The 68,726-nt window shown below is 49.0% G+C and overlaps 3 protein-coding genes and 1 non-coding gene across 12 annotated transcripts; all 4 read left to right on the top strand.

Annotated features, from left to right (window-relative positions):
- The first annotated feature begins 9,648 nt into the window (after positions 1-9,648).
- CHD4 (chromodomain helicase DNA binding protein 4) lies at positions 9,649-34,147 on the top strand. 5 transcript variants are annotated; one of them, XM_074975453.1, is made up of 39 exons: positions 9,649-9,762; positions 11,108-11,259; positions 14,366-14,493; positions 14,705-14,896; positions 15,215-15,333; positions 15,727-15,968; positions 16,043-16,170; positions 16,346-16,481; positions 17,013-17,194; positions 17,360-17,599; positions 18,791-18,994; positions 19,095-19,300; positions 19,733-19,864; positions 20,140-20,236; positions 20,744-20,935; positions 21,038-21,238; positions 22,484-22,621; positions 24,384-24,505; positions 24,635-24,808; positions 25,103-25,244; positions 25,577-25,708; positions 25,809-25,926; positions 26,169-26,293; positions 26,614-26,851; positions 27,714-27,886; positions 28,067-28,439; positions 28,606-28,694; positions 28,779-28,912; positions 29,226-29,370; positions 29,614-29,779; positions 30,176-30,285; positions 30,620-30,746; positions 30,982-31,059; positions 31,172-31,309; positions 31,404-31,512; positions 31,812-31,944; positions 32,987-33,182; positions 33,313-33,488; positions 33,661-34,147. In XM_074975453.1, exons 2-39 carry the CDS (start codon positions 11,163-11,165, stop codon positions 33,676-33,678), a joined length of 5,850 nt encoding a protein of 1,949 aa, XP_074831554.1. In that variant the 5' UTR covers positions 9,649-9,762; positions 11,108-11,162; the 3' UTR covers positions 33,679-34,147. The 5 variants fall into 5 exon arrangements, with proteins under 5 accessions (XP_074831554.1, XP_074831545.1, XP_074831537.1 ...); XM_074975444.1 differs by lacking the exon at positions 9,649-9,762 and having other exon boundaries at positions 28,067-28,247; positions 28,353-28,439; positions 33,661-34,146; XM_074975436.1 differs by lacking the exon at positions 9,649-9,762 and having other exon boundaries at positions 28,064-28,247; positions 28,353-28,439; positions 33,661-34,146.
- Positions 29,807-29,949, top strand: LOC141981099 (small Cajal body-specific RNA 11). The gene has a single exon (XR_012637656.1).
- Positions 34,148-35,750: 1,603 nt separating the features above from the next.
- NOP2 (NOP2 nucleolar protein) lies at positions 35,751-45,861 on the top strand. 2 transcript variants are annotated; one of them, XM_074975396.1, is made up of 17 exons: positions 35,751-35,832; positions 36,417-36,535; positions 36,695-36,740; positions 36,905-37,008; positions 38,600-38,874; positions 39,203-39,246; positions 39,926-40,080; positions 40,468-40,667; positions 42,701-42,790; positions 42,870-42,957; positions 43,059-43,199; positions 43,459-43,598; positions 43,828-43,917; positions 44,631-44,753; positions 44,855-44,952; positions 45,062-45,192; positions 45,342-45,860. In XM_074975396.1, the coding sequence occupies exons 2-17, from the start codon at positions 36,430-36,432 to the stop codon at positions 45,575-45,577; spliced, it is 2,067 nt and encodes a 688-aa protein (XP_074831497.1). In that variant the 5' UTR covers positions 35,751-35,832; positions 36,417-36,429; the 3' UTR covers positions 45,578-45,860. The 2 variants fall into 2 exon arrangements, with proteins under 2 accessions (XP_074831497.1, XP_074831508.1); XM_074975407.1 differs by lacking the exon at positions 35,751-35,832 and adding an exon at positions 35,894-35,916 and having other exon boundaries at positions 45,342-45,861.
- Positions 45,862-51,495: 5,634 nt separating this feature from the next.
- IFFO1 (intermediate filament family orphan 1) lies at positions 51,496-67,592 on the top strand. 4 transcript variants are annotated; one of them, XM_074947905.1, is made up of 9 exons: positions 51,496-52,241; positions 59,748-59,808; positions 59,894-59,989; positions 60,354-60,494; positions 61,398-61,582; positions 62,643-62,763; positions 63,725-63,817; positions 64,068-64,198; positions 66,810-67,592. In XM_074947905.1, exons 1-9 carry the CDS (start codon positions 51,511-51,513, stop codon positions 66,910-66,912), a joined length of 1,662 nt encoding a protein of 553 aa, XP_074804006.1. In that variant the 5' UTR covers positions 51,496-51,510; the 3' UTR covers positions 66,913-67,592. The 4 variants fall into 4 exon arrangements, with proteins under 4 accessions (XP_074804006.1, XP_074804001.1, XP_074804023.1 ...); XM_074947900.1 differs by having other exon boundaries at positions 63,722-63,817; positions 66,810-67,590; XM_074947922.1 differs by having other exon boundaries at positions 61,422-61,582; positions 66,810-67,580.
- Positions 67,593-68,726: the final 1,134 nt, after the last annotated feature.

The following is a 68,726-nucleotide window of genomic DNA, read 5'->3' as shown; positions in this document are numbered from 1 at the left end:
TTCCTGTCTACCTGGCCAGTGCATCTGAGTTGAGAGTGCTGTCCAGAGTGGTCACAATAGAGCACTCTGGGATAGCTCCTGGAGGCCGATACCGTCGAATTGTGTTCACAGTACCCCAAATTCGAGCCGGCAAGGCCGATTTAAGCGCTAATCCACTTGTCAGGGGTGGAGTAAGGAAATCGATTTTAAGAGCCCTTTAAGTCGAAAAAAGGGCTTCATCGTGTGGACGGGTGCAGGTTTACATTGATTTAACTCTGCTAAATTTGACCTAAAGTCCTAGTGTAGACCAGGGCTAATTGTGTCCACACTTCCATAGTTAGGTTGACATAAGCTGCCTTGCATCAACCTAACTCTGTAGTGTAGACCAGGTATAAGGCCAAAGGGCGCCATCAAGATCATCGAGTCTGACCTGCACATCCAAGGCCACCGAACCTAAGGAAAGAAGGAAACAAAATGTTTAGAAGCAGAGACATACTGACATGAACGGATAGTAAAGCTATATAGAAGACAAGAAAGCAGATAGCAAGCATCTGAAAGGACTACAGTAACCCTGTAAAGAAGCACAAAAGCACTGACATGAGCAGAGACTAAATCTAAAGCAAAAACCCTATACAGAAATACAAGAATACTTATGTGAGCAGATAGTAAGACTGGAGTAATCTTTTCTAGCAGAAGCACAATAATAAAGATGTGAGCAGATAGTAAACTTCTAGTAAAGCTATAGTGACCCAGCAAACAGTACTTTCAACTATGCTGATGTGAGAAGACAAAATACTACAAGTAATAGCTAAATATAAGGGTTGCAGACCTTTTGTAAGAGGGCAGGGGTGCTGAGCAAGTTATCGATGTATTGCAGTCAGAACAAAGTGCACCCATTTATCAGTGGTAAGAAATGGGGTCTGTGTCACACCTATGCAGGAGGAATGTATGGAATTTATAGAAGATAAGCATATGATAAAGTGCTAGTAAGTCTAAACTATAACTTAGAGCTATCTAGAGCTTTTTTTGTGAAGAACATCACAATAAATTGAAATAAATTAATTAATCTATCCCAAAATCTAAGTGCCTTATAGAACAGATAAGGTTGAAATGTTATGGAGAAGGTGTGTATCAAATAAGCCATATCCCATCACTAAAAGGACAGAACCAAAAGGAAAGTCAGAGAGAAAGAAAAGGAGACAGAGAGCACAGAAAAAGAGAGACAAAGAGTGTGAAAGGGAGAGGGAGAGAGAGGACAGGCAGAAAGAAAAGATATGAAGACAGAGGGAAAAGGGGATATAAACAGATGGATGATGAACAGTGATGTAGCCTGGCCAGTATCGGAGGGTTTAGTGCTTGGAGTCAGACTCAGCCACTTAGGAAATATCTGAGCTAAGCTGACAAGGGTTCGGCCCACGGGGTCAGGCCTCTGCTGCTGTTATTATGGGATAGCAAGACCTTCTGGGGGGAGGGGAAGGAGAGAAGTATTATGGGATGGTGAGGCCTTCTGTGATGGGGGGAGGGACAGCAATAACTATTATGGGATAGCAAGGCCTTATGTGACCAGACGGGGGCAGGTGGGTGGCAGGGAGTATTATGGGATGGCAAGTCCTTCTACAGCGGGGAGAGTATTATGGGATAATGATGCCCTGTAAGAAGGGGAAGTATTATGGGATGGCAAGGCCTTCTGCAGCTAGTGAGGTATATGTGTGCGAGAGGGAGTAATATTATGGGATGGCACAATTCTCAATGCATGTGACACATGGGAGATTATTATGGGATGTCTCTCTGTACCTACTGCGGGTTGCCTCCCTTTGAAATATTATGGGATGTTGTGGACTGGAGGAGGGAAAGAATTATTATGGGATGTCAATGCAGATGGGCAGGCTATAGCCAGAGCCATGCTCCCTGGCTGTGCGTGTTGGGACCCTCTCTGAGCTGCTGCTGCCTGTCTCTCTCTTCCTGGTTTCATCCTTTCCCTGCCTCACCACTGTCCCTTTATTACAGCTGCCTGCTCCCATCCACCACAGGGCCCCTCTCCCCTGCTCTCCCTCCCGTTTCTCAACAGTCATAACCAATACAGCAGGCATGATATTACGGGATGGCTGCTCCACAGTGTGGGGGTGGGGGTGGTTGCTAAGGAACGTTTCCTGTGGGTGGCTATTATGGGATGGACTTGCCTTTGTGGACTATTATGGGATGTGCCTGGCTCTGCAGGGTGGAACTGCCCAGGAGAGTAGTTCAGGGACCTTAACAGTGCTTCTGGTAAGGGGGAGGGGAGCGAAATGGGAAAGAGAGGGAGACATACATGCAAACACACTGACATATATTTGAGACACAAACAGACAAGCAGATAGGCATAGAGAAAGAGACAGACAGTGTTGCCAGCTCAACTGTTCAAAAATCATGGGTCAGGCCCCCAAAAGTCAGGAAACTAAAAAAAAAAGATAATTTTTGAGAGGGGAGACGGGTATTTGTCTTTTGTTTTTGAAGCTTTAGGATGCACTGGGGTTGTGTTTTCAAGCTTTTCTCCACAACCATGAAGGCTAGAAACTTACCTAACCAAAAAAACCCCAAACAAACAAAAAACTGATATTCTCACAATTTGTACCTATTTAGATTATTCCAGAAGCTGAGGCCTTAAGAAAAATGTCAAATATCACAAGACTTGCAATAAAATTGAGAGATCTGGAAACACCGAAAGGCAGATTTGTGTGTGTGTGTGTGTGTGTGTACAAAGAGAGAGAGAGAAATAAACACCCAAGGAGACACACAGGCAGGCTGTCTTTCCCCAAGTCTCATTTAGCAGCAGGACATGTTCAGTTGCTTCAGTTTATGCCATGGAGCATGAGAGCTTTTTGATAGTAGCCAGTTCCTTATGTTTCAGTGAAGGGTGTTACCCCGCCATGCACCTGGTTTGTTATCACCAAAGGTGGGGCATGAGAAAACACCCTCCAGACACCACTGTCTGTTGGAAGCACTTACAAAACTCTGGCAGTTAGTGCCCTGACCTGTGAGCTGGGGCTGGCTCATCAGGAACAGCAGAAATCACTCAAAGTGGGAATGTGTAACCAGCATCCTGGGATTAACCAAAATGACAGGGGACCTTTAGTGCCCATGAGAGGTCAGGACTTCAGATTTACATCTCATCTAACAGACAGCACAGAGAAGTACTGAGGTCTGCAGCTCTGACTCCAATGGGAGCACACTCCCTACTGAGTCATCCATACCACTCCCTGCAACAAACTGTCCCTATAGTTCAAGCTGGATGTAGATTTCTTCATTTCTTGTCTTAATTTGTTGTGTATTGTTATCGATTATTTGTATTATTGTAGCACCTAGTAGATCCAGTAATGAACCGGGATCCTATTGTGCTAGGCGCTGTACAACCACAAACTAAAAGACAGTGTCACTGTTAATCAGCTGTAAGAGGGGCTGCATTTCAATGTATGTCCTCAGTTTAGTATAGGACACAGAGGCAGGTAACACAGAGGCACCATCCTAGTGGTTCAGACAAACAGCCAGCCTCTCTGACTCTGAGGTCACACTGCCTATACCACAACCAGATCCAACTGGTTCACGTCCTGGTGTGCATAACTGCTAGGTCTGCTAATGACATATTTCACTATTTGAAAATAGGACCTTATAATGGAAAGTGTTAAACAACCTTCACTATTGGTCTTGCTGGCAGCTTTGCTGATGATTACATACAATAAATTATGATAAAAGACTGTTAAGGTTGCAAAGTCGAGCATTTGAAAGTTAGGAAAAAACAGAATTAAACTTGCCTGTACAACTTTAATTCAGCCCCCTTGTGTATATACATTATGATGTAGTCTTAATTACATGATCAGGTACTATTTTTTCCACAGGACCCCCAGCCTCATTCAATGCAGAATGGATAATGCTCACTGAACGGGTAGCTATTTGACATATCCATATCATTCAATGTATGGCCTCTGCGTTATTTATTGCCTACCATCCAAAACCTGCACTAAATACAGAATTAATTTCCTCAGTGGCTTTTTTATGGTGCTTATCACCATAGTTTGAGAGTTCTTTACAAAATTAATGAATTTCTCTTCATAGCACCCATGTGAGGTAAAGTAGTAGTATAATTTCCATTTTACAGCTGAGGGAACAGGTACAGAGAGATTAAGGCCAAAATGATCAAAAGTTTCTGCCAATGTTGGGTGTGCGAAATAAGATATAGGGCTACATATTTGTTTGGATTTTCACAAGGATGGGAAAAGATACCTCTGTGACCCCAAGGCAAGCCCCTTGCCAAATTTCAAATCTCTGGTTGCTAAAGCTTGTCAATGAAATGGTTGTAAGAATTTTTTAACATTGGCAAAAAAAACATACTTTTCCTTAATCACATTTTCTGAAATGGCTGCATGGTGTTTGCTGAACTTTTCATATATACAAAAAGCTTAGCCTGAGGTAGACACCAGGCATACAAAATTTCAGCCCACGTGGTCAAAGTTTGGCAGTTATAAGCAAATGAAAAGAGTCTTATAAAGGAAAGTGTCTACCAATCTTAACTACAGGAGTTGCTGCCAGCCATGCCTGTAATATATTTTATAATGATCAGTTAAACATATAACTCAACAAATAATGCATATGGAGTCAGAGGTTACCACTTCATTACCCAACAATGGGGTACAGTCTTTACCACTGTCCTTTTACTGCATATTAGACCCATAGTCGTGCTGGCAAATAGTTTCACAGGGGATATTGTTTGAGTCACAGGATTCTCTGCCTCAACTAGCACATTCTTCCCAGCAATCTCTCCCTCCAAGGCACTCTCTGGTCCACAAGGTGGTTCTTGATTGCACCCTTCTATATTATAAAAAGAAAAGGAGTACTAGTGGCACCTTAGAGACTAACCAATGTATTTGCTTAGTCTCTAAGGTGCCACTAGTACTCCTTTTCTTTTTGCGAATACAGACTAACACGGCTGCTACTCTGAAACCTTCTATTTTATGTACATGCCTCACTAGAGGTCTTCAAGTATCTCTTGTTCTAGTGGCATCTGTGTCCTGCAGGAATAACCACTTGATATGACCTGAGGTGTTCACATCTTTTCTCCACAAGAGTAGGCAACTGTATTAGTTGCCTCCATGCCCAATGCGAAACAAGGACATTACATAATGTCAGAAATGCCTCCCTGAGAAAAGAAAGGGGGAGGGAGGAGAAGGGACAGGAAGACAGCAACAGAGAAACAAAGAAAATGGGTAATTTCAAATCCCTAGAACCCCTAGCCTAAGGTGGAAACATTGCAGAAAAATAGAAGTGGTGGTAGTAACACTTCAAACTCTACTTGGCAGCATCTGGAGCAGAGGCAAAGCCCCAGAAAAAGCAAGTAGCTATCCTTTTGCATAGTATTAGAGAAGGTGCCTTTGAGATATTTGGTATTTTTGTTTTCACTAGTGGTGAGGCCCTAGAGAGCATAGCAAAGTTTATAGAATACTGTAAAAATGTAGCAATGTTGTGTTCAAGAGACCTAAATTCTGGGATTATAAACAAACAAAGGGAAAATTATAGAACATTTTCTTATTGGTTTTAAAGTAAAAGCAAGTATCTGTGAGTTTGGCCCATAATGAGTTAAATGATCTAGGACAAAATTATCTTCTGTATTACAAATGAAAGATGAAAAAAGACTCTGACCTCACATTTCAAAAAGAGGTGCTGCACAGTAGAAGCAACAAGAGTTTAAGTCTAGGTCATGACAAGAGCCAGTACAATAGAGAAGGAATTGCATGGTTACTGAGAAAATGCTCTGCAAAGGATCAGCCCAAGAAAGTTAGAAATCAAAACAGGCTTAGAGAGATTAAATGGGCTTGTGCAAATTTGTTCTATGGTGGATGAGTGGACATCCCAGGAAGCTGCCCGGCATATTAAAAGGTTTTTCACAAGCATGGTGGTAAAAAGCACTATGCCAGATTAAGTGTAGGTTGAACCCAGGTGCTAACAAAGGGGACAGAAAATTCCTAGCATGTGAACTGGATATGAGCAGTTTATTCACAGGGATGGAGACCTGTTCCAACTCCAAGCAGGCCTGAACCTACCATGGTGGATGATTTGTTAACTAATAATAAAGGATCTTCCTCTCAAGTCAAAATGGACACAGGAGCACAGGCCAATTAGTCCATTTAAGGAAATACCAGGGAACAAATAATTTGCTAAACCAAAGTATGGGTTTTGCATGGTGTCACTACAGGCCAGAGTTAAGGTTTCTGCTGAATGAGAAACTTTGATTTATGAAGAATAATGGGGGGAGAGAGAGAGGATTACCATTAATCATGAAAAATATATTCAAACAATGTCTGTGACAGAGCCTCCCTATCTGTTGCATAACTGTTTGGCCTGTGTTATACCATGGCGGTATATAGCCCTCCCGAGATCATAATCCTAAATGGGAAAGTAGTATACGGTACACAGAGACAGAACTTTGGTAATTAGCCTTCTAGAGATTCTGCCTGTGTTACCTTTAATCACTTGACCACATCTGTAAAGATAAGATTTTTATGGGATATATCTAGAATTTATACAGTAATAACAAACTGTATGTATGGTTTCAGAGTAGCAGCTGTGTTAGTCTGTATCCACAAAAAGAACAGGAGTACTTGTGGCACCTTAGAGACTAACTGTATGTAGACAGTTGACCTGTCTGTTTACCATAGAGCTTCACAGTTCTCCCCAACCAACCACAACCCTAACAGCATTATGGGATGTCAGTGTGTAAAGAGGGAATGGAAAACTTTCTGGGATGTTTACATGTGTAGTGTGTGGGAGAGGGAGATTGGATGTACATGTCTAGAATGGGTGATAGAGAGTATTACAGTATATTCATGGATAGAATGGGGGCTGGATAGTATTAGTAGTAATATTAAACATCACTTATTTCTTATGCAGCATTTTTAATCTATAAATCTCAGATAAAGGAAAGACAGTATCATAAGCCCCACTTTACAGAGGGGAAACTGAAGCAATGAGGTGAAGAGATATATTGTGAGTGTGTGTATAGGTGGGTGGAAAGTGATGGTGTGTAGTAAAATAGTATTTTAGGGTGGACAGTCTGGTTTGTATAGTAATGTAAATATTTGCATTGAATGTGGAGTATGGATAGTGTGTGTCGTGTAGATGGATAGTATTTTGGGATGCTGATGTGTACAATGAGAGCGTGAGTAGTATTATGGGATGTCCTCTCATATAGTGGAGAGAAATGGATAGCATTATGGGATGACTGTATTTAACAGGAGGAGGGGGAGTAGTCAGTATTATAGGATGACTGTATAACAAAGATAAGATCATATTATGGGGTGGCTGTGTGTAATAAAGAGGCCTCAGTAGTATCATGAGATATCTGTTTGTAACAAGGGATGGATACTGCTGTGGGACATTTGTGTATGTAATGAGAGGGGATGGATAACATTATAGAATGTCTATATATAATGGAAAATTGGTAGTATTATGTGATGTCCATGTGTCTACTGGGAGGGATGGACAGTGTAGGATGTCTGTCTTTATAACAGCGTGTTATAAAGTGATAGCGTTATGGAATGTCATGGTAAATTGGGATAGATGATATTATGAGCTGTCAATTAGTATGAGGACTGGAATATGTTATGGGATGTCACTATGTATAATGTGAGACTAAGTATTATTGGATGTGCGTATTATAATTGTGAATATGTATAATTGGGGTGTTTGTATTTTTATGAAATGCCCATGGTCAGTATAAAGTGATGATGAGTATCACGAGATGCGTGTGGTCATAATGAGGGATGTATAGTGCTATAAGATGACGATGTCTATAATGAAAAGAATGGATAGTAAGATGGGGAGTCTGTGTATAATTGGGGTATGGATAGTTTTATGGGTGCCTGTAATGGAAGGGTGGATTCTGTTATGGTCTGTGTTTGCATATATAGGGATAGATACTATTTTGGGATTTACATGTTTATAGTAAGGGATTATTAGTTATTGTATTATGGGATGTCTGTATGTACAACAAAGGGGAAGGACAATACTATGGGATGTCCATGTGTATAAAGGGAGGGTTAGATACTATACTAATGTGTGTAATGGGATAGTACGGATATTATTATGGCATGCCCCTGTGCATAATAGAGGAGGAAGGATTGTAATATGGGATGTCTGTATATATAATGGTGTGAATACTATTATGGGATGTCCACATATACATACACACACAATGAGAAGGACATAATTATAGAATATCTGTGTGTATAAGGAAGGATAAATACTATTGAGGGAAGTCCATGCATATAATGGAGGGGAAATAGATACTATTAAATTTATATCATGAAGATGTATAGCATTAAGGGATGGTCACGTCTATGATCTAGGTGAGGGGGTGGATAATATGTTTGACCTTGATAGGGAGTATCAGAGTTGTTCACATTGATTGCTCTTCTGTATTGTAGGATGCCATTCCTTAATGGGGTGTATCTGTATTATTGGATGCTTGATTCTCTTTTAAAAGCGGGGTGAGCATGGTTATTATGGGATGTCTGTCTAGAGGTAGATTCTAGTGAATATTATGGGCTAACTGCCCGAGTGTGTGTTTGGGGGTGTGTTGATTTTTATGGGATACGTTGAATCTGTATCATCTGGAGGAACAAAGAATCCTGGCAGTCTGTGCCAGAGTATTATGGGATGTGTCGCTGGCCCTGTGCCCCCAGTGATTATTATGGTCTGTGTAGATGGGATGTGGGGGTGGGGTGAATGGTGAGTGTGGCTCATGAGTATTATTATGAGATTTTCTTAGGAGTGATTGGTAGGTAGTACTACAGGATGCTTGTCTCCATGCTTCAGTATTGTGGGCTATTCAGATGGCACCCTGTTCCTTCTGGTCTGTCTGGGTGGAGGGGGGGAAATACATGAATGTGATTATTATGGGCTGCCTGGCTGGAGTGGGGGAGCAGGCAGTCAGTGCAAGTATTGTGGGTTGTGGCTAAGAATTGCTGAGAGTATTATGGGATGCCTGACTGGACAGTGGCTCCTGGCAACTATTATGGGATGCCTGGCTGAGAGGGGAGGATGAGAAGGGTGACTATTATTATGGGATATATGTCTGGGGTATGACTATTATGGGATATTATGGGGGCTGTTATGGAATGTCTCAGTGGGGGAGTTGAAGAGGGAGTAGTGCTTATTATGGGATACCAGATTGGGCAGTGAGTGTGTGGTATTATGGGATATTTTAACAAGGAAGGGGGATTATTGTAGGATGTCTGGATGAGGGAGGGGGAATGGGGTGGGGAGGAGGGAGTATTATGGGATGCTTGGGGCTGAGAGTGGATGTCAGTGTGTGTGGGAGAATGCAATTATGGGATGTCTCAGTGAGGGAGGGTGATGGTGAGGGACTATTATGGCATGTTTTAGCAAAGGATTAGTATTATGGGATGTTTGAGTGAGGGGTGAGTGTGTGGGGAATATTATGGGATGTTTCTCAGAGGGAAGATTGTATTATGGGATGTTCCTGATGGGAGGGGTGATTATTATGGGATGCTGGGCCGGCCAGTGAGTAGGGAGTTCTGAAGGGAGGGCAAGTATTATGGGATGTCTCAGTTGGGGGGTTGCCAGGGTGATGGGGGCGGACCCATTGCCGAGGTGTCGGGCATATTATGGGCTGGAAGCGGGAGTGGGGAGGGGCCTAGCCGGGCTTTTTCCCCTTTAAGAGGTGGTGCCGGAGCCGGGGCCATTTTCCCTTCAGCGGCGGCAGCGAGAGCGAGGAGCCGGGGGGCGAGCTGGGTGAGGAGAGGGGCAGGGACCGGACACGACCCGCAAATTGCTTCAAAGGGCAGGACGCGGGGGCTGCAACCACTCATGGGGCCGACTCCCGCCCCCGTCCTGTCGCCGCCGCCGCCGAGCCGCCCCCGACCCTGGGAGCTGTCCTGTCCCGTCCCAGGGGCGCCGACCTCGGCCTGGGCGCCGTGTGTCCCCGCTGGGCACGGGGCAGCCGCGGTGCTCGGGACCCTCCTGTCTTGGGGCTGCCTCGCACCAGCGAGCGAGGGGCTCGCGTCCCCTCCCCCCCCCCCCGCCGCCGCCGCCCCCGGGGAACGGCCCCGCTCATGGGGCCGCCCCGCCCGCCGGGACTGGCCGCGCGCCCCAAGCCGCAGCTGCGCCCGCCCCCAGCGAGGGGCACGGGTGGCCGCGTGCTGCTGCTTGGCTCCCCCCGCGCGCGCGCGCGCGTGTGTGCGCGGGGGGGGCAGGCTCGCCGGGAGCCCGCGCGGTGCCTGCCACGGGCTCGCTGTGCCTTTGTTTTCTCTGCGTGAAATCGGGGGGCCTCTGTCAGCCTCCCGGGGGCGTGGTGGGGCTCCTTGAACGGGCATCTCTGTACATTGTCCCGTCCTGCCCTGCTGGCTCCGTGAGGGGGGTGGGACGTGAATCTCCCGGGTACCGAAAAGGCTTTTTTTTGTGGTGGTGGTGGTCCTAAAAGCACGTCTTGACGATGGGAAATGTTGGGGGGGCTGCGATGCGGGTCCCTCGCACCGCTAGGGGCTTGTCTTCGCTGGAGTTTTTACCTCATGAATTGATCGGCAGCTCAAGGCAGCGAACACTTTCTTTGTAAAGGCGAGTTTGGCTGTTCCCCAAACACTTGTTCCATGCTGCACCCGCTTGTCGCTCAGCCGCGGCTGGCTCCCGGGAGATGTAAACCACCAAAGTTTGGGGACCATCAAGAGTAGGTTTGACAAGAATGTTAACTATCTCGAATTAAATTGCGACCAATTGGCTAAAAGTCACAAAACTCCACTCAGCCTTACCCTACAGCACTGGTACCAGTCTGGCATCATATTGCAAGGGTTTGGACACTGTTACCATCAGACTGCCATTTGGTGGCCCTTTGCAGGAAATGAATTCATGGTACAGTTTAATTCCCAGTAGCTACAAAACCACCTTCATCAGGACCCTGAACTAGTGCTCAGTCTCAGCGTTTCCACGCTTCCCTACTCAGCCCTTATGTTGTGGGCTGCACGTTTCCAAGTTCACTACAGATGTACATTGGGCAGGATTATTGCATGGGGATGTGGGTTCATGCTGATTATCATAGCTAACTTTTTTTGCGTTTTTATTAACCTACTGGCCTGACTGGCAGGAAGGAGACAAGGCTGCAGAAGCTGTCTGAGCCCAAGTACCCTAATTCGGAGGACATGGCATCGGGCATTGGATCCCCATCACCTTGTTCTGCTGGCAGTGATGATGAGGAGATGGAAATCCTGCTGAATAACAGCATCCCTCAGCACCCAGGTATAGATGGCATTATAGGATGTAAAAGGGAGTGGTAGTGGGTCTGTTCTATCTATTTTATTGAATGGGTGATGCATGTAAAATGTGATGTACAGGGAGGAGTTTTGTTTAGGAGCACAGGTGATTAGAATATTTGGGTCTCTTTACTGTTTCCTTTTTAAAAGCTGTGGTCTGCACACTATAGTGAGGTAGAACTTGTTTTATTCCAAGCTAGTGCAGGCTGTTGGAGGTCCCTAGGGCAGGCAGTCTGGTTTTAATGGGGCATCTGAGTGCCTGCAAGGTATATGTACCATGGCTGGGAGCAGGAAAAGTATGTGAGAGGGTAAGGTGTCTGGCTTCCTCTCATCCACCTGGGAGCTCAGACCTGCTGACAGTCCAGAGGAAACTGCCTTGGGCTATTGCATGACCCACTTTCTGTCTTCACCACACCCTACTCTCCAGGCTTCCCATGGATCATTCTACACTGTTCACCTTAGTCCTGTTCTTAACCAGAAGTCTGAAGCCCCTGGGGGCCTGTGAGCAGGTTTCAGGGGCTCTGCCAAGCAAGGCTGGCATTAGACTTGCCAGGGCAGAAAGTCCTAGCCCTGCTGTGAGGGGCAGAAGCCCTGGGGCGCTCAGCCCCACCATCCATGGCTGAAGCCGAAGCCTGACTAACTTAACTTTGCGGGGCCCCTTGTGGCATGGGGCCCCAGAAACTGCCCTGCTTGCTACCCCCCTAGTGCTGGCCCTGACTTTTATATGCAGACAAATGGTGGTTGTGGCATGGGTGGGCCATGGAGTTTTTATAGCATGTTCGGGGGGGGGCTCAGAAAGAAAAAGGTTGAGAATCCCTGCCTTAGTATTTGCTTCTTCAGGCCGCATACCTGGTTTTCACTATAACTGCAGTCTCTGTATGGAGAATGGGGATGAAGTTACAGCTCTGGTGACTAAGCCCTAGGCTACACTGGTGGGGGGTGGGGGGAGAGGGAGAGAGTCGATGTAAGGTACGCAACTTCAGCTATGAATATAGCGTAGCTGAAGTTGAGGTACCTAGACTGACTTACTGCAGCGTCTTCACCTCAGTGAGTCGACTCTGCTTGCGCCTACTCCGCTTGCGCCTCTCACGGCACTGGAGTTCTGGAGTCGATGGGAGAGTGCTCAGGGATCGATTTATCGCATCTAGACTAGACACGATAAAACTACCCCCGATATATCGATTGCTACCTGCCGATCCAGTGGGTAGTGTAGACCTACCCTGAGAGTCAGCTCTCAGGTTCTATTCCCAGTTCTATTGCTGACTTTTATGGATGTACAACTCATTTTACCACTCTGTAAAATAGGAGTTCTAGAAAGGAGCTCTAGAATCATCCCCCCACACTTAGCCATTTGTGAGTCTGGGGCAGGGAGTCTTTCCAAGGGAAGTCACTTAAGTCAGTGGTTCTCACCCCATGGAAGACCTCTGTGTACCCCTAGGGGTACGCATACCCATGATTATGTCAGCTCACCTAGATATTTGCCTAGTTTTATAGCAGGCTACATAAAAAGCACAAGCAAAATCAGTTATGAACTAAAATTTCATACAGACAAAGACTTGTTTGTGCTGCTGTATATACTATACACTGAAATGTAAGTACAATATTTATATGTCAGCTGATTTATTTTATAGGTATGTGGTAAAATGAGAGAGTCAGGAATTTTTCAGTACTAGTGTGCTATGACATTTTTGTATGTTCATGTCTGATTTTGTAAGCATGTAGTTTTTCAAGTGAGGTGAAACTTAGGGGTCTGATTTGTCTTGTGTACCCCTGAAAGGGGTACAGTAGTCTGGAAAGGTTGAGAGCCACTTAAGTCACTGGAAATTTAAGAGGTTCAGGGAATGTACTGGGTGAAATCGGGGGGGGGGGGGGGGGGGCTGACAAAGCCCTAAATCAGAACTGGTTGGAAGGGAAGGATAGGGAGCCTGTCCTGGTAGATAAGATACAGGCAAATATTGCTTGAAGGGGATATATTTGTGTCCATTGTGAATATGGACCCCATCCTGAGCACGTTCCTCTGTGCCCCTTATTCTCCGGTGGCTGCATCTGCTGTGAGCTGTGGCTTCTCCCATCCTGCCTTGCTTCTGTGGTCAGGAGGCCATTTTCCCTTGGAGGGAGAAAGAGTGAAAGTTACTCAGTAATGGGTGGGGTGGCTGGGGAGGGAGAGAGGGTGAGTGGTTGGGCTGCTGTGGATCCGGTCACAAAGGAAAGGACTGTCTGGCTGTCCATTCCTCTCTGGGCTTTGTGTGGGAAGGAGGGGGAGAGAACACAGATGGGAGTGTGTTTTTGTAGGTGGGGGAGAGTTGGCATGCATTACAACAGTGAAGGACTGAGCGTGCTGGCTGTGGTGCTGGGAAAGCGATGCTTGTGGGCTGGCTGCTGAGGCAGGGATCTGGTGAGTGAGTTGTCCTGAACAGAAGCTGCCCAGGTGGGAGGGGAAGAACCAGTTGCAGCTGACTGTTTTGTTCCTTGCTTGCCATTGTAGGGCCCCTGTGCTGTAGGGGTTTCTTCTGGGGACTCTGGGATAGAGCCCATGCCCTCATCCCTGATCAGCTGGTTCTCTTGAGCTTTCTGCTACACTCATGCTGCCTATCCCAAAGATCAGCTGGGGGCTTCCTGTCTTCCTTTTTTCCTCCCTTACCAATTGGGGCTGCTCACATCTGACTGCTGAGTCCTCTGCATGTGGCCAGTATCTCCTAACTCCATTTTTGCTATGGTTGCTGGGCTAAGGAAATTCCTAACCTGTTAAATAACATGTGTGGCTTTGCTTGGAGAAGGAGCAGTGGGCTAACTGGGGTAAATGATGATGTGGGCACTATGAGGGTCTAAAGGCTTTTGATTTCGCCCGTTTCAGTACGGTATGATCAGTCCGTTACTGGACACTGTTAGACAGGGCTAAGACAAATGTGTGGATTTGTACGTGTGCACCAAGGAGTTGAAGAAGCAGTTGAGCTGTATGGGGAGTGGGGTATGCTGTGATGCAGCACTCTTGGATTGTGTAGTGTGGCCCAAAGGGCATGATGGTGGGGCTTGGATTTATATCCATGCTTCCTAATTTTTCTGCTCTCCCCTACCTACACATCCCCCTCCAGAGCCTGAAGAAGAGCCAGAGGAAGAGCTGCTATCAGAGGCTGAAACTCCCAAAATCAAGAAGAAAAAGAAGCCCAAGAAGCTGAAGGAACCAAAAGTGCCCAAACTTAGCAAGCGCCAGAAAAAGGAGGTGAGGAATGGAGGGCTGAGTGTGAGGGGAGATTCTCCCATGGAACAGGCCCTGAAGACTGGGCACATAGGCAGTCATTCCTGTTGCTGCACAGCCTGAGGCAGTGACCCCTGGTTTGAACCCCGTGGAGTGTGCGGGAGGGTGTAGTGAGTACTCCTCTTGGATCTCTTCTCACAGCTGCCTGATCTTCTCTCTTCCCAATTTCCCCCAGCTAGGGGACAGCTCTGGTGAGGGGAATGAGTTTGTGGAGGAAGAAGAGGAGGTGCTGCACTCAGACAGTGAGGGCAGTGACTACACCCCTGGGAGGAAGAAAAAGAAGAAATTAGGGCCCAAGAAGGAAAAGAAAAACAAAGCCAAGCGCAAGGAAGAGGAGGAGGAAGAAGAGGAAGATGATGACTCAAAGGTGAGAGAGTGGGGCGATAGGGCAGCCTATCTCCTAGATCTGACCTGGCGAGACCATCACATTGCCCCCTTACAATGGCACACGGGGGCTGTCCTGCTTGTTCTTCCCTCAGTCCTCTAGACTTGGCCCATATGAGCCATATTCCCAAATTACTTTCCCCTCACCCTAGACCTTGAGGGGGAATCCTCTGACCCAGAGTTGTCATTTCTCCCCCACACACCCCCAGACTGATGGGCTTGCCTGCAGTATATAGAGGCTAAACCCCTTTCCATTGTATCTGGTCACCCTGGGACTTGCTGCCCGTCACCTTTTGCACAGGAACCCAAATCATCTGCTCAGCTCCTGGAAGACTGGGGTATGGAGGACATTGATCATATCTTCACAGAGGAGGATTACCGTACTCTCACCAACTACAAGGCTTTCAGCCAGTTTGTCAGGTAAGCTTTGAGCCGATGGGGCTTTTGGGCCTCTGGAGCAGAAGGGAAACAGGACAAAATATCCTTGTTCCCAGGACCTCAAAGCATTTTAGACATTAAATGCCCACCTTTTGGTGACAGTTACCACCAGGGAAGGGGGAATGGAGACAGCAGTAAAGTGATTGGTCCCATGGTTTTTCTGTCAGTTGTAAAGCAGGGACACAAGTCCATATTTTCGGGCCCCCTTCTGCTCTAATGTAGACATCATTCTTCTCCCAGAGCTAGAAATATTTCCTCCTCAGGAGGGTGGCAGCAGCTAGTATCCTTGGGGTTAGGCTGGATTGTAGTTCCTGTGATGAGGGGGATCCAGTATCCATGTCCGTTCGGTAACACTCCCTCTTTGCCCCCGCACAGGCCACTCATAGCTGCCAAGAACCCTAAGATAGCTGTCTCAAAGATGATGATGGTGCTGGGGGCCAAGTGGCGGGAGTTCAGCACTAACAACCCCTTCAAAGGCAGTTCAGGGGCCTCTGTGGCAGCTGCAGCGGCTGCGGCTGTGGCTGTGGTAGAGAGCATGGTGGCCAATGTGGATGCTGTCCTGCCCCAGCCCCCTGCTGATGTGCCACTACGTAAGGCCAAGACCAAGGAGGGCAAAGGTGAGATGAAAAACCAGGATGAGAGGTGGAATTTGGTAGCTAGAGATGTGTCTCACAATCTCTCTCACTCATAGGGCCTAATGCCCGGCGGAAGCCCAAGGCCAGTCCTCGTGTTCCTGACATCAAGAAACCCAAAACCAAGAAGGTGGCTCCTCTGAAAATCAAACTGGGAGGATTTAGCTCCAAGCGTAAGAGATCATCAGTAAGTGACTCTTCTTCCCTTTTCTCCCCATTAGGGGGTACTGATGATGGCAGGAACTTGCAGTTGACTAGCTCCACGCTTCCCAACATGCAATGCATGAGGATGGTCCAAGGATGTAGGAGGCTGATAAACCATAGCTGCTTGACTCACCATTCTTTCTTCCGGCATTCCCCAGAGTGAAGATGAGGATCTGGATGTGGAATCAGACTTTGATGATGCTAGCATCAATAGCTACTCTGTTTCAGATGGATCCACTAGCCGCAGCAGCCGCAGCCGCAAGAAACTCAAGGCTGGGAAAAGGAAAAAGAAAGGTATCCAAGTACAGTAATCCTCTGGGAATGGAGCACAACTAAGGAGATGAGGGGGGAGATACGAGAATTGTCTGCTGTTAGTGTCTAAGGACTCTAAAGCCTGGGACAGGAGAATTGTTTAGAGAGCTCGGGGTGGATGAACTACTGGAATGGGGTAAGACTGCTGAAAGGGAAGGGAACTTGAGTCTCCCCCACAGTTAGCACTGAAGAGTTTAATTCCTGAGGAAGGGACTGTGAGAAGCAATCCTGCCTTGGGTCCCAAAGGTAGAATAAGACATGAAGGGGCCTATGCAATTATTGCAGTTGGCAACAGCTGCTTTGCTGCCCTATCCTGGGTTTCTGTTTCCACTCACCTTGGCTATTGTGGAGCAAGAGCTGCCTGCCCCTGCCTTTTTTCTCTGGATCTGGAGCAATGTGTCTCTCCCTGTGTAGCCTTCTGGTGTGGCGGGGTATCCCCGCTGCTGCAGGAAGGAATTCTGCCAGTGCCAGTGACTTCCAATGATGTGTAACTGTCCCCACCACCCTCTCCAGGTGAGGATGACTCCACAGTTCCTGTGGATGGCTATGAGACAGATCACCAGGACTATTGTGAGGTGTGTCAGCAGGGAGGAGAAATCATCCTATGTGACACCTGTCCCCGTGCCTACCACATGGTCTGCCTGGACCCAGACATGGAGAAAGCCCCAGAGGGCAAATGGAGCTGCCCACACTGTGTGAGTACCAGATTTTATACACCCAAGGGAAGAACCATGGAGGAAGGGGGTTCTGTACTTCCTGTTTCTGCAAAAGGCTGAGTTGAAGAGATGGTGGGAGGCTGGAGGCACCAGGAGGGTGGGGGATTTTCTATACCCTGGACTAATTTTTTTCTTCTGCTGTAGGAGAAGGAAGGGATCCAGTGGGAGGCAAAGGAGGATAACTCTGAAGGCGAGGAGATCCTGGAGGATGTTGTGGGAGACCCTGAGGAGGAGGATGATCACCACATGGAGTTCTGCCGGGTCTGCAAGGATGGAGGGGAGCTGCTCTGCTGTGATGCCTGTCCCTCTTCCTACCACATTCACTGTCTAAATCCCCCACTGCCAGAGATTCCTAATGGGGAGTGGCTGTGCCCTCGCTGCACTGTGAGTCTCTGCTACCCCCATTTGCCCCACCTCCACAGGGTGTGGTATCCCTCTCCGTCTCAGGGCTGTGTAGTTCCCTCAGGGATGTAACTGCTCTTCTAGCTTGCCCATTTCTTTCTGTCTTTATTTGTTTGGGGCCTCTCTCCTCCAGCCTTACAGTGCCTCATAGCTTGGTTACCTTATTTAGACTTCAGAAAGGGGCTCTATGGTCGTGGATCCCAGTGCTGGGCAGACTTGTGCTACCATGTGCAAAATGGTTCCATCGACATGGCTCCAGGGACCAGAGGCTCCAACTTTCCTGGACCCCTGAACACGTCTGAGAACAAAGGCCATGGTTAAAACTATTCAATCCTAAAGTGGTGTTCATTTAGCTGAGTTCATTATCAATAGGGCACAGGTACTGGAACTAGGGGTGCTACAGCACCCCTGGCTTGAAGTAGTTTCCATTATATACAGAGTTTACAGTTTGGTTCAATGGTTCTCAGCACCCCCACTATACAAATTGTTCCAGCATCCCTGCAGGGGGGTGTGAATTACCTATGTGGGCTACAGATTTGGTGTCATATGCAGAGGCCTCACATCCCAGAACAGAGCGGGCATAGATGCTTACTGCACAAGATATCACTAAGAAAAGAATTTAAAATGGTGTTGAATGTATATGTGGCTATTGAGGAGATCCACAGTGAGAAGTATACAAGTTCTCCTGCTTCAGTGCATATTCCAACCTCTGACCAATTAGGAAGAAACTTCCTTTATGGGTAGGTTTTTCCATAATTGTCCTCTATCCATCAAGCAGGATACTGGACTAAGTGGACCCTGGGCTGATCTAGTCTAGTAGCTTCTTTTCCGTATAGAATCTATATGGGTTTACATGGCTCTAAGACATCTCCTGCAAGGATCAGCAGGAGGGCCAGACCTGTCCCCTGCCACCTGCCCCAGGAACATTGCACTCTAAGGGCTCCTCCATCCTGGAAGAATGACAAACTAGCAAAAGTTCAAAGACAAACCACAGATACTGAAGCACCAGAGGCTTTGAGGAGTTTGAGAGCAAAATCCATCTGGCTCGGTGAAGCCATGACTTAGGGGGATGTGTAAATTATTGGTATGGGTCTCCAGGGCACAAATGCTGGTGGGGAGTAGGGGTTGTTTGTATTAAATTCTGACATAACCACCTCTGTCTCCCTTCTCCAGTGCCCATCGCTGAAGGGGAAGGTGCAGAAGATCTTGATCTGGAAGTGGGGCCAGCCCCCGCTGCCCACACCAGTACCTCGACCAACTGATGCAGACCCTAACACTCCCTCCCCCAAGCCCCTGGAGGGCCGGCCTGAGCGGCAGTTCTTCGTCAAATGGCAGGGCATGTCCTATTGGCACTGTTCGTGGGTGTCTGAGCTGCAGGTTAGTGGGCTCTTGGCTTGCCTAAGGGGTGGACCGCTATCTTTGTGTGGTGGGAGGGATGCGTGATGCCACTCTAACCATATGTCTGTCCTGGCTCCAGCTGGAGCTGCACTGCCAAGTGATGTTCCGAAATTACCAACGCAAGAATGATATGGATGAGCCACCCTCAGGGGACTTTGGGGGTGAGGAGGAGAAGAGCCGCAAGCGAAAGAACAAGGACCCCAAGTTTGCTGAGATGGAGGAGCGCTTCTATCGCTATGGGATCAAGCCTGAGTGGATGATGATCCACCGGATCCTCAACCACAGGTGAGGGAGGGAGCAAGGATTTGTTACAGCAAGATCCAGTGGATTCCAGCCTACAGAGATAGTGGGGGGGCTTTCTCAAGAGTGTCAAGCATGACTAAGGGAATGGAATAGGATCCACTGAATTCTCAGTCATGGGAGGGGAAGACCCATTGTGATAAGATCCATTGAGACCCTAACCACAGATATCAGTCACAATTGGCAGAAAGAAGGTTGATCATGCATTACAGGTAAAGACGGGTTCCTATTATGATAGGATCAACTGGATCCCCTTCTGTGGGAAAGGGGATTTGATTCCAATTATGCTGGAGGTTATAGACATGGCTGCTTTCTTACTCCGTCCCCTTCTGTTTCCTACCTTCCTTCCCCTCTGTGCAAGGGGTGGGCTGGCTGAATCCTGGCTCCCACACTTGAAATTTATTGTTCTCTCTGCAGTGTGGATAAGAAGGGGAATGTCCACTATCTGATTAAATGGAGGGACCTTCCCTATGACCAGGCTTCCTGGGAGAGTGAGGATGTGGAGGTGCAGGACTATGACCTCTACAAACAGGCCTACTGGAATCACAGGTAAGAGGGTGGTGGGGGGGATCTACCTGAACTTCAGGATTGGTAGGATGAAGGGGATCAAGGAATCATTCTGCCCCTACTGACTCCTTTTTCCATAAAGCAGAGGCCCTGTGCCTGCCTTGCAGTGTGTTTCGGGGTTGGCTCATGTCTTGGCCACTTTGGATGATTTCCTTGTCCTCCTTGCTGTTTGCAGCCCCTCCCCATTCGGGGTCTCCTGCAAATTCCATTAAACTCTCACATAGCCCCACCCACACCCAAAGAATATTTTTGTACAGGGAGCTGATGAGAGGTGAAGAAGGTCGGCCTGGCAAGAAGATAAAGAAGGTGAAGATGCGGAAGCTGGAAAGGCCCCCAGACACACCCACAGTGGATGTAAGTTACTACTCCCTGTTAGGGGGGCAGGTGGGTTCTGGGATGTGTGGGATACCTGCATCTTAAGGGGTAGAGTGTGAAGCATGTTTCTTTCACTCCCACTAGTGATGCCAGCTGGTGCATCTGACTCGTACACATCAGTAAATTACTAAGCTGAAGGCAGAAGGATATTGTCTCCAGAGAGCCCCCCTATTGGGTTAAAGAGGATACAGAACCTTTAAACTCAGTTTTACCTTGCCATCTGGGGAGGGGACTAGCTGGCTTGTCATAGGAAGGGTTCGGTTTCCAAAGCTGAGCTCTTGAGATGGGATGCCATTCAGGCACAGTTGAGACACATGACATGGGGGATTGAGAGCTTGTTCAGGCATAGTTGAGACAGTGGCAGGACTATAGAGGCACAAGCTGGAGTCTGATGCATAGGAAACGGAAGTCTTGGTGGCTGGGTGGTTTCGTTTTTGTTTTTGTTTTGGTGCAAAGGGACTCAACATTTTTCTCCTCCTACTATAGCCAACGGTGAAGTATGACCGGCAGCCAGAGTACCTTGATGTAACAGGAGGGACACTGCACCCCTATCAGCTGGAGGGGCTAAACTGGTTGCGCTTCTCCTGGGCCCAGGGCACAGACACGATCTTGGCTGATGAAATGGGGCTGGGCAAGACAGTGCAGACAGCTGTGTTCCTGTACTCTCTGTACAAAGAGGTGAGGAGCAAAAGTGGCTGAGGATACCCACATATCTATGGGAATGCTCTCCTGCGCTGGTGGGATGCAGTTCTGTAACGCTTCTGATGACTCTGTCCCCAGGGCCACTCAAAGGGACCCTTTCTGGTGAGTGCCCCACTCTCCACAATTATCAACTGGGAGCGGGAGTTTGAGATGTGGGCTCCAGACATGTATGTGGTGACCTACGTTGGGGACAAGGACAGCCGGGCCATCATCCGGGAGAATGAGTTCTCCTTTGAGGACAATGCCATACGTGGGGGAAAGAAGGCATCCAGGATGAAGGTAAAGAGCCTTAAATTGATTCCAATTAAGCCCCAGTTACAGCACATTGGCTCACTTCTAAGAGTTGAGAATTCAGGACTTCAGTCTCTAGAAACCTGGTTCTGATCTGGGCCTTACTAAGTGAAAGTGGTTGCTAATTAAGGGCTGGTGGGCAATCCTCTGTGAAATAAATTCTATGTCAGATTCCTGGTAGGACAGGTGCAGCTCATGTTGTAGACGTTTCCACTCCAAGTTCAGTAATAAATAAGGGAGGCTGCGACTAGGGCTTCCTGGATCTGTCACTGGCTCACTGTGTGACCTTAAGCAAGTCCCTTCTCTTTGCTTCCATTTCCCCATCTGTAAAGTGGATGACACTGACCTTACTTTGTAAAGGAATTTGAGATCTATAGCACTAGATAAGAGCAAAGTAGTAAACTCAGATTGCAGCTCTGATTCCATGTAGAGCCTTGAAAGGGCCAGTTCCTCTTGATATTCGTGCCACCTGACTAGGGGGCTGAAAATTTCCCCCCTCCCCCCACTTGCTTCCTTTCACTGATAGATAAATAACCTTCCTTACCACAGCTGTTAGTTTCTGTAGCATTCCAGCTTTCCCAGTAAATAACTTTTTGAACATTCTAATTGAAAAGAGCCTTTAAACCGACTGCTTGCTTTGCCAAACCTACAGACAGGCAGCCTGGTCGGGGTGATGTTGCTGCTCAAAGCTTCCACGGCAGTATAGGGAAGCTCGGATTCCTCTGCTTTCACGGAGTGGCAGTGAAATGGGAACCATGTTGACAACTCCTTCTAGTCCTTGAAGCTCCAGGCAGCACTAAAACAGTTTCAACTAACTAGAGTTGTATGGCGTGGATTTAGTTCTCTGGCCGTACCATTCTCACCCCCACCCCGCCAAGTTGTTCTTCAGTAATTGTCCATTTCCCTAGCATTCTCCTTCCCTCTCTTCATCCATTTCTAAACAGTAGACTCTTCTAGAATGAGGCTTGGCAAGTATTCAGCAGCCTCCTTAAACAGTAACTTGTGGAATCCTATGTCTAACTGAACATGGTTGCTAAGGAGGTAAAATCTGTTTGTCCAAGTTGGAACTACCTCAGTGCCTGATATTAACACCTTGACTCTTGAAGCCTTGAATGATAGTGAATGGTCAGGGCAGCCTGATGCAAGGGCAGGACCTGCCCTTGCTGCTTAGGCCTGGGGCTGTACCTGTACTTCCCTGTTCCCTTATGACTAATCTCTCATTTTTCCTTGCAGAAGGAAGCATCTGTGAAGTTCCATGTGCTGCTCACCTCCTATGAACTGATCACAATTGACATGGCCATTCTGGGTTCCATTGACTGGGCCTGTCTTATTGTGGATGAAGCTCACCGGCTCAAGAACAATCAATCTAAGGTACAGAAGGAGTTCTGGAGTGATGGCATGAGGTTGAAGGTGGTGCAATTTATAGGGGTTTTTTAAACGCCAGACCAGTGTTTTAGCCTAATCTGCATAATACAAGCCAGAGAATGTCACCCAGTAATTCCTGATCGTGCCCATAATTCTCAGATGAGCTCCAAAATGTCTTAAAAATCTAATCTTGATTTTAAGGACTTCATGTGATAAAAGAATCTAACACTGGGTGGGCAAACTATGGCCTGTGGGCCAAGCAGTTTTAAGCCAGCTCTCAAGCTGCATCACGTGGCTCAGCCCCGCTCTGGTCGGGGCTGCACCACGTGAGTCTGCCCCGCTCCAGCCAGGGCACTGGGTCAGGGCCGCACCAGGCGGCTCAGTCCTGCCGAAGTCATAGCATGGCCCCGCTCTGGCTCCTACGCGCTCCAATGGGAGCTGCAGGGGCAGTGCCTGCGGATGGGGCAGCATGCAGAACTGCCTGGCCATGCTTTCTTGTAGAAGCCGGAGAAGGGACATGCCACTGCTTCCGGGAGCCGCTTCAAGTAAGCGCCGCTCAGAGCCTGCACCCCCAGCCTCCACCCCAGCCCTGATCCCCCCTCCTGCCCTCCAAACCCCTTGGTTCCAGCCCAGAGCCCACACCCCAACCCCAATTTTGTGAGCATTCGTGGCCTGCCTTACAATTTCTATTCTCCGATGTGGCCCTTGAGCCAAAAAGTTTGCCCACCCTTGATCTAACACATCCCTTGTAAGTGTTCTTATGAGCTCATTGTTTAAAAACAAGCAAGCCAGGTTGTTCTGTATGAATGATGTTCCCATGATTTCCACCCCACCAAACTCATCTACAAACTTAATCAGCAATTTCATGTTTTCTCCCAGATAATAAAGCTATTAAATAATTCAAAAGAAATCCCCATCAGAGTGACACCCTACTAACTAAGACCATTTCTGATCCATTTCAGGTGGACTACATTGACTTGTTATACTTCTAACATTTTAATCAGTGCTGTGTAGTACTAAGTGGAAGTATGTTGTCAACAGTAACCTTTGTCAGCTAAACTTAATTTCAAAGTATCAAGTCTGTCTGACAACTTTATTTTTCATAGAACCATGTTGACTGGCATAAATACTTGTTTAATTTGGAGTACCATATCAGCATTCCCATGTTTTTTGGCTGGGACTGCTTGTTGGGTTAACCAGCCTCGTTTACTGCTTATACATACTGGCACAACCTTGACTTTTTTCCCCCAGTTCTCTGGAACTTCCCTAGTATTCATAATTCATTAAAAATTGCCAGTAATAGTTAGATCTACTTGGCCAGGGTCTCTTAACTCTTTGAGAGGGAGGGAGCCCGAAGGAATGTAGGACTCCAGTTCAGGAGGAGGTAGAGTGGACAATGTCAGTCTGGACAATATGTCAGTCTGGAGAAGGCTGGTTGGCTGGAAGAGTCTGCAGTTCAGATGCTGCACGTTTCCTTTATGCCTCTTGATTTGTGGGAATTTGCTACAGCAGGGTCTCACCCAGGCGGGTCTGAGGAGTGAGTATTGGGCAATGTGTGAATGAGATCGGCTTCTGTAACGACACTAGCCAGGAGGTGCAGTATGTAGGACTCTTTCACAGACTGTCCCTGTAATCTAAGATGAACCCTTGCTTGAAGGGTTGATTCTGGAAGGAATATTTGTCTATGGCACAGTATCTTGTGTTGGAAAGGGGGACCTGCAGACTACCTGGATGAGTCCATTGACTCCCTTCCTTTCTTTCTTCCCAGTTTTTCCGGGTGCTGAATGGATATTCCCTCCAGCACAAGCTACTGCTCACAGGAACCCCTCTGCAGAACAACCTGGAGGAACTGTTCCACCTGCTCAACTTCCTGACACCTGAGAGATTCCAGTATGTCTTGTAATGCAGGCCCAGACTGAGTCTGCTTCCTTGTCCCCCTCCCCCACCCTATTTGTCTCCCCATGGACCTGCATCTCCTTCCCTTGTGGCTCCTGCCCTGAGTGCTTGTTTTTCCTGCAGTAACTTGGAAGGCTTCCTGGAAGAGTTTGCAGACATTGCCAAGGAGGATCAGATCAAGAAGCTGCATGACATGTTGGGCCCACATATGCTGAGGCGCCTCAAGGCTGATGTTTTCAAGAACATGCCCTCCAAGACTGAACTCATTGTCCGGGTGGAGCTGAGCCCCATGCAGAAGTGAGCATGGGAGGGTGGAGGAGCTACTTGAGACCAACTTATGCCTTATCTAGGTCCATATGCTTTGGACATACTGGGTGGGATCAAGAATTCTTGCTGCTGCTGCCAGGGAGGAATAATCTTACATACTCACGTAATAATGACTGACTGACTGGCAGAGTATAGGTAGCACTAGCAGGGAAGAATTGCCTAGGTAGTGCCAGGAGCTGGACTGATGCTAGCTGGGGTGTGCGTGTGGGTGTTTATCAGCCCTTTTGTGATGGGGGCTTAGTGACTCAGATTCTCTCTTCACAGGAAATACTATAAATACATTTTGACAAGGAACTTTGAGGCACTGAATGCACGAGGTGGTGGCAACCAGGTCTCCCTGCTCAATGTGGTCATGGATCTGAAGAAATGTTGTAACCACCCCTACCTCTTTCCCGTTGCTGCTATGGTATGTTCTAGCCCTTCAGTCCTCCTCTGAGCAAGGCCCCTTACCATTCACATGGGGTGAGCCTGAACTTCCTGCCCCTTAATTTGGGCTTGAGATGTTTGTAGGCCCTTCCTTTATTTCCCTCTGCAGCCCCTGCCAAGTGACAAGCAGAGGGAGCCTCTCTGAAGGGGCCACAAGAGGTAGGGAGGGGAAGATAGAGAGAAATGGAATGGGAGTGTAGGAGCCAAACTGCAAGATACCAGTTGAACAAAGATGATAGTGCTGAGCACCATCGTGGTGCGAGAGTCAGAAATTTAAGAGAAAATGTACCTCCTCTTCAATTCCTCCCCCAGGAAGCTCCAAAGATGCCAAATGGGATGTATGATGGTAGTGCCCTGATCCGGGCATCTGGGAAACTGCTGCTGCTCCAGAAGATGTTGAAGAACCTCAAGGAAGGAGGACACAGGGTGCTCATCTTCTCACAGGTAATGGGGCAGTGCCTCCCAGAGGCTGGGGACCCTGTGTGTGAGAGGGGCAGCAATCCAGTTTGGTATCTTCCTGCTCAGCTTTATCTCCTTGTTCCAGATGACTAAAATGTTGGATCTTTTGGAGGATTTTCTGGAACATGAAGGGTACAAATATGAGCGGATTGATGGTGGGATCACAGGGAACATGCGCCAGGAGGCCATTGATCGCTTCAATGGTATGGAACCCTATACACCCCACAGAAAATGAGAACCCTCCCTCACCTCACAAATGCTTGAGGCCCCACATCTGCTGCTAACCCTTAGTGCTGATCTGCAGCACATCCTCTCTGCCATTTTTAGGCCTTTGGGTTGACACTGCCTCCATGCATAAGGGGCTGGATGTGATGAGTCTGTGGAGTTGAATCTAATGCGCATGCTCTCCCCCATCCCCTTCGCTCTCCTCCCTCTCCCCCTGAAGCTCCTGGTGCTCAGCAGTTCTGCTTCCTGCTTTCCACTCGAGCTGGGGGGCTCGGTATCAACCTGGCCACAGCAGACACAGTGATTATCTATGATTCAGACTGGAACCCACACAATGACATCCAGGTAAGGCTGTAGGATGGTACTAGAGTCACTAATGGTAATAGGTGACCCTTAAGAATGAGAGGTGGTGAAAGAGAAAGTGGAGGGAGGGGAGAGAAGGAAGTATATATGTAGTCAGGCAGGGGAGGGGGAGACTCCACTGTGAAGAAACAAAGCACTAAGTGGGGAGGGTGCGGTTGGAAGGGATTTGGCAGGGAAGGCTGTTCCCAAAGGGTAACCTGCAGGAAATGGAAGGGGAGAGTGAAAGAGCCCAGGAAGGTCAGATGGGTGAAGCAGTGTAGTATTTGGTTTTGGGGTTGATTTGAACACATCTTCCCCCTCAGGCTTTCAGCCGTGCACACAGGATCGGACAGAACAAGAAAGTGATGATTTACCGTTTTGTGACACGGGCTTCAGTAGAAGAGCGTATCACTCAGGTGGCCAAGAAGAAGATGATGCTAACACATCTGGTGGTGAGGCCAGGGTTGGGCTCCAAGACAGGCTCCATGTCCAAGCAGGAGCTTGATGACATCTTGAAGTTTGGTACTGAGGAGCTCTTCAAGGATGAGGCCACTGAGGGTGGTGAGTGCCTGGGTGTTGTCTAGGGCAGTGGTTTTCAAACTTTTTTTTTTCCCCCCAGGGACCCAGTTGGAGAAAATTGTTGATGTGTAACTGGGGATGAGTGGTTTGGGGTGTGGGAGGTGCTCAGGGGTGGGGCCAGGAATGAGGGGTTCAGGAGGTGGGAGGGGGCTCTGGGCTGGGGCAGGGGGTACAGGCTCTGGGCTGGGGCCAGGGATGAGGATGAGGGGTTTGGGGTGCAGGAAGGACTCTGGGTTTTGGGGGGGCTCAGGGCTGGGGCAGGGGGTTGGGGTGTGGACTTACCTCTGGTGGTTCCCAGTCAGCAGTGCAGCCACCAGAAGCGGCCAGCAGCAGGTCCAGCTCCTAGGCAGAGGCACCCAAGCAGCTCCATGCAGCTCTTGCCTGCAGGCACCACACTCCCTCCTCCTCCTCCCCTCCAGCTCCCATTGGCTGGTGCTCAGGGCTAGGGCAGTGTGCAGCACCCCGTGGCCTCCTTGCCTAGAAGCTGGACCTGCTGCCCGCTTCCAGGGCACAGTGCAGTGTCAGAACAGGTAGGCACTAGCCTGCCTTAGCTGGGCAGCACCGCTGACACGACTTTTAACATGCTGGTGCTGACCAGAGCTGCTAGGGTCCCTGGATGCTGAGCAAGGTGACCCAGTGCCTTACATGCTGCAACACAATACTGGGTCGCGATCCGAACTTTGATAAACACTGGTCATGGGGATGCTGCCCAACGGGTGGGGATGCTTTGTCCTCCACTGAATGGCAAGAGGGCTGAATGCTGCCTCATGGAGAGGCCTTCTGTGGCACACTCCCAAAAGGCCCTTGAGTCTCAACACCAACTGACTGTGCTCCTCTCCTTCAGGTGATAGCAAAGAGGGTGAGGACAGCAGTGTCATCCACTACGATGACAAGGCAATCGAGCGACTACTGGACCGAAATCAGGATGAGACTGAAGACACAGAGCTGCAGGGCATGAATGAGTATCTCAGCTCCTTCAAGGTGGCCCAGTACGTGGTACGGGAAGAAGAGATGGGGGTGAGTGTCTTGCCCCTCCTGTTCCAGGGTGCAGGAGTTAAACAGGAACAGATGTGACTAGGATGCGGACATGCATAGGGTTCCGCTAGAAAGTGGTGGGGAGGGGTGAGCAGCAGGTATCTGCCCCAGTGGGGGTTTTGAATGCATGGCTATTATCGTATCACTCTCCCCCTGGAGCAGGAGGAGGAGGAGGTGGAGCGGGAGATCATTAAGCAAGAAGAGTCAGTGGACCCCGATTACTGGGAGAAGTTGCTGCGTCACCACTATGAACAGCAGCAGGAGGACCTGGCTAGGAACTTGGGCAAGGGTAAACGTATCCGCAAGCAGGTCAACTACAATGACGGCTCCCAGGAGGACAGAGGTACAAGAGGGACACCCACAGGGATTTTTTTTTTTGTGGGGCTGGGGAGAACAGGACCTGCAAAGATAGGGTCTGTCAGGCTCTCACTTTTTTTTTCTCCTCCAGATTGGCAGGATGACCAGTCAGATAACCAGTCGGATTATTCAGTGGCTTCTGAGGAAGGAGATGAGGATTTTGATGAGAGATCTGAAGGTAGGTGCCCTAGGAGCCTGGGCAGTATGTCTGGGAGGTGGCAATCGGGACACCTTGGCTTGAGAGCTTGGTGCTCCAGTCCATCTCCATGTAGCATAGGATGCCATGAGTGAACGTTCTCACTGTGGTAGGTTGTGTACCTCTTACCTGCTTGTCTGTCTTCCAGCTGCTCGCCGGCCCAGTCGCAAAGGCCTGAGAAACGACAAAGACAAGCCCCTGCCTCCCCTTCTTGCCCGTGTGGGAGGGAACATTGAAGTAAGTGGTACCCTGGAAAGGGCCTTTCAGTCCATGTGTTTGTGTGCCTGGGGCTCTCACTATACCTGTCCTTCCTTTTTCCAGGTGCTGGGCTTCAATGCCCGCCAGCGCAAGGCCTTCCTTAATGCCATCATGCGCTATGGGATGCCACCCCAGGATGCCTTCACCACCCAGTGGCTTGTCCGGGACCTGCGTGGCAAGTCTGAGAAGGAGTTCAAGTGAGTCTCTGCATTGGGCAGGGGAAGGGAGGAGGCAGCATCTGTGAACCCACTGGGAAAGGGTGAGAATGGTAGCAGAGGGCTCGAGGGGTAAAGGGGGCTGCATGTTGCAGGGGCAAGAAGCCTGTTTGGGGAGGCTGAGGAGGAATAACCAAAGGGGAAACTGAACCAAGGGAAGGGAGCTCAGGAACTGTCTTGGAGTACTTACAGGTCTGAGCCAGGAGCCTGTTGCTTGGGTCGCTGGGGACTAGGAGCCGCAGGGCAACTTTTCCCATATATGTTGGACCTTCAGGCTGATCTAATACTGCTACAGGGCCTATGTCTCGCTGTTCATGCGTCACCTATGTGAGCCAGGAGCAGATGGTGCGGAGACCTTCGCAGATGGGGTTCCACGGGAGGGGCTGTCCCGCCAGCATGTCCTCACCCGCATTGGGGTCATGTCACTCATACGCAAAAAGGTGGGTGCTTAGTGGAGCAATGCTGAACTCTCCCTCCACCCCACATCATCCCTTTCTCCTCTTATCACAGAAGCCCTGAGCTCTTGTATGCAGTGGACAAACAAGTGGCTGCTCTCTTCCTCTCCCACCCATCTTTGGGGACTCCCCAGCCTGTGGTGTCTTGAGCGATCCCCATCTACCCTGCTTAGAGAGGCAGCTTAGTGTGATCTCTCCCATGATGTCTTTCTCTGCTTCACCCACCAGGTGCAGGAATTCGAGCATGTGAATGGGCGCTGGAGTATGCCAGAACTGGCAGAGATAGAAGAGAACAAGAAGCTTTTGCAGCCGGGCTCGCCCTCCCCCAAAACCCCCACACCCTCCACGCCAGGGGACACACAGCCTAACACACCTGCCCCTGCCCTTCCACCTGGTGAGACCCTTCCCCTTGCATAGCCCCGCGTCCTACCCCTACCAGTGCTGTTCCCCTCACTTGAGCTGTGGTGAGGAGGACCTTAGGGTGGACGCAGATCAACCTGCCTCTCAGGTTAGGAGGGCTGCCCCCAAGAGATGCGCATGCCCTTAAAGGCACGAGAGAACATTGCCTTTCCCTGGGTGGGCTGTGGCCAACAGGCAACTCCTGCATCTGTCCTGTGGGGTCTGAGGGCTTTGGTCCCATTGTGGTTCAAGTTAGGGTGGAGGTCCATTTTGTGGGAGCTAAGGGAAAGTTGCACCAAGTTGCAATGAGGGTCAGCTTACTGATGGTCTCTCTTTTTTTTTTTTTTTTTTTTTCATAAAAATATGCTGGTCTTGGGTGGGGGAGGCACAGAAGAGGGTGTAAAGGTGGAAGAAGGAGCCAGTACTAGGGAGCAAGGGGAGCCCATGGAGTCTGAGAAGGAATCCAACCTAGCTGCTGCTGAAGCAGAGGTCCCAATGGAGGTGAGTTAGTAGCTGTTTTTGTTGTCATACTTTTATAGGTATCTCTTCTTCTGTTGCCCTGTCTCCTTTCTCCACACCCCCACCCTACCCCCCGTGCCTGGGACAGAGCTAGACTCTGGGGATTCCTAGGAAGAATGCATCATCTTGTTAACACTCTGTAGAAGTATGAAGCAGCCCTATTTTGTTCTCTCCAGCACTCTGTTCTCCCACAGCTACCCTCTGTGGCGCACTCAGATGTCTTTCACGCTGCCTTCAGCTTCCGGTGATGGGTGGGGTTTCATAGGCTTTGTCCATACACTGCTCCTCCTTGAGTGAACAGGCTTTCTCTCATCAGCAGTGTGCCCAGCCTGTGGAGACACCCCCACAAGAGGCGAAGTCCCCAGTGAACCCCCCAGAAGCAGAGGAGAAAAAGCCAGAGGAACCAGAGGTGAAGGAGGAGCCAATGGAAATGGAAAGCAAAGGTATTAGTTGCAGGTTGTTAGAAGCCCAGAACTATGTGCAGGACCCCAGTTGTCTGTACAGCTCTGGAAACATGCTACTATCCTCTTTTGGTGAGGGTGAGGCTTGAAACATAAATGTGAATGGGGATCACATGGCTGTGACTGCGGAAACAGACCACGTTTTAGACTGAACAGTTAAACCCTCTGTAGCTACCAGACTTGATCTCATGGCTTCTATTACTCTTTTCTCATGCAGCTGATGTGGAGAAGATTGAAGATAGAGTGTCTGCTGAGCCCTCTGCTGAACCTCCGACCATCAACCTGGATGAGAAGGGTGAGTGTGGCAGGGTACTGCCAGCCCTCTTAATTCTCCACCTTCTAGAGGGGTACCTCGTGAGTGCACTGTGGTACTCTATTTTCTCTCTAATGGGTCCTTGTTTCTGCAGAGGAGAAGAAGGAAGATGACAAGAGAGATGTGGTGATGCTGCAGAATGGGGAGATGCTGAAGGACTCTCTTGATGAGAGGCACAAGAAGGCAGTGAAGCAGCGCTTCATGTTCAACATAGCTGATGGTGGCTTCACTGGTATGAGGGGCCTGAGTGCAGCTACACTTACTCTGCCTCCGCTCATCTTTGGTGAAATCCCTTTTGACTTTCTTTCTTTTTTTCCCATTCTCAGAGTTGCATTCTCTATGGCAAAATGAAGAACGAGCAGCAACTGTCACCAAGAAAACCTACGAGATCTGGCACCGGCGCCATGACTACTGGCTCCTGGCTGGGATCATCAAGTATCCTTCCTCTGACAAAACACCTTTTTCCCCCTTTCTGGGAATCTGACCCATCCCCAGAAAGGGATCTTATCAAGTGGTGGCTGGAATATAGTTAATGGGATAGCCTCATATTTACCCACCCCAACCAAGATCACAGCTCCATTTGGGGATCTTAACAGGAGTTGCTACAATATAGTGAGCAAGATAGTCTCGTCTCTTGTATCACATTGGGTGTGAGGGAGATGGAATCCTCTTTGCTTGGAATATGTGTTCCCTTGTTTTCATTACCTTTGTTTGCCTGAGCTCCTCTATCTCAGTCATGGCTATGCCCGCTGGCAGGACATTCAGAATGATCCACGTTATGCCATCCTCAATGAACCCTTCAAGGGTGAGATGAACAGGGGCAACTTCCTGGAGATCAAGAATAAGTTCCTGGCCAGGAGGTTCAAGGTAGGAGCTGCAGAAAGAAAATTGAGGGCATCTGCCTATCTGAGACTATTTCTGATGGATAAAGAGAGCATTGCTATCTTTCATGCTTGCCCACTGTTAGGTTCTCCTGCAATCGGGCAATATATGAAGTGGATTGGGAGTGCTTTGGCATCAAAGGGGTGGGGTTCAGTTTTTTTGTTTGGTTTTTTTCCCCTCTTCTTTCTCCACCCTCAAGCTCCTTGGTGTTACAGCTCTCTTAGGGTATGTCTAGACTAGGTTAAAATAATTTTAAAACATGTTTGACATATTATAGAATCCTAGCGTAGATAGCGCATGCTGTATTCACACTGCTACAGTAGGGTTCTAAAACAAGTTAACCCATGCTTCAATAAAACCATTTTTCTTCTGGTCTAGCCACGCCCTTGGAAACTACACAAGAACTGTTGTTTTTTTTTTATTTGTTTTGTTTTGGTTTTGTTAGCATGTTTGTTTTTCTGATTGAATTACTATGAAAATTGTCCCAGACTGCTCTGCCTACTGAAAAGAGAATAGTGGCCATTTGCCTGCTTAAGAGCACTTGTTCCTGGGGTTTAGGGGGGGAAGAGGGAAGGAAGAAATGGCCTGAAGGTCCTTCAAGGAACACCTACTGTGAATGTGTTCATGTGGTCTGTTTGCTCCTTCAGGGGATAAAGAGGATAAAACCATGAAGGTACCTGAGGGAACAGTCCCTGAAAAAGTGAGCTATAGTTGCATGGAGAAGAGGATGCTTAGGAGATTTTGTTCTGGGACAGGGCTAGTTCTTTTGTGCATAGTGTCTAGCACAGTGGGCACCTGATCCTTGACTGGCATTTCTAGGCACTACCCCAATATAAATAAGAGCCTGGGAAATGGAGCTAAGGGAAGGAGCTGCAGTAGCTCAGGCCTGAGAAGATGGGGTGGGGATGTTGGCAGAAGGTAAGTCTTAGAATCTGGGGGAGTAGGAAGGTGTGTTTGATAGGCTGCTCTGCAGGAAATAACTGGAGATGGTGTGGCAAGGCTCTCATACATATCCTTTCTCTCTTAGCTGCTGGAGCAGGCACTGGTGATTGAGGAGCAGCTGCGGCGAGCTGCCTATCTGAACATGTCAGAAGATCCATCGCACCCGTCTATGGCCCTCAATACACGTTTTGCTGAGGTGGAGTGTCTGGCGGAGAGCCACCAGCATCTGTCCAAGGAGTCAATGGCTGGGAACAAGCCAGCCAATGCTGTTCTTCACAAAGGTGAGGCAGTAGATCATGCTGAGCAAAGGTGGACTTGACTCATGCTGCTATTCTTCCCCCGCCCCCCCCCCCATTTCCCCCTGCGCAGGTGCCCCTTCCTCCTCTAAATACACACCCCTTTCTCTTCCAGTTTTGAAGCAGCTGGAGGAGCTTCTGAGTGACATGAAGGCAGATGTGACTCGGCTGCCTGCCACTATTGCCCGCATCCCACCTGTGGCTGTGCGCCTCCAGATGTCTGAGCGTAACATCCTCAGTCGATTGGCCAACCGCAGCAGTGAACCTCCTCCCCCACCACCTCCCCAACAGGTAAGCATCCTCCCCTCCCCTGGCCAGTAGAGATCCCCATCCCTCTTGGAGCTTAATCCACCCCACTCCAATCCGGTCGTTTATCAGGAGGGAGTGGGACCCATGGGGGGGAGTGTCCCAGCTGGATGGGTGCTGTCAATAAGAGCTCCTAATGCATGTTTTCACCCCACAGGTGGCCCAGCAGCAATGAGTCCTTGGCTTGGTACTGTTGACTTCTCGACCAAGCTGAAATGATCCTTCTTCACACGCTACCCTTCCTCTGCCTGACGTTCCGATCGGGTGCTGTTCCCCTTGTTGGACGTTGCTGCACGGGCCTCCCTGGGGGCGAGGAGACTCCTCCCTCTGCCGCCAGCCTGCACAAGCAAGGAGTGTGCCAGGGCTAGAGGGGGACATGATGGACTCTGTACATAGTGACTGGAGGCCACAGCGCCATGTCCTGTTACACAGAATCCAGGCTGCACTGCTCGCTGCCTCAGCCTGGAGTTCCACGTTTTTTGTTTTAATCTTATTTTGAGTTTGTTTACTGAGACGAGTGTACAGATGAGACCAAGCAAAAGCCAGGACAGAGACACAGCTACCTCCATCAAGATCGTTTTTAATACAAAAACTGACTGGACTTGTCCACTAATAAACAGCTAAAAAAGATGAAAAAAATCTTGATAAAACTGAAAAATAAAGGTTTCCTTGTATTTTATTCTGCTGTCTTTCGTAGCTGTGCTGAGAAGCTGTAGGGAGGAAATAGCGGGAGCTAAACAAGCAATCTCTGGAGTGCTGCTGCTGCTTTGCCCTTCTAGGGCCTGGCACAGGGTGGGTCCATGGTATCCTGTAGCATGAGCCGCCTTCTGTGCTCCACAAAGACAGAAATATTGTCAGATCCTCATTTGCATGCTGAGATGCTGCTACCTCCTTTCCAGCCCAATCTGTGATCAGTGCAGATCTGTGTCATTTATATTACTGCTCAGGTAATGAGCTGTCAAAGGCTTGTTACTGGCTTGGGCCCCTCATGTCCCTGATTTCTATACCTTTACAAACGCTGAGTAGCGTATGTCTACACTACAATTAAAAACCTACAGCTGTCCTGTGTCAGCTGACTCAGGTTAAGGGGCTGTTGACTTCCCAACCAAGCTCAAATGATCCTTCTTCACACTCGACCCTTCCTCTGCCTGACATTCCTGGTTGGGTGCTGTTCCCCTTGTAGATGATTTGGGCTCTAGGGCACCCCTTGAGCCCCAGGAGCCTGAGTCAGGTGTCTTGTCTTATAGTGTAGATATACCCAAGGTGCTAGTAAGCTATGCCCAGTTTCTGATCTCTGTGGCTACTGTCTTCTCCCCCATAACTGAGTCAGTGCTGCTAGGGCTGCTGCTATCAGCACACGCCTGGCCAGAGCTGCCTGCTTGCTTCTGCTTTTAGCAGGGCCAGACTTTTGGGCTTGATAGCTCCCCACCTTGCCATTTTTGGAGCAGAGGGTGGTAATTGCTCTGATCTGGCAAATACATAAGTGCACATTTACCCCCCTCTCCCCCAAAATTCTGGAGCAGCTGTTGGGACAAATCCAGTGTTGCTATCTCTAACTCTTTGTTAATTTCATTGTATGTGATGTTTGGACAGAAGTGAATTCAGCATAATCTCTGCTATCTAATATTAAACATTTTAGTTCTACAGCCTGTGAAGAAAAATCTGAGATGTACCCCTTAAAGTTTCAGAAGGCAAATAAGTTCCTTTACATTTACAATTTGATACAGTCTCCTGCAGTAGCAGCCTAAGGCATGTTTGAACAAACACAGGGTAAATCTATGCTATAGAACCTCTGCCAGCATAGCTAGAGTATTTTAGCTGTGTCATGTAACTGTAGCTTATGCTGCCATAAGTCTGTCGATATAAGCACATCACCTCCCCAAACACGTGGCTAGGTCAATAAACCCTCTGCCCTTGACACGGCTGGGGTTAGCCTAGCTAGGTCAGCAGTAGGGGTTCTCTAGAGCCCTGCCCGACACCTTAACTGCAGGGTAAACAAAGCCTGCAGCTTTTACGGCTGTCTGGCTCCATGCATTATTCTGGAATCGCTGTTGCACTCTAGATTCACACCTACCTTACTCCGAAACAACCCCCACTGCGCCGAGGGGCTTTGCTTGAGCCTCCCTCCTCGGCTGGGGGAAGAAGAGGGGAGGGGGAAGTCTTCCCAATCATTGGGTAGGGGAGACAAATCTAGCCAATGGCGGGGTGGCAGGAGGAGAAGCTTCTGGCCAATCCCAGGGCGAGGGAGGAGCCAGGCTGAGCCTGCGTAGAGAGACAGCTTCGCAGGGACCTCCCCAGGAAGTAGTCGCTGCGCACGTGGGTCCGGAAGGTAGGTGGTAGGGTTGGGGCTGCTGCTGCACTCGCCCGGGCCCGGTGCTGGTGCTCTGCCCGTGTCCAGACTTCTGGAGCCGGGGTTCGTGTCGGCCTCCCGGGCGTGGTAACTTGGGGTGAAAGCTCTAGCAGAGCTGGGGCCTTTGGGGGGTGAAGTGGGGGAGCCAGCCACAGGCTCCTTGTGCCTGAACTGGGAAAAACTCTGAGGCTGGTCGGGAGGGGTGAGGGTTTGGGGAAGACCCTGAGTTAAGTGGTTTCTGGAAAGGGAGATTTGAGATCCCAGAAACGGGGGACAGGGGGATGGGGTTTAACCAGAGACACCTTAGAACGGGGAGTGTGTTAGATCAGTGGTTCTCAACCTTCACAGACTACCCTGTCAGGAGGCTGATTTGTCTTGCATACCCCCAAGTTTCACCCCTGGTTGAGAACCACCGTGTTAGAGAGACAGAGACCAGCAGTTGGAATAACTGCTGTCCTAAAAGAATCACCCCTGAGGTTGCCATGCCATATGACTAAATGTGCGTGCGTGGGGTCTGTTCTGTTTTCTTTCATCTCATTCTCCTTCCTTCTCTTACCCTACAGGGTGAACAGTACTATGGGGCGCAAACTTGATGTACTTAGGAAGGAGAAACGTGGCCCAGGGCGCAAAGCCCGCAAACAGAAGGGAGCAGAGGTAGAATTAGCCAAATTTCTTCCCCCAGGTAAGCATCTTTGTTTCTGTATCCTTTTCTACGTTTTCTGCACACCCTCCCCACACACAATCGTATCTGTAAGGGCTTCTAAATAAGGACATCATCCTGTTGTTTGTCCTCCTCCTGTTACCAGTTTCTTAATTTTCTGTCATCTTTGTTTGTTTCTAGCTACCGATAACAGTGGAAACAAATTATCCAGCCATGCACGAAAAAGGTGAGTGTACAAATACACAGATTAATTTCTCCTCTAGAGAGGGTAGAATCCAAGGCACTAGTTGCAATCTGGCACACCCAAGTCAGAGTGAGTTGTTAGCCTCTCTGATGTAAGAGGGTTTATATGTTCGTTCATTCTTTGTTCGCTTTTCCATGTGTTTTCAGAGCTGCAAAGAGGCGAATGGGGTCAGGAAAAACCCAAGCTAGGAAAAATCTGCTTCAGCTAAAGAAGCAAACAGATGAGAGGAGGATGGATGGCACCAGCGCAGGTATGTGTTTAATGAGTTGACTTCAGTCATTTAAAAGCATTTTCCTAATGAAGAGTTCCGGATGTAAGTTCTTAGCTCGGATTCTTCCCAGTATGTTTTAATGCCATTCTCCTCACTTTCATCCCCAGCTGTGAGCAGAGTAGAGTTTGGCATAGCTTAAGTCCTTTCAAGGAGTGGACATCTCTTTCTGCTGCCCCCAGCTGACCTCCAGGGCGTTGTGGGCATCTTTAGTAGCTAGGGTTTTAAACACATGAATTACACAGGACTAAGAAGCGCCTTGTAATCACCTCAACTTAATTTTGGCTCAAATTAAATTTTGTAAAACCTGGATTTTTAAAACTGCATCTCCTCAGTAACACTGGGAGCACATCAGACTTGTTTTCTGCTTTCTATGCTGGTGCCCCGTAAAATACAGCTTCAAATGCAAAGGTCTCAGTCCTTGACCTCAGGGTGCACTATAACCTGGGATATGCTGAAGGATTTGGGAATTTTTGGGGACTAATCCAAAAGCGTAGAGAGAGATTTTCACAGAATCCAAGAACCACGTAATAATGAGGAGAATGAAGAGTTTGTATTTACGGCAGTGCCTAAGAGTATGTCTACGCTGCAGCTGCGAGTGAGCCTCCCAGCCCAGGCAGACAGAGTAGTGCTAGCTCTGCTCACTCTTGCTTGCTAAAAATAGCAGTGTAAACATTGCAGCACAGGTGGTGGCTCAGGTTAGCCCCCCAAGTCGGAGCCTGCCCACCCTCCTGGGTCCGAGCTTGGGTGGTGGGTCTGAGTCATTCTCCGTGCTGCAGTGTGTACACTGCTATTTTCACTTGGGCCTAGGCTGGCAGGCATGCTCCCAGCTGAAGTGTAGACATACCCTAAAGGTTCCAACCAAGATCACAACCTCATGGTGCTAAATGCTGTGCAAACATAGAGAAAGGCACTCCCTGATTCAGAGATTACAACCTAAACAGATGAGATGAACAAAAAAATACTGTGACCCCCATTTTACATATTGGAAATTGAGACAGGTTAAGAAACAGACGGTCTATGGTGATGTCAGGAACTGAACCCAGACCTGCAGAGTCCCAATTCAGAGCTGCCTTCTACAAGACCATCCTTTCTTTAACCACTGTAAACCTCCCTATTTTTCACTACAAGTATAGGACCCGCTTCTGTGACCTTCCTTCCCTAATACAAACTCATACCACAACATACATTTAAAAAAAAAAATTTTTTTCCCCTTGGAGAAAGGAAGGAAGGGTTGCTACATGTAACCAATGTTAGCTGCTCCACATAATGCATTGTGAAAGGTGATCTGGTGTTATGCTGGGAGGTGTAGCATAAGAATCTAACTTGGAAATAAGCAAGAGAAATATCGTAACAAATAGAATTTTTAAAAAATTCTGTATTAGACCTGCGAAAAAGGAGTGGATATCATAAATCCCCATTGACTGTATGTGAGGAAACTGAAGTACAGAGAATTAACTGGCCCTTCTAGCTAGAAGTTAGAATGCAGAATTCCCAGCCCTCTTATTTTGCATTGAACAGGACAAGATGGTTTTGGGGGTTTTTACAAATCAACCTTTTCTTCTGCCTATAGCTGCAGAGCAGCCATCACTACAGAAGGGAGGAAAACACAGGGGGCCAGGGGAAGGAGCCTCTCGGCACCCTCAGCTTGGGTGCAGTGATAGCCGCTCAGTTTCACTAACTCCAGCCAAGAGATCGCAGCCTGCTGGGGATAATGAAGAGGAGCGTTTGGAGTCCAGTGAAAGTGAGGGAGATGGGGATGAAGATGCCTGGGAGAGCATGGAGGATGACGAGAGCAATGAGGAGATGATGGATGATTATGGAGCCTCGTCTTCTGAGGAAGAGGAGGTAGGAACTCCTGACTTTCATGTCACAGTAAACACTTGAGACTTCCCCAGCTGTGGGTATTGTGGGGCTCAGACACCAGGACCTTATCCCTGCAGATGGAGGAGGCCTGGGGTGGGTGGGGGGAGTTGAAAGGCTTTATCCCCATGGGAGAGAAACCTCAAGAGTGGAGATGGGTCCAGGCATAGAATACTTTCTCCTGCCTTCACCTGCTGCTGGTCTGTATGTGCTCTTGCATACAGTGAGTGGGTTTTACAGGGTCAGGAATGGGGGTGGCAGGGAGTTGCCATCTGATGCCATAGTCTCATTAACTCTCCCATGACTCTCTTAGCTGCTGCCCATCGAACAAGCCGCCCGGAAGCAGAAGTCTGGCAGGTGAGGGTTTCAGGAGCTGGAAGCCAGCAGGTTCTCTCCTGGGCTGGGGTGAGGCTGTGCCTTCTATCCCCCCACATTTCTAGTATGCCTAGATTCCAAAGCCAGAAGGGACCACTGTGATCATCTAGTCTGACCCACTGAGTTAACACAGGCCATAAAACTTCTCCAAAATAATTCCGAGTGCATGTTCCTTAGACAAACATCCAATCTTAATTTAAAAATTGCAAGTGGTGGAGAATCCACCATAACCCTTACTAAATTGTTCCAGTGACTAATTATTCTCACCATTAAAATGTACTCCTTATTTCCAATCTAGATTTGTCTAGCTTCAACTTCTGGCCATTGGATTGTGTTGTGCCTTTCTCTGCTAGGTTGAAGAGCCCATTATTACATATTTGTTCCCCCTGTAGGTATTTATAGACTGTAATCAAGTCACCCCTTAACTGTCTCTTTGAGCCTATGTATTTAGCTTTAACAGTCATTAGAAGGTAGGTTTTCTAATCCTTGCATCATCCTCATGGCTCTTCTCTGAACCCTCTCCAATTTATCACCATCCTTCTGGAAACGTGGGCACCAGAACTGGACACTTCTCTGTGGCACTTCTCACCTTACGTGGAGGGAGGGAGAGGATGGGAGGTTCCCATGCTTAAATGCAAGCCCTTCCCTCTCTTGTGCTCAGGGAGGGTCTCAGTGAGGATGACAGTGAAGAAGAGGAGGAGCGGGTGAGTGGCCGAAGCAAGGAGCAGGAGGACGAGGAGGACACAGACCTGCAGCTCAATATGGAGATAGATGAGCAATTTGTGTTACCCAGTGGGGAGGAGATCGAGAGAGAGAATATCCTTCCCTCTAACGTGTGTGTGGCGCACATAAGCTGTATACACGGCACAGATGAGCATCCACGCTCTTGCACAGAACCATGTTGGGTTGTACATGTGTGTTGCATAGCAGAGGGGTATTGGTTAAGATAGGCTGCACTAATGTATCATGGGAGCCATACCACCTGCATGTGTTAGATCATGCTTGTGTGTTATTTGTGGGAGGGGGGAATCTAGCACACTCCAGCATAACGGCAGAGGCGTTTGTGACACCATATGTGTAGCCTAAAACTCATGCACTAGAGGCACCTGTGCATTGCATGTCATCGTATGCACACACTATTCACATTTGAGCAATGCCCAGGGTCATGTGACTCTTTTCTTGATTCCTTAACTGCCTCATTACCTGCTGAGCCACCTGACCTGCACCTCATTCATCAGCGTATCAAGGACAACGTGGAGGTGCTGCAGGACTTCAGGGTGAAGCGGGAGGCGGGGCGCGCCAGGCAGGAGTACCTCGCATTGCTACGCCAGGACCTTGCTGCCTACTATTCCTACAGTGACTTCTTGCTTAAGAAGCTCATGGAGCTCTTCCCTCTCCCTGAGGTATGAACCCCGCCCAGGTCCAGGTATGCTTCTGGATTCACCCAGCCTACATCCACACTGACTGGTGTTCATCCGTCTGCCCACCCCGTTCCCAGATATGGGCCTGAGTTCCTTGCCGCCTTCCCCTGTTCTTTCTCATTTTCTTTCTCTCCTTCCTCCCCTGGAGAATAGCTGTAATACCTGTATTTAAGAAAGGGGGAAGAAAGTGACCTGTGCGATTACAGACCTTGTAGTCTGACCTCAGAAGCATGCAGGGCTTTAGAGCAAATTGTGAAGAAAAGAATAATTAAACTTATGGTGGTAAATGGTCAAAAGTATATAATGCAACATGGGTTTAGCAAAGGCCAGACTAACCCGATTTTCCTTCTTTGAAAAGGTAACTGCTTGCTTCCTTTTTTAAGATAAGGAAAGTGCAGTAGATCTAATATACCTGGGCTTCAGTAACGCATTTGACATGGGACGTTGTTAATTAAATTAGGAAAGATGGGGATCAGTCCAAGCATTGTCAGGCGGATAAGGAACTGGCTAAAGCAGAGAAGGCAACAAGTTGTGCTGAAAGGTGAACTATCAGACTGAAGGGGGGTTTCTGGTGGAGTTCCTCAAGGATTGGTTTTGGGACCTCTCATATATAATATTTTTATTAATGACTTTGACGCAAAAAATAGAGTAATGAAACTTGCTTCTGATAAAGTTGGGAGACGTGGTCAATACGGAGGCGGTTCAGAATATTATACAGGAACAGGATGATCTTAAAAACCGGAGCAACAGAAATGGGATGAAATTTAATAGTACAAAGTGTAAGTTCATGCACTTAGGGTCCAATAAGAATTTCTGCTATAAACTGGGTGCTCATGAGTTGGAAGCAACAGAGGAGAGAGACTGGGTGTGTGGGTCAATCACAGGTGACTGAGCCACCAACATGATGTGGCTGTGAAAAAGGCTAGGATGTGAGGCGAGGCATTTCCAGTAAAGATAGAGAAGTATTAATGCCATTATACAAGGCACTAGTGAGACCTCATTTGGAATGTTGTGTACAGTTCTGGTCACCCATGTTCAAAAAAGATGAATTTAAACAGGGAATGGAGGGCCTGTCTTATGAGAGGAAACTGGAAGAGTTTGGCTTGTTAGCAAAACAAAGGCTGAGGGGATGTGATTGTGCTATACACATACATAGAGGGTAGACACCAGGGAGGGTGAAGAGCTATTTAAGTTAAAGGACAATGTTGGAACAAAAACAAGTGAATATAAACTGGCTATGAACAAATTCAAGCTGGAAATTAGAATGAGGTTTCTAACTATCAACGGAGTGAGGTTCTGAAACAGATTCTAGAAGTTATGGGGGAAAACGAGTTTGACAAATTTATCAATGGAATTATATAGGTCTCAGCAGTCCTGGGGGTTCCTTCTGGTTCATGTCAGATGTTTCTAAAATCTCATGCTTCAGGATTTGAGCTGGTCACCTGCAGGGGTCAGGAAGCGACACCCTCCCTGGCAACATATTCTGTTTGGTTTTTTTTCCTCCTTCCTCTGAAGCATCAGAGATGGCCACAGCTGGAGAAGGGGCAGTGGACAGGGTGGGCCAAGGCTCAGAAGTGGCATTGATCATTGTCTCTCTGGTGCTTGGCTGACTGGTTCTTGCTACATGCTTAGGGTCTAACTGATCACCTTATGTGAGTTTGGGAAGGAATTTTCCCCCAGCTCAGATTAGCAGTGACTTAGGGAGAGGGAGGGTGGGTTTGTCTTCCTCTGCAGCATGTGAATGCGGGTCATTTGCCAGGATTATCTGGGTATATCTCCTTTAATTGCTTCTCTGCCGCTGCACAGGCCTCAGGCAGTGGTGCATCTTGGTTCCTCCTGTTCTCTGCCTGTAGCACACAACAGTCTAGTCTCCTGACAGTTGTGATACTTCGCTCTAATTTTGGTTGTTGGGCGTAGCGTGCAAGTACTGGGAGGGATTGGCCTGTGATGTACAGAAAGACAGACTAGGTGATCTGGTGGTGCCTTCTGGCCCTAAACTCTGACTCTGTCTCCAGCTGGTCAACTTCTTAGAATCTAATGAGGTTCCTCGCCCCATGACGCTTCGTACCAATACACTGAAAACACGGCGACGAGACCTGGCACAGGTGAGCAAAGCATCATGGTCCCTCAACTTCTGTCTCAGTTATGGAGCAAAGATCTCACCCCTCTGTCTTCTTCCTTCAGGCTCTAATTAATCGTGGTGTGAATCTAGACCCCCTGGGGAAGTGGTCAAAAACTGGGCTTGTTGTCTACGACTCCTCTGTGCCCATCGGTGAGAAACTGACCCTCCCTTCACAGGGCTGAGCTGACTGACTCATTTTTTTGGCTGCTTTTCCTATTCTCATGTCTCTGTTCTTCAACCCCCACCCCAAGGTGCCACCCCTGAGTACCTGGCTGGACACTACATGCTACAAGGAGCTTCCAGCCTTCTCCCTGTCATGGCTCTGGCCCCCCAAGAGAATGAACGTATCCTGGACATGTGCTGTGCCCCAGGAGGCAAGACCAGCTACATAGGTACCTGACTGGAGGGGTGTGGGGGATAAAGGAGAGACCAAGGCTGTGGAGTTTGGGAGGAGAGCCTGGGGGAAAGAGGTCTGTGGGGACACCTGGGGGTAGGGAAATAGGGGGAGCTGGGGGATGGGTTACCTAGTAGGAGGGAGAGGCAATGAGGGATCCACTGGAGAAGGAGGGGATTTTATTCCTGCTGCTGATTGGGAGGGGCAGGGGCTGCACATTGGGTCTGGGTCTTGATGTAACCTTCATCCCCTGGCAGCTCAGCTGATGAAGAACACAGGCGTGATCCTGGCCAATGACAGCAGTGCTGAGCGGCTGCGCAGTGTGGTGGGGAACCTGCACCGTCTGGGAGTCACCAATGCTGTCTTGAGCCACTGCGATGGACGCCAGTTCCCCAAGGTATGTAGCTGCTGCGTAGTTTCATGCTTGCTGTGTCCATCACAAGGCTTCATGGAATCCAGCTGTGCTCTCCTTGACTGTGTGCAGCGGGTGAGTGACTCACAAGAAAGGAATGCACATGGGGTGGGGGAGAAGGCAATGGGGCATCTCTCTGCCCCCCTTTTCTGTTGTCTTGTTGTCCTGTCAATGGAATTGAGGCCAAGACCTCTGTCTCTCCACACACCTCTAGGTGCTGGGTGGGTTTGACCGTGTCCTCCTTGATGCTCCCTGCAGTGGCACAGGTGTCATCTCCAAGGACCCTGCTGTCAAAACCAACAAGGTGAGAAGCCTGGGCAGGGGCAGCTCAGGAAAAGGTGGGAAGGAGCTTGGGTGATTTGTGGTGCAGTGCAGGGGTTCTTAACCTTTTTCCTTCTGAGGCCCCCCGCAACATGCTATAAAAACTCCATTGCCCACCTGTACCACAACAATTCTGTCAGTAGATTAAAAGCCAGAACCAGGCTGGGGTTAGGGGGTAGCAAGGAGAGCGATTGCCCAGAGCCCCACGCCACAAGGGATCCCCCACCAAACTAAGTTGGTTGGGCTTTTGCTTCTGCCCGGGGAGGAAGGGCTCAGGCTTCGGCTTTCTGCCCTGGGCCCCAGTGAATTTAACACTGGCCCTGATCTCTGGTTTATTTTGGCGGACCCCCTGAAACCTGCTTGTGCCCCTGCCCGAGAACTGCTGGTTTAGGGTACAGAGTGAGATGTGAACTTGCCTGCAAGCCATGGAAGAGCAGGGCTTCTGGACTCTTGTCCTTGCACCAAGATGTCTGGACCAGAGAAACCTGAAGAAATTGACCTGTCTCCCTCACACACACTGTCCTGGGACCAGATTTAGGGGTAGAAGCCGAGCTGAGTCCTGCTACCTCACAGCCGGTGGCTCTTGTTCTCATCACGTCTCCATTCACAGCAGGCACAGAGGGTGCAGTGTGCTAGACCAGGGGAAGGAGTGGATCAGCATAGCTCAAGTGTTCTAACCCCCTCTGTGTCTCTCAGGATGAGAGGGATGTCCTGCGTTGTGCTCATCTGCAGAAGGAGCTGATTCTCAGTGCTATTGACTCAGTCAATGCTGCCTCAGAGACGGGGGGCTACATAGTGTACTGTACGTGCTCCATCATGGTGAGTTCCCTTTGGGTGCCGGGCAGCTGGCCCATGTGCTGGGGGAGCTCTCATTTGAAGAGTCTCCAGAGAGTCTGTCTCTAATGCTTGGTCTCTGGCAGGTGGAAGAGAATGAGTGGGTTGTGGATTATGCCCTGAAGAAACGCAATGTTCGCTTGGTGTCCACAGGGCTGGACTTTGGCAAGGAAGGATTCACCAGGTGTGTGTTAAGTCTCTGGGGGCTGTGGGGAGGAGGGAAGCTTGCTCTGTTTTTAACCCTCAGACTTCAATAGGGAAACTAATATTTCCTCTCTTCTCTCTCCCCTCAGGTTCAAGGACCGTCGCTTCCACCCATCCCTCAAATCCACGCGGCGTTTCTACCCTCACACCCACAACATGGATGGGTTCTTCATCGCCAAGCTCAAGAAATTTTCCAATGCCATCCCCAAAATGCAGAAAGGTAACTGAACTCTAGAGCTGCACTATGCTGCCTTGCTCATGTACCGTGCTGGCTGGTTTGGAGCAGCAGAGAGGTCACCATCCAGGCAGCACTGTTTGCTCACCACAGCATCTTCTGCGCTTTCCTCTCTGACTCATTTCCTCTTCTAGATGAGGAGTCTACTGTGGAAACAGCAAGTCCAGCGTCTGCTCCAGAAGTAGCTGCAGAGCCACAGCTTAAAAGGAAGAAACTTGAGAGGTTGAAAGTCACCACAGGGCAGAAGAAGCAGCAGCAGCCCCCTTCAAAGGGAGGTTCTGTGCAAAGGCATAAGAGGCCCTCTCCCCAGCGTCTAGGAGCTCGGCCACCTGCCAGGAAGCAGCACAGAGTGCACCGGAATGGACAATAAGAGGGACTGCCTCTCTGGGCTTTGGTGTCTGATTCCATGAGAGTTGCAGGGATGAGGCATTCTCCTTGAAGGCTGAAGGTCAGGGACTCTCCAGATTCCACCCATGTAGGGTTGTTTTTCGTCATCTTGTGCAGATGATTGCTTTAGCAGTGAGTGTCTGGGACAAATATTGCCCCTATAGAAGGAGCATTTTTTGGACTGTCTTCCCTTTATTCTTGAAGTCCAGTGTACTTCCCCCAGCATGGGGTTGGGGTGCTGGATTGATAGATCCTGATTCATTAAAGATTTTATACTTTGATCAAATTCTCTCTCTCTCTCCCCCTACATGTCTAAGGCAGGAATTTATTTTAGTGCAGTGTAACTGGACCCTGCAGTAAATGTTTAGCTGTAGCCACTTGTTCTTGTGCTGCACTGTGGCCTCTCCCTCTGAACTTGGCTTCCATTGTTCTGTCCTCCCATCACTCTTCCTCACTGCCTCTTTGCTTTCTGTCCTGCCCTTATTCTGACCTTCCCGTTTCCCAATCTTCTGTTGCCCACTCCAGTCACTTCACCCCTCCTTCCCAAACCCTTTCCTTGTGCCCCTTTCTTTCTCTCCTGGGCTAGTGATGGGGACTGCCGTACAGCTTGGTTCATTTGCCTCTTCACCCACCCTCCGGCTGTTGCGGCTCAGTAAGTGGGGCTAGTAAAGGATGGAAGGGAATTGCTTCTGCTGAAAGGCTACAAACCCCGGCAACTGCCCTATGCCTAGTACATGTCAGCCCAGCTCCCTGTGCTCTGGAAGCCCTTTCTGCGAGTAGCCCTGCAAATGAGCTCATGCCTGAAGAGGGGAAAGTAGCTAGTTTTTCCCAGTCACAGCAGTGAGCAGGCCTCGTGTTGGAGGCAGTTTTACTAGTAAACTTTCTTCCTCTGCATAGATAAGGCTGCCCAGCCCCCTCTCCTAGATATCTGATGTAAAGTCTTCTTCCTGCATGAGCCTGGTGTACAGGAGCCCTAAGCTTAATTCTCATTGCCGCTGTTGCCTTGCTGTACAGCTTTCGGTGAGTTCCTGCCCTGATTCTCCTTCTCTAACCTTTGGACAGCCCCTCCACTAGCCTAACAGTGGGTGATGAAATCAAATTGATCCATGTCTGAAGTGTCCCCCTCCCATTCTCCACATACTGAGCTTTAAACAAATCAGTCTTCCTTTAGTGCCCTGTGGGATCATCCTCTAGGGCTCCTAGTCCCTAGTGCCTTAAGCGGGGGGGGTTCCAGGACCTTCCTCTGGGGAGATGACCCATTCCCCAACATAATACACCCCCATCAACACTGGTAATTGGGTCATGAGTTCCAGCTTGAGCTCTCCTGGGTTAGGTCCTAGCTGCAGTCAGGCCTGTGTGGATGGCAGGTTTCTGCTGAAGTAGAACAAGATTTTTAGCTCAAACCTTGGCTCTCACCTTTTGGTTCCTGAATCTTTCTACATCATAGAGTTGCCCTGGGGGATTCAATCCCACTGCAGTGAGGAATTCAGCTTAAATGTCTAAATCCTGGTCTACACTACACACTCACGTTGGTATAACTGTCACTGAGGGGAGGTGAAAAATCCACATCCCTGAGTGATGCAGTTACACCCTCCTGGCGTAGGGGACCTAACTCCCAGTTTCTCCTATCAACATAGGTACTGCCTCTTCGGGAGGTGGAGTCCTGTGCCAAAGGGAGAAGCTCTCCCTCCCATGTGGGTAGCGTCTTCACTAAGCACTACACTTGTGCCCCTGCAGTACTGTATGTGTAGACAAGTCTGCAGTACCAGGGCCTGTGAATCTTCTGCACCTAGACCAGGTGAGGCATCTCCTCCAGGATACTCTTTATCCTTCAGGTGGGCATTTCCCTCCCCCCACCCCCATAAAGGTCTGAGACCTCCTGGTTACAGGTGATTCTAAGCCTTTGCCTGCCTGTGTCCTTTTCATGTGTGAGGCTCCTAAAGAATCTTCTGTGCACTGATGGAGCCTCAGACTCTCCTGGCAAGATTAGAGAGAGGGGGATGGTCTTGCCCAGGGTCACAGTTCAGTATAGGATCCAACATTTCTAAGGCCCAGCCTGCTCTGAATTAACCCAGTAGAACTCTATTCCCTTAAAGAGCTGGGAATAAAATGCAGATGTCCTGACTCCACCATGTAACTGAGCTTCTGCCTGCCCAGCTAATTACTGAATTATCTCCCCTCCCGGACTCAAATGTGTACATGCATTTGCCAGCAGTTCCTGTGCTATTGTCACACACATGATTAAACCTGACAGTTACGAATCCCTTGGCTGTGACTCCGGTTCCTCTTAGAATGCTGAACAACGGAATGAGGTGAGACTGAGCAAAGGGAAAAAGCCACTAAATCTAGTAGAGGATGACTTCCAGATCTCCTGTATAAACTGCTCAAAGGCCAAGATTGGTTTAGAGAAGCAATTTCTTGACACCTTAATTATTTCTTGGAACAGCTAGTGCTCGAACATTGAAGGGACAAGGCAGTTAAAATTTAAATGACATACAGGGGTTTGTTCAAGGAGTAGCTGTAGTTGAACCATTAAGTAATAGTGACCGCATTATCAATGAGATTTAACATCCCCAGGGGAGGAAAGATCCCAAAGTGAGGCATGGTGATATGGCACTGTAGAAAGGGAGATATTAATAAAATGAAGCTAGTCAAAAAGGCTCTACCATCAAATGTACAAATTAAATTCTTAGGTTAATCAGGGAGGCTACCTAAGCAGCTACCATAAATAGCAGGGTAACCCCTAAATAAGGCAGGATGGCTAAAGGGCAAGGGTCAAAGGTTTATTGAGCCAACCAGGCATCCTTCCAAAAATGGAAATCCAAGCCCTGGAAACCAGCAGAAAGGAGCTGGAACTGCAGCAGGTAGAAGGAAAGTACAAATAGCCCAACCCCTCACCAGTGGAGAACATTTTTCAGTGTACGTTAAGCAGGGAGGCAGCCAGGGAATGGGGGGATATGCTGACCTATCAAGAAATACACAGATTAAGGAATGTCAGGATGGCCCTGCCTGGAGTGCCCTCCTGCAGTAGGCCACAGCACTCTGTTTGCTTCCTTCAGAGTCCCCAGGAATAGTCCATCTTTCTGCGTACAAATAGCCTTGAGGAGTTATTACAACAGCCACCCCCACGCATGTAAACCATAGCCCAAGTCTCATAGCTGTAGTTCAGAGAGCACATTGCATAGAGTCTCAGCATGCCCCAGTTCTCTAGTGCAGCTTGTGTCCCTCCCTACACCTCAGCCCCAGGCTTCAGCCCTCTTTGGCTCAAATAGCCTGCAAGCAGTCCCTCTGCTGCTCTTCACCTTTAGCCATCTCGCACATTCTCTGGCCATGATTCTCTAGCTGAGGAAGGCCAGCCAGCCCTTTCACTAGCTTCCTAAGCTTCAGCCCTTTTCAGCCTCCCGCCACTGACTTTCACTCTTGAAAGTCAGCAGGCTAGCCCCTCTCCTGGCTTTCTGAGAAATCCCCCCTTTCCCCAGGAGGGCTTGTAGAGAACTCTGCAGCTTTCCACAGAGACTGCCAGCCCTAGTTCACCAGGTCTCCCTCCTCCTAGGTTCTCCCTGGTCCTTTATTGCCCTGCTCTTTTAATTGTACCTGTTCTGCCTGGCACAGGAGTGGTGGACCTGCATAATTTACAGGGGCCAGCCATGCTGTGATGAGGACATTGTGGAGATGCATATTATTTCTTTGGCTCAGTCTTTACCGCAGAGGATGTTGCGAGATACCTGCTGTTTTGTGGTAATAACGCTGAGGCTCTGTCAAAAATTTAAAGCTGCAAAAGAAAAGATGCTGGAGCAAACTGAAGAATTAACAAGCAACTAGTTAATGGGAGAGGATGATAGGTTAAAAGAATATTGTTCAGGCTGCAAAGTCAGGAATGCATAAGTTAGGAAGTGCCATAATTAAGGTTGCCTGCTTGACTTTAATTCGCATGCCCCCTCCTGGCGCGCGCGCCCCCCCCCTCACTTAGGCAAATGCATTATGGTGCATTAATTATGTGATCACATACTATTATTTCTATAGGATCCCTGGCCTCATTCAGTGCACATGATGGACCTGTTCTGTGTGGTGAAGGAGACTGCTGTTTGTAGGACCCCATGTCTTATTTGTTGCAGAAATTAGGTGTGTGAAGAAGGCAAAGGATTGCAGGAAGAGAAAGGATGGTCTCATGGCAGCTGAATGCTGCCCTGCAGAATTCTGTTCTTGCCTCTGTGTGATGCTGGGCAAGTCACAGCAACCAGACTTTTCATAGCTGGTTACTAATTGTGTGCTCCTCACTTTCTGGGTCTCATTTGCAGAAGTGCTGGACTTTGAGCAGTGTAGCTCTAAGTACTCTGAAAAATCAGTTCCTAGGTGTCTCAAATGGGGTACCTAAAATTAGTGGGCATTTCTGATCTTAAACTCTGTGCCTTAGTCTCCTGTCTGTAAAAGGGGGATAAAACCCCTTCATCTCACAGGGCTGTTGTAAAGTTTGTGAACCATTTGGATATTATAGTGATGAGAGCTGCAGAAAAGCCCAAGAGGAAATAAATAATTTTTGTCTTCAGAGCAGGGTTTGAACAGCGTGCAGTGAATGAGGCCTGGGCCTGTACACGGAGTAAATAAAATATATAATAGCTGCTCATTTAGTGAGCACCCTCCATGCTATGCACTGAATGAGACGGGGGTCCTGTGGGGGGGGGGGAGCATGTGATCATGTCATTGAAGACTGAATCTCCAGTTTGCAGGTGGAAACTGAGGCACAGGGATTAAGTGACTTGCCCAAGGTCACCCAGCAAGTCAGTGGCAGAGCTGGGTATAGACCCCCCCCCCACCGCCCCCCGGTTCCTCTGAATCCCAGTATAGTAAAGGTAATACTTAAAGAGCATAGTCATGAAGGCAAGACTCAACAGGTGAGTTATAACAGCCATTTTGGGGTGGGAGGTGAAAAGCTGCAGTAACAGCACATCTGATGAAGTGGGGTTCTAACCCATGAAAGCTTATGCCTAAATAAATGTTAGTCTCTAAGGTGCCACAAGGACTCCTCGTTGGTTTTGCTAATACAGACTAACACAGCTGCCACTCTGAAACCCAGCACCGGCATGTCATTGCATAGACAAAATCTCAGCTAATCATCTGCCTAGCCAGCATCAGCTGGCGACTCTCTCTAGGCACCATGGGGGTGGTCTAGATGGAGCTGAAAGTGGATAAGCTTGGAGAGGGAGGTTCCCCTAGATTTCAGGGGCAGCAGAGGAGAAAGCACCCAGGGCTTGTAGGAGAATCAAGGCTTTTGTTGGCGAGAAGGCAGGGGCTGGATGTCTCAATAATTCATAGGACAGCGCGGTAGGGCGGGACTAAACTGTGGAGAGCCTTGGCGGTAAAGGCAGATTATCTAGCTCATCGCTGCCTCCTGCAGGGCCTCTTGCATCTGCTGCTGGCCACTGCCAGGGACAGGATACGAGGCTGGATGGACGAGCGCTAGGCTGCCCCAGTCTGAAAACCAGGGAGTGCCCATGATTCCGCCCCGAGCCCCGCGCGGGCGGTAGAACCCCTCGCCCCAGGGAAAAGCCTGGACCGCTCGCAGGTGGGGCACGTGAATCCCGCGCTCCTGCTCTGGGCCTTGCTCCGACACTCTCCCCCTCCCCCTCCCCCTCGCGCAGGCCCCCGCCTACCTCATCAGCGCTTCTGCTGCATTCCCGGACCCCTCCCCTCTGCAGCGGAAGCTGCCGCCCTGTCGCCTCCCCGCCTCGGCAGCCGGCTCCCTCCGTCTCTCCTCCCTCGCTCTGCCTGGGATTGCTCCCCGCGCAGCCCCCTCCCCCTAGCCCGCCTCTGCCTGACAGCGGCCCCGCAGCAGCCAGGGTCCTGATTGGCCCCTCGGCCCCCCTCTCCCCTCCCTCGCCCCGCTCCCCTCGCCGCCCGCTCGGACCAGCCGCAGCCATGAACCCGTTATTCGGCCCCAACCTCTTCCTCCTGCAGCAAGAGCAGCAGGGCCTGGCTGAGCCAGAGCCGCTTCTACCAGCGCCCCTGGGGGACTTTTTCGGCGGAGAGCTGGGCCCCGCTTCAGCAGTGCCCCCTTTCCCGGCCCCCCCTGCTGCCATGGCCCTCCGCAATGACCTGGGCTCCAACATCAACGTGCTGAAGACCCTGAACCTGCGGTTCCGCTGCTTCCTGGCCAAGGTGCACGAGCTGGAGCGCAGGAACCGGCAGCTGGAAAAACAGCTGCAGCAGGCGCTGGAGGAGGGGGGCAGCCGTCTGCGGGCTGTCCAGCGCCGGGATCAGGCTGTGCAGACCAGCTTCAGCAGCCCCATTCGCCCACTGGGGCTTGCCCTGGGCAGCCCCCGGCCAGCTGGGCTCTGTGCCCCCTCTAGGGTTTTGGGCTCTCCCAGCTGCCACCTTGGGGTGCCATTCACGTCTTCTTCCCAGCCTCCTCCCTTGTCTGGCAGCCCCTTTTCATCCTCATCCTGCTTCATGCCAGGCACCATCTGGTCCTTCTCGCAGGCCCGTCGGCTGGGCCCAGGACCTGAGACCACCCTGGTTCAGGGGCCGGGGGTCTCGTGGGTTCACCCTGACGGGGTTGGCGTGCAGATCGACACCATCACCCCTGAGATCCGGGCCCTCTACAATGTGTTGGCCAAGGTGAAGAGGGAGCGCGACGAGTACAAACGCAGGTGAGAAAGGGAGCAGGGTGAGTCCAGCACAGGCAGAAGACTAAAGGGAGAATGGGGGCAGGGAGTGAGTGGTAGCCCCAGGGCAACTGGGAGATGTGTCAGTGCAGGCAAGAGAAGGGGGCAGAGAATGGAGTGGTAGGGAGCAGTGGGGTAAATACAGCTAAATGTGAAAAAGTGGAGGGGCTGCAGGGGAGTGTAAGGTAGGGAGGAGGGTGGTGAGTAGGTGACTACTAGCACAGGTGAGAGAGCAGAGGCAGAGGGGTGGGGCAAAGGGACATGGGTGAATGCAGACTGCAAACTCCAAGCACTCAAAATCATGACTCGTTCCAAAAAATCACGAGATCAGGATACAAATCACAAAAACTTTAAAAATGATAAATGCTGGGCTCTTTTCATGTATCTTAAAAAGAAAAGGAGTACTAGTGGCACCTTAGAGACTAACCAATTTATTTGAGCATAAGCTTTCGTGAGCTACAGCTCACTTCATCGGATGCATTCAGTGGAAAATACAGTGGGGAAATTTATATACACACAGAACATGCAAAAGTAGGTGTTATCATACACACTGTTAAGAGAGTGATCACTTAAGATGAGCTATTACCAGCAGGAGAGTCGGGGGGGGGGGGGGAGGGAGAAAACCTTTTGTAGTGATAATCATTTATTTATCTTCTGGTTTTTGAGCATTCATGGTGCATTTAGGTCACATTCTCCAGGTTTTCACCCCAACCATGAGGGCCTGAAACTTTTTTAATGAAAGTTGAGATTCTTCTGAACTAACATAAAGAAAAGGAGGACTTGTGGCACCTTAGAGACTAACCAATTTATTTGAGCATGAGCTTTCGTGAGCTACAGCTCACTTCATCGGATGCATACTGTGGAAATTGCAGAAGAAGTGATGAATCCGATGAAGTGAGCTGTAGCTCACGGAAGCTCATGCTCAAATAAATTGGTTAGTCTCTAAGGTGCAACAAGTCCTCCTTTTCTTTTTGCGAATACAGACTAACACCGCTGTTACTCTGAAACCTGAACTAACATGACTCCAGGAGCTGGGACTTTAAGAAAAAATGGAGTTAGCAACAGTGAGTGAGATGATACAGCATGTAAGGAGATTGGGCTTGCAAGGGAAATAGGGACCAGGGACCTCCTGAGTTGGAGTCAGGGAGTAGATGAAGTTTGGAGGTGAGGGCAAAGAGAGAGAGTCTCCAAGACTGTGGTAGTTCAGTGTCAAAGACCAAGGGACCTTGCTGTGTAGTGGGAATGCTCTGGAGAAATTCTTGATAGGACTATCTGTTGGCCACCCTTTCTCCCTGTCCTTCCTCTCCAAACCTCATATAAGAACATAGTCCTGTAGCATATCTAGTCCAGTATCCTAGCACCAGCTGTTTCAGAGGCAGGTGCAGGAAACCCTGTAGGGGGCAGTGATGGGATAACCTGTCCCAGAGAAAGTTTCCTCGTGACCCCCAAGAGCTAGTGGTTGGCTTGTGCCGAAAGTTCTTGGGTAGTCTTTCGATATCACTGGGAAGTCCTTATTTTACTATAGTTAAGAGGACAACCACACTTCTGTTTAATGTCAAGTTTTAAACTGCTCTAAAATTCACATGTTTAATAAGATCAGCCTGAAAACAAGCAGGTCCCAGTTCAGGGCCTAGGATGGAGTTGGGTGCAAATTTGGGGTAACTTGGCTAAGGGATCCTGGAAACATTAAGTTCTTTCCCCACCTCTCCCACAGCCAAATGACATGTAAATTTTAAAAAAAACAATGTTCTTGTGTTGCTTTTGGAGGATGTTTTAAGCAATGAAAGGGGCAAAAACTATGGGCAGTATCCACATAAAACATATAGTTCTGTTAACCCCTAGCTGTCAGGTGCCAAGATCCAAATAATTCAAAAATAATCAGGCTTTCTTTTTGTCTCTGTGGAGGGGGAAGCTGAAGTGCTGTGAGCTACATATGGAACAGGAAGGGGTTGGGGGGACCAGACTGTTCTATGAAATACCTGATACTCAGAGGAAGGTGCACTTGACTAGGAAACAGAAGCTCAAGAGTTCAAGTCTTCTCTTCTATGGACTGCTAATGTTACTCTTCAGTGTGCGTCATACGTGTTATTATTATTATTATTATGAAGTGTACGCTTAGAGCCCTTTCCTAGGGGCAGGCCACCACCATTACCCCTTTTTTTGCAGATCAATGTCACTGCTATCGGAGCTAGGCATAGAACCCAGGTCTCTAATACGGAAAACTCAAGTATCATCCATTCAGCCCTTTGCCTTTTGAAATTAGTATGCTAAAACTGAATTGCCCGGGGCTGTAGTCACACAAGCTGGAATGTCAGTGTAATAGGTGTGGTAATGAAGGACAGATTGTAGGAAGAAACAAGATGGTCTTGTGGTTAAGGCAATGAAGAGTAGGACCCAGGAGAACTGGTTTCTGTTCTTGAAGCCCCTCCACAGACTGGCTATGTGGTGGTTAGCAGTCACTTAAATTGTACAGCTGGAGCTGGCCATCCTTCTGAGGTATTTTGGAGAACTAGCCACCCCTGAGGCACTAATGGGGACTCAGGAGACCCAGTGTTCAATTCTGAACTTTGCTACAGACTTCCTGAGTTTCCCTAGCCAAGTCACTTTGGCCCAGATCCTCAAAGATACTTAGGGGCCAGTGATTTCAATAGGCATTAGGTGTATCAAAACCTTTGAGGATCTGGGCTTTAATCTCTGTCTGGTGGTTTCCAAATCTGTAAACTATTTGGGCTCTTCAGGAGTCAGACCAGCCTGTTTTGGCTTGTTCACAGTTCAAGAGTTCGTTTTAGCTGGTTTGATGCTGAAAAACTTCAAAGGCTTTGGAGGGGTCCCATATTCACCCCAGCACTGGGAGGGGCATTGTGTAGGTGATTCTCCGGATACATTGGGAGGACACAGGGGGGTGGTTAGAGATGCTGCAGGTCTGGGGGCCAGTGATGTGCTTGGTGTAACATATTTTTACATTGTTTTGCCAGGAATACCAGGAACAGGAGAAAGAGAAGCCCCACAACCCCTTCCCCACATCGAGAACCTTCTGAGATGCGCAGCTGCAGCTGTGAACCTCCTGTGGTCCTGACTGGGAGTAGGAGGCTGTGGGGCTCCCCTTTTCCCACATCAATGGAAGGGCTTCTGAGATTCCCCATCTCCCATTCCTGGGGGCAAGGGGAGTGCAGAGACCCTTCCCGCTACATGGGCCACAGTCTGAGGCCTGGATACTGGGGATCCCCATCCCCCATGCAGTCTCTAGCTTTCTCAAGGTATCTCCACTACCCGCTTCCTTCCTCTCACTGGGCTTCTAACCCTGCTGGAGGCTAGGAGGAGGTGGGAGTTAATGCCTGAGAGGTGACAACATGTGCCCAAGAAACCTTCCTCATTCCCTGCTGCAAAATTTCCCTTCAGTCATGGCCCCTCACTTTCTCAAAAACAGGGGAAGTTCATATGCAAAAATGTAATGCCATGGAATTAAGGTTGCAGGAGCTCAACACAGCCCTGGGCTCCTCATGTCCTCCTGCGATAAGAGTTGAATTCCCTAAACTTCAGTGCTGCAGACCCAGGAAATTCCTGGTTCCCATTGCCATCCCAATAGGGACACAACTACGGTTGTGTTTTGTAGGAAGAGTCACATTAACTTAGTATTTCCTGGTTTTTGAATAGTTTGAGTTTTGGGAATTAAACTCTTGCATTCTGGAAGGGCATAGGGCAGTGCTGAGTATCTGCACCTTGGCCAAAGGAGCCCCAAAGACTGCTGATCCCCCAACAGTGTGATGAGGAAAGTTTCTCTTCAAATGTACAGGACTTTGGAGCAGACCACAGCTTGCAGGGGATCGGGAATATGAAGGGAGGAGAAGAAGCAGCGACAAGAGACTGGGTGGGGAAAAAACCTGTGTACAGACTGCCAAGGATCATGCAGCTGGGAGCCCAGTCATGTCTGCTCTCTCCCTTTCTCCCACATACATATACGTATTCCCAGACACAAATGATAGATGTGGTTAAGATGGAGACTCCATATCAGTAATTCAGGATAAACTACATCGCAGTGATGGCGTGATTATCCCCAAATCTTTGTATTACAAACCCAGGAAATCCACAGTTAAGGTTAAACATGTCACCCAAACATGTTAAAGTTGGAAATATACAATTTAAAGCACCCAAACAACCTTAACTATGTCCACTAGTGGCACCATACAATAACCACATGGTGATAATTAAGGCATTTTAGTGTTCGTGGTCCCAGATTGGCTGATACTGATTTTTAAAGACAGATTTTATTTTTTTATGCTGTTTTACTCATGGTGTCATGAGGCTTGGATGGGGAGGGCTGGGTTGTCCTTGGCCTGGGAGGGGATGGGCTGTAAATGCTGGCCTAGTGTTGCATGATGGGTGGCCGGGTCTATATGGGGCAGAGGATCTCTCAGGTTTTCTGTCTTCCTTCCCTCACATTTTCTGGTCCTCGAGCAGGTTACTGGGATATTGCAGTGCTGGAGTGATGTGTGTGTTACATTGGATACAAGGGAAGGATCTGTGGCTCCCCATGGGGACTTGGGATGATGAGAAGGGGTTACAGGAGGGAGCTTTGCTCACAGTCCGCAGGAACATCCAGGATGCTGGCTGGAGCCTCTTGGCTGGTCTGGGCTGTGTGGGGGAAGTGGTTCAGGGAGGTTATTATTAGGAATGGTGCATTGCAGATGGGAATGATAGAGTATCTGAGAGGAGGAGAGAAAGAGAGAGAGGCAGGGAAAGAGTAAGCAGGGGATGAAGGATGGAGAGGGCATACAGAAGTGTTGCTTCCACAAAGTATCACTGGCATTTTCTGACCCACTGTTGAAATCCCTGTCTGTTCTACACCATAATTATTCAGGGGAATCACTACTTAAAAGCAGTTTCAGTAATGGGTCACTTTCCTAGTGTAGACAGGGCTAGAGAGACAGGTTGAGTGATGGGAAGAGAGGCAGAAAGCACTGCAAGCCAGACCTGGAGAGAGAAGGAGGGAGAGGAAGAGACACTGAAGTATTTTGTGACAGAGAAACACATTTTCTCCTCAGAGATGGAAACCTTGTTTGATCAGTTCCCATGGAAGGTACATCCTGCCTGTATCTCTGTCCTTCCCTCTGTTGTGTATCTCTTTCTTCTTCCCTCTTTCCTGTTCTTTCCTATCAAGGTAAGAGGAACCCCCATGGACTGTTTTCCTGCAGATGGAGGATGGGCTGCCTGCTTGTTCAGGGCAGTGGTCTGGGGTATATAAAAAAGGCCAGCATGCAGCTTTAGGGTGGGATATTTTCTAAGAGTGAGCAATATTGCCAATCCCAGGTATTCCAAAGTCATGAGCCAGATGCCAGAAATCAGGAGACTGGCTTAAAAATCATGAGATAATAAATGTGGGGTTCTTTCTATTTGCCTTCTTGTTTCTGAGCTTTTAGGATTCACGTTTTCAAACTTTTCTGCCCAGCCACGAGCACTAGAAATGTGCTACAATAAAAATGAAAGCTGAGACTTTCATGTTATTATACAACTCCAGGGGCTGGGGCTTTAAGAAAAACACCAACTGTTGCAAGAATCATGATAAAATTGCAAGAGTTGGCAACTCATAATGAGTGCCCAGCCCAGTGAGAAAATTCCACTCGCCCAAAGGAAATGGAAGTGGAATAGCAACAACCTCATGCTGCACGGTTCAACACAATAGAGCAGGGGCCAATACAGTGCACCACCAACCAATATGAACTAAACATGGGAGAAGATACAGTTAATTAGCAAAGTGAAATACAACCCAGCACAATATAACCAAACACGGATCAACACATTGCAATACAGCACAATGTAAAACTGTACCACACAAGCTAATATAGCACAGAATGGCACAACACATGGTGATGAAATATAGCTTAGTATTGTAGCCCATTGCAGCACAACGCAACCAGCATAAAACTGCCAGTCATCTTGCAATAATTGCAGCATAGCCAGCGTGCTGCAGAGAAATATAGCTTAATATAGCAGTCTTTTGCAACATAATACAGCCTAAGTATAGTGCAACCAATCGAAACCCAACATAACCAGGGCAGAACAGCTCTTTGCAGCCCAGCTGCAGTGCAGTACAATCCGGTGTAACATAATCCCTGAATAACCAATACAATCTAACATAAAATAGGCCAGTTCAGCACAGCCTATCGCAGTGCAATACACGGGATGATAGCATAGCCCAGGGGTGGGCAAAGTTTTTGGCGCAAGGGCCATGAATGATCATGAAATTGGGGGTTGGACGGCGGGAGGGCTCCCACTGGGGGTGCGGGCTCTGGGGTGGGGCTGGCGAGGGGTTGGAGGTGTTGGAGGGTGCCCCAGGCTGGGACCGAGGGGTTCGGAGGGCAGGAGGGGGATCAGGGTTGGGGCAGGGGGTTGAGGTGTGGGAAGGGTTCAGGGAGGCAGGCTCAGGGCAGTGCTTACCTCATGCAGCTCCCAGAATCAGCAGCATGTCCCCCCTCTGGCTCCTACGCGAAGGTGTGGCCAGATGGTTCTGCACGCTGTCCTGTCCACAGGCGCTGCCCCTGCAGCTCCCATTATTTGCGGTTCCCGGCCAATGGGAGCTGCGAGGGCAGCGCTTGGGGCGGGGGCAGCAGGTGGAGCCCTCTGGCTGCCCCTACATGTAGGAGCCAGAGAGGGGACATGCTGCTGCTTCCAGGAGACATGCAGAATGGGGCAAGACCTCGACCCTGCTCCCCAGCTGGAGCACCACAGCAGGGCAAGCCCCGGACCCCACTTCCTGGCAGGAGCTCAAGGGCCAGATTAAAACATCTGGAGGGCCGGATGTGGCCCCCGGGCTGTAGTTTGCCCACCACTGGCATAGCCAGTTATACCACACAGCATAGCCCATCACAACACAGTACAGCCCTGTATAGTGGAGCCCTTTGCAGAGCTCTACTATCCACTGTCCCAGTACAGCCCCATTTAATAACACAGCATATCTCTATATAAATATAACACAAGCACAGCACCTCAGTGCCCAATACAGCCCAACGCCTGTTACTGCCTGTACAGCAAAACCCAGTATAGCCCAGGCTGGAGGCCACTCGCCTGAACTGGCATGGTGGGGAGGGGCAGAGAGGACAATGGGCTAGATCTGCCAATTGATCTAATCTGGTCCTGGGGAGTGTGTTTCAGCTGCTAAATACAGCTTGTGGTTGGTTTCCTGAGGGCCCCGCACTGTGACGTGAAAGACAGTTGGTGAATTCTGAGTGAGATCAGTAGAGTCTGTGGCAGGGACCAGCTCATGGTTGGAAGGCGTGACATGCATCCAACAGCTGTAGCTGTTTGGAAAGGAAGGGCAGCAAATTCCAGAGCAAATTCTCTCCCCCACTCCCAATATTCCTTGTATGACAAGAGTGGATCCCGTAGTGTGCAGTTCAGCAGTGAGGAAGGCAACCTGCAGCTGCCAGCTCTGCCCTCCCCAGCAGAGGGTGCTGTGCGGTAGGCAGGGTGTAATTGGCACATTTGTCTCACTAGGTGGGAAGAGGAGTATACTGTGCGTGTCCAGCTGCAGGACCAAGTGACTGAGCTGCATGAGGTGAGGGGCCCATCCCCACTCCCCCTGTACCCTAGCCTCATTTCCCTGGCACTGATTCCAGCGTTTCCCTTTACCCCCTGAGCAGGAGGCCCAGGAGGCTGAAGCATGCCAGGAGGAGCTAGCCCTGAAGGTGGAGCAGCTCAAGGCAGAGTTGGTTGTCTTCAAGGGACTGATGAGCAATGTGAGTGCCCCTGTCCACCCAGCATACACACTCAGCCATTCGCCAAGACATTGTGAACCCATCCCATGGCTCGGCAGGCTGATGTGCGTTTTCTCATAGTAATGCCAAACAAGGAATGTCTGTAGAGTGACACAGCAGTGCCCAACCTGAGTGCATGGGGAAAGCCTCCAGCGTGAGCTCCCTCAGCAATGCCCTGACAGTGCCTGGCCCTAATTATAATGCCTCCAGCATGATGATCTCCCTCACCATGCCCAGGAGAATTCTCTGTCAGGACTCTGTGTTAGAGGGTTCCGTGTGCCTTGTCTAACTATCCTTTTCCTCTGTCCCCTTGCACCATGTGCTGGGCTGGTTCTCACTGGGTCAGAACCTCACAGAGCTGGATACCAAGATCCAAGAGAAGGCCATGAAAGTGGACATGGATATCTGTCGGCGCATTGACATCACAGCCAAGCTGTGTGACGTGGCACAGCAGCGTAACTGTGAGGACATGATCAAAATGTTTCAGGTGAGATGCACCTGCTGCTGTCCCAAGCGAAACAGCTACCACTGGGGGAAGGAGCTTCCAGCCAAGGGGGAGAGACAAAAGCACTTACATGCCTCTTGCAGAGGAGGGGATCAGTCACTATAAGCCTTGTTCCATGAGTTCACCTGCTCTCCATATTGGGTTACATGTGTTGGGGTGGGGAAGCAATAGGCAGAGAGGCAAGAGGAGGAGGCTGAGAGCTGCAGACTTTACTCGAGGCATTAGGAGTACTCACCCAACTCATTATTCAGAGATATTGGGCACTGGGACTCCTGAGTAATAGGGGAGCAGCTGCAGAAGAGGGAGACATGGTGCAAAGTGTCTGTCTCTAACCCCTTCTCTCTCCACCCCCTCTTCTCTCTGTCTCTGCCTTTCTCTCTGTCCCTGTCTCTCTCTCTTTCTCTCTTTCTCGCTCGCTTGCTCTGTCCCTGTCTCACTCTCTCTCCCTTCCCCCTACAGAAGCAGCTGGTTAGTTTCATTCAGTTAAGAATATGTACAATTTAGACACTTTCTGTAAACTAAGGTTTGACTGTAAATATTGACATATTTCACTTAGACTGTCTCTTCTTCCTCTCTCTGCCTTTCCCTTTCCCTCTGTCTCTGGATCTGGGGGCGGGGAGAGTTGAGTTCTTCAATTAAACCACATTCTTCTCATCAGGTTCACAGATTCCATCTTTAGTTGCATAATTTTTAATTTTAAAATATTCTAAAATCACATTTTAGCCATTGCACCATCTTTAACCTGATCATAATAAGCCCCTCTCTCTCGCTCTCTCTTCTTCCTTCTTTCTTTCTTTCTTTCCCTATCTTCCTATCCCTATGCCATTCCTTTCCCCTCCATCTCCTCTCAACAACCCGACCTTGGACCCGGCCTTGTTTCTGTAGTCTCTGCACTTGTCTCCCATTAAGGTCCCAGCCACGGCGGGGCGGAAGCGGGAGCGGAAGCTGATCAGTGACGAGGACACTTCACTGTCTGAGAACGATGCCTCCAAAAAGCCTGAAGAGGAGGAAGATGAAGAGACCACAGCCATGAGCATCAATGAGGAGATGCAGAGGATGCTGAACCAGCTGTGAGTGTAACCCAGCCTTTATTTCTGCCCCACACCTGCTGCTGAGACAGGCTGGGACTGGAGTCGCTGTGAGTTCTGTCATAGCCAGCTCTCCTGCCCTGTTCCCTACAGCTCTTTGCCATGCTGGGAGAGGCTGGGACTGGTGTAGCTGAAAACTCCCCCACAGCCAATGGCTCTTCCGTATTCATTACAGCAGTGGTTTTCAAACTTTTTTTCTGGCGACCCAGTTGAAGAAAATTGTTGATGCCCATGACCCAACGGAACTGGGGATGAGTGGTTTAGGGTGTGGGAGGGGCTCTGGGCTGGGGCAGAGGGTTGGGGTGCAGGAGGGGGTCAGGGCTTTGGGCTGGGGGTGCAGGCTCTGGAATGAGGCCAGGAATGAGGGGTTTGGAGTGTAGGAGGGGGCTTTGGGGGTGGGGGGAGGCTCAGGGCTGGGGCAGGGAGTTGGGGCACCTGCTTACCTCTGGCGGTTCCCAGTCAGCGGCTCAGCCAGGGTACAGAGGCAGGCTTCCCGCCTACCCTGGCACCGCGTACTGCGTTGTGCCCCAGAAGTGGCCAGCAGCAGGTCTGGCTCCTAGGCGGAGGCACGTAAGCGGCTCCACAGAGTCTCACCCTCAGGCACACACACCCCCATCTCCCATTGGCCGGGAACTGGCCAATGGTAGTGCAGAACTGGTGCTTGAGGTGGGGGCAGCGCGCAGAGTCCTGTGGTCCCCCCACCTAGAAGCCGGACCTGCTTCTGGCCACTTCCAGGGCGCAGCGCAGTGTCAGAACAGGTAGGAATTAGCCTGCCTTAGCCAGGCAACACCGCCGACGGGACTTTTAATGGCCCAGTCGGCGATGCTGACCAGAGCTGCCGTGACCCAGTACCTTCTATTCCGCAACCCAGTACTGGGTCACAACCCACAGTTTCAAAACCACTGCATTACAGCACCTTCCTGCGGGGAAAAGCCAGGATTGGGAATTCCCCCACAATTAGTATTGAAGCCTCACACTTTGTAGCTCTTCCTACTGGGAGAGTTCCCCTCTCTTTGCTGACATGCGGTTTCCTTGTCCCCAGGAGAGAGTATGATTTTGAGGATGACTGTGACAGTCTCACATGGGAGGAGACAGAGGAAACGCTGCTGCTCTGGGAGGATTTCTCCGGATACGCCATAGCAGCTGCGGAGGTGCAGGGGGAGGTAACACCAGCTTCATGCTCCAGTCATACCCCATCTCCAGCTACCCTTCTCTCTCTCTCTCTCTGGTACAGTGTGGATCCCTCATTCCTGTTTATGCTAATTCCTACACAAATACTCGCCCATTTCTAATGGATTGGATAGTTCTCCGCTGCCGTGCAGTCTTGAATGTTTGTTACCCCGAAGCTCTCATTCAAACACCCCTGTCTGGGCCCTACATAGCCTTCCCCCCACCAGTTATCTACACCACCCTGCCCCTGTAAAATGTGCCCAGATCTCTTTTTCAGACTGGCCTAAGGCCTCTTGTCAGAGGTGCTTGCCAAAACCAGCAAGCATAGAAAAATCCTACCCAGCTGGGAAGGTGCCATCTTTAGCTGCTCTCATTCTGTCCCTTAAACCCGCCATTGAGACTATCAGCCCCTTGAGTGAGAAGAAAACTTATTCTGCACCGCCTAAGATGAGGCCTGGAAGTCCAATTGGCCAAGGCCCCTGCATAGCCAGCACTCCAGCTGCTCCCCTTGACCCTAGTGGGTTAACAGTTGTGGGGTCTCGGGGGGGGGGGCTGTTGGTGTTGGGGGGCTGTGTCTTTGCCACAATCCTCAATGTCTCAGGGCAATACTGTGCTTTTTCAGGACAAAACTTCCCACTGCCAATGGTCCCAGGCTGTCTGTCCCATCCCTGCTGCTAGATGGGAGAGCCCTGGCTGATCAAGTGTCTACAGATGTAGCTGTACCAGTGAATGCAAACATGGAATCAGGCTGTAGTTGTGGCCTGTTAAATGTGATTTGTGTGAACTGGGAACACACCCACCCTTGTCCTGTGTCACTGTCTGTCTCTGTTCTCTACCCTTTCCTTGCTCCCTCTGGTGCTGCCCGATCTTTCTCTGATCTCTCACGCTGTGCTTTCTGACGTCTGGCAACTGCCCTGTCTCCAAACGTCATGGCACCCTCTTCTCCCCCAGCAGCAGGATGACTGTCTGGAGAAGGTGATTAAGGACACAGAGTCGCTCTTCAAGAGCCGCGAAAAGGAATATCAGGAAACCATCGACCAAATAGAGGTAGGAGAAGGACATAGTGGGGAAGATGGGGGCGGGCAAGGAGATGGGAGATGTAGGGATAGACCCCAGGAGGGACAAGAAAGTTGGTAATTGTGGATGTCGCCCTATGACTGGCTGGTGAAGCTGGGCAGTGTCCCCTGATTGGAGGAGAAGGTAGGCAGTGTCCTCTGGCGGGCTGGCTGGGACAGTATGCAGTGTTCCCATGTGGCACGCCGGCAGGTTCAGCTCCTCATTGCTCCCCCTTGTGCAGCTGGAGCTTGCAACAGCAAAGAATGACATGAATCGGCACCTGCATGAATACATGGAAATGTGCAGCATGAAGCGTGGTCTGGATGTGCAGATGGAGACTTGCCGCCGGCTCATCACCCAGTCTGGAGACAGGTGAGCTCCAGGATAGGGAGGGCCAGGATTCCTGGGTTCCAATCCCAGCTCTTGGAGGGGCATTGGATCTAGTGGCTCAGAGTCAGGGGATGGAGTTAGGACTCTTGGGTTCAATTCAGTTCTGTGCTTTATAGATTTGTGTACTGCACTCCTCGCTGTAGTATCTGAATGCCTTCCAGATTAAGCATCATGACCACGTGTTTGTCACGTGTTGTTTGTTCACTCATCCTCTCCCCAGGGAGCAAAGTGTGCACAGTGCAGTGCTTTGGTGGAGGAGGGGGCGGCATTGTTTGTTTTGAATTTACATGTTGCTCTATATCTTACGTTAGAGAAGGTAAAGTCAAAGAAATGCGCCTTGTACTTGGAGAGGAAGGCACTGAGGTTTGTTCCATCTCCCACACAGACAAGGTTCTACTCCCAGCGCTGGGAGAAGAATGGGAGCTACTGGGGGACTGGGAATTGAAGCTCCTTGGGTCTGTTCCCAGTTCTCACGGGAAATGGGAGCTAGTGCATTGATGGGTGAGGGGCCGGGCTGGCTGTCACAACTGGATTGGACTCTGAATGATCAGCTGTAACCGCCTTGCAGACTCCTCACAGGAGTTGAATTTGGTGCCAGGTGCCTATGGCAGATGAATCATGTTCAGCTGTCAGCTTTGACAGATGATGTCACTGTCTAAAGAGAACCTGGAATAGAGCATCACTGATCTGCTGGGACATTCTGCTGGCCTGTGGGAGTATGAAGTCAGTGCAGCTCTGGGCTGGGCCCTGCTGGAATGAGTTCACAGTGTCACTTCCCTCCTCCATATCCCCCTCCGCTGGGTACTGCCAGGATATTGTTCTGAGCAATCTCTTATCATGCAAGTTGAACTTACAAATGTAGATTTTTTTTTTACATAGCTGCACTCAAAATAAAACAATTTAAAACTTTAGAGCCTACAAGTCCACTCAGTCTTACTTCTTGTTCCGCCAATGCTGAACAAGATAATGCTGTCCGCTTCTTGTTTACAATGTCACCTGAAAGTGAGAACAGGCATTCTCATGGTACTGTTGTAGCAGGCGTTGCAAGATATTTATGTGCCAGATGCGCTAAAGATTCATATGTCCCTTCATGCTTCAACCACCATTCCAGGTGACATGCGTCCATGCTGATGACGGGTTCTGCTCGATAACAATCCAAAGCAGTGCGGACCGACACATGTTCATTTTAATTATCTGTCAGATGCCACCAGCAGAAGGTTGATTTTCTTTTTTGGTGGTTCGGGTTCTGTACTTTTCGCATCAGAGTGTTGCTCTTTTAAGACTTCTGAAAACATGCTCCACACCTCGTCCCTCTCAGATTTTGGAAGGCACTTCAGATTCTTAAACCTTGGGTTGAGTGCTGTAGCTATCTTTAGAAATCTCACATTGATACCTTCTTTGCCTTTTGTGAATTCTGCAGTGAAAGTGTTCTTAAAATGAACAACGTGCTGGGTCATCATCTGAGACTGCTATAATGTGAAATATATGGCAGAATGCAGGTAAAACAGAGCAGGAAACATACAATGCTCCCCCAAGGAGTTCGGCCACAAATTTAATTAACGCATTTTTTTTTTTACGAGCGTCATCAGCATGGAAGCATGTCCTCTGGAGTGGTGGCCGAAGCATGAAGGGGCATATAAATGTTTAGCATATCTGGCATGTAAATACCTTGCAATGCCGGCTACAAAAGTCCCAAGCGAATGCCTGTTCTCACTTTCTGGTGACATTGTAAATAAGAAGAGGGCAGCATTTTCTCCCATAAATGTAAACAAACTTGTTTGTCTTAGCAATTGGCTGAACAAGAAGTAAGACTGAGTGGACTTGCATGCTCTGAAGATTTACGTTGTTTTGTTTTTGAGTGCAGTTATGTGACAAAAAAAAATCTACATTTGTAAGTTGTATTTTCACGACAAATTTCAGAGTAACAGCCGTGTTAGTCTGTATTCGCAAAAAGAAAAGGAGTACTTGTGGCACCTTAGAGACTAACCAATTTATTTGAGCATAAGCTTTCGTGAGCTACAGCTCACTTCATCGGATGCATACTGTGGAAACTGCAGAAGACATTATATACACAGAGACCATGAGGTATTGTTTCATGGTCTCTGTGTATATAATGTCTTCTGCAGTTTCCACAGTATGCATCCGATGAAGTGAGCTGTAGCTCACGAAAGCTTATGCTCAGATAAATTGGTTAGTCTCTAAGGTACCACAAGTACTCCTTTTCTTTTCACGACAAAGAGATTGCACTATGGTATTTGTATGAGGTGAACTGAAATACTATTTCTTCTATCATTTTTACAGTGCAAATATTTGTAATAAATAATATACACTTTGATTTCAGTTACAACACGGAGTACAAAATATATATGAAAATATAGAAGAAATCCAAAATGTTTAATACATTTTAATTGGTATTCTATTGTTTAACAGTACAATTAAAACTGCGATTAATCGAGATTAATTTTTTTAGTTAATCACATGAGTTAACTGTGATTAATCGACAGCCCTAGTTATAATAGCTCTGCTTCTCTCCCTCCTCCTTCCTCCCCCAAATCTGGTGCCCACGTGACCCCTGCCCTTTGTTCTCTTTCAGAAAGTCTCCTGCTTTCACACCACTCTCTAACAATGAACCGGCCCTGAATGAGGATACCGAGGAGTCCAGTCACGACCTCCCAACGGATGCCTCTATCAGATAATTTGAGAGGCCCTGCCCCCTCCTGGCAAGGCAGAGAGAAGGGGTGTCTGAACTGTGGCTGGGAGAGACTGACAGGGACAGGGAGCCACCATCAGAACTCTGTTATCAAATCTCTCCTCATTCGGGGCAGGGGTGGGGAATTTACCCAAAAAGGACATGTTGTAAATGAGAACAGCTAGCTGGAGCTGAGGGCCCTCACACAGGGTCTCCTTCCCTCTCCCCACCTCTGTCTTCCCCTCCCCCACGTGGATCTTACTGGGGTTCAGACAGGGAGGAGCCAACTTTATTATAGCAGCATCCCCTGGGACCTGTCTCCTGGGGACCTCCCAGACCCACCGCATCCGTCCCTTGTCCTGGTATACTTGACCTGTCTCCCTCTGCACCCCTTGTGCTGCTCAGAAGTAGAACTGGAGCTGTGCCCATCTGCAAACATTGGTGCCAACTGGGCCGAGTGCTGGGCTCTCTCTGTCCTCTGTGCTCAGTGAACACTCACGTGGTCCCTGTGCCACAGCACACAAGGTACCGAGAGCCTCTTCTCTCCTTGGGGATGGGGAAAGGTCCATTGGCTCCTGCCACCTCCATGCACTTTGCTTTGCTGCGCATCTCTGGTGTGATGACACGTGTATGTGTTTGTGATGGAAATGAGGACTCATTAAATGGGACAATAATGCCCTTTTCTACAGCTGTGTGGGGTTTTATTTATCTGGTGTGGGAGTTGGAGGGCACTGCTGAGAGGAAGCTTCCTGTAGGCAGTTCAGATTGGGCACTGCCTGGGCACTGCTGCAGGGAAGAGTCTGTTGTTGCAGCTTCTGTTAGAACATGGTGGGGAAGAGAAGAGGGCTCCATTGTTGGGGTCACACTGCCCTCCAGGGACTGCACTTAGTATTTTGATTGTGACACCTTAGAGACTAACCAATTTAGCACTCAAATGTGCTAGGCTCTGTTTTAAAAACAACCAAAAAGTAGACATGGTCCCTGCTCTGCTGAGCTTCCATTCTAAGCAAGGACAGGGCTTATGCTGCTCTGACCCTTGCTCAAGGACCCTACTGGAACCTGCGTTACCCTCCCATTTGTCACCCTTCCCCACACTCTCAGCACGTACTGATCCACTGTTGGCAAAGGGAGTTCCTGTAACACTACGCACAGGGACGCTGTCTGCTCTCATCACATACCTGGAATTAACCTGTATGTCCAGTACACTTTAACTGAGAATTCACTCCCTATCTCCTTGCCAACAAACACAAAGTGACATTTGACAGTCAGCAGGACTGACAACTGGCTACAGGATAATGGAAAATACTCTCTCTCTCTCACCTGTCATGGGGGATGGGATGGGATGGTAGGACTCTTCCAGAGGAAGTAAGACTGGTCTCTCAAGTTCACTGTATGTTGCAGAACATTCTCATTTTGGCTGAATCAGGCTGCACTGAATGATTCACCAATTCAAATCATGATTTAAATTGGCAAGCAGGAAACCTTCATTTCAATCATCCATTTTAATCTTGTTTGTTGTTTAGTTATTTTCCTAAAAAAAGATTGATTCTCATTGATTGGTAACCATTAAAACATTGATTTGCAACTAATTATAGCCTTTACACTAAATTTGGTGCTTCTGTTTGCTAACCAGGAGGACACACTATATCTATATTTATTTAAGCAATTATATGGATTAACAAATTATAAAAATTAAGAATCTGAATAACTATATGTTATGGTAGAAAATGGTGAATGACTTATTTCTTGTTTACTAGAAGATAGTTAATTTTATTACTCATGATTGGAATTCAAAAAAATACACAAAAATTGCATTTTTTA

The sequence above is a fragment of the Natator depressus genome, chromosome 1 (genome assembly GCF_965152275.1).
Source record: "Natator depressus isolate rNatDep1 chromosome 1, rNatDep2.hap1, whole genome shotgun sequence".
NCBI lineage: Eukaryota > Metazoa > Chordata > Testudines > Cheloniidae > Natator > Natator depressus.
This window is presented reverse-complemented; position numbering and strand designations above follow the sequence as displayed.

What these genes read in the sequence shown, in the direction of transcription:
- CHD4 (XM_074975453.1), top strand. Translation starts at nt 11,163, where the DNA reads ATGGCATCGGGCATTGGATCCCCATCACCTTGTTCTGCTGGCAGTGAT. An exon ending in TGTACTCTCTGTACAAAGAG is followed by an intron (nt 20,936 to 21,037) that starts GTGAGGAGCAAA and finishes CTCTGTCCCCAG; the next exon opens with GGCCACTCAAAGGGACCCTT. An exon ending in TCAAGAACAATCAATCTAAG is followed by an intron (nt 22,622 to 24,383) that starts GTACAGAAGGAG and finishes CTTTCTTCCCAG; the next exon opens with TTTTTCCGGGTGCTGAATGG.
- NOP2 (XM_074975407.1), top strand. Translation starts at nt 36,430, where the DNA reads ATGGGGCGCAAACTTGATGTACTTAGGAAGGAGAAACGTGGCCCAGGG. An exon ending in CGGAAGCAGAAGTCTGGCAG is followed by an intron (nt 39,247 to 39,925) that starts GTGAGGGTTTCA and finishes TCTTGTGCTCAG; the next exon opens with GGAGGGTCTCAGTGAGGATG. An exon ending in AGGCAAGACCAGCTACATAG is followed by an intron (nt 43,200 to 43,458) that starts GTACCTGACTGG and finishes ATCCCCTGGCAG; the next exon opens with CTCAGCTGATGAAGAACACA.
- IFFO1 (XM_074947900.1), top strand. Translation starts at nt 51,511, where the DNA reads ATGAACCCGTTATTCGGCCCCAACCTCTTCCTCCTGCAGCAAGAGCAG. An exon ending in ACATGATCAAAATGTTTCAG is followed by an intron (nt 60,495 to 61,397) that starts GTGAGATGCACC and finishes TTGTTTCTGTAG; the next exon opens with TCTCTGCACTTGTCTCCCAT. An exon ending in CAGAGGATGCTGAACCAGCT is followed by an intron (nt 61,583 to 62,642) that starts GTGAGTGTAACC and finishes CCTTGTCCCCAG; the next exon opens with GAGAGAGTATGATTTTGAGG.